Source organism: Alosa alosa, chromosome 18, assembly GCF_017589495.1.
Source record: "Alosa alosa isolate M-15738 ecotype Scorff River chromosome 18, AALO_Geno_1.1, whole genome shotgun sequence".
NCBI classification, from domain to species: Eukaryota; Metazoa; Chordata; class Actinopteri; order Clupeiformes; family Clupeidae; genus Alosa; species Alosa alosa.
In genome coordinates this window covers 26,503,814-26,575,902 of record NC_063206.1, presented here as the reverse complement: position 1 = coordinate 26,575,902, position 72,089 = coordinate 26,503,814, and the positions used below count along the sequence as shown (strand labels likewise).

Below are 72,089 nucleotides of genomic sequence, written 5' to 3'. Positions count from 1 at the left end.
CTAAAATACATCACATTTGATCTTTTTCAATGATAAATGACAGTTTTATGCTATGAAAAAGTTATGTTATGAAAATATGTGAATGGTTATATGTCTTGTCTTAACTCCTCAAAACATACTTTCTTTTGCATGAATACATTTGAAAGCATGCCGGAATGCACATTATCCAGACAAATACCATGCAGTCTCTGTCACACGTCGAAGTCCTTGTTATTATTTGAGAAGATGGAATGAATCAGAGAAGTTATCCCATGCCTTGGGATATGAATAGACACACATTATCAATTACACAGCAATGCCACCAGAGCCCAAACTTTGAGATTACGTCTTCACTGTGACAGCTGCTGAATGGTGGGGGCATGGTGGGGGCATGAGCAATTCCTTTGGGTGGTTGACTAATATTTAGTTATTCTATGAACAGACAGTGTAACAAATCTACTATGAGAAGACTTCATGGTCTTGAAACTCTGTGCTTTGTTAATTGTTAGTCAGCCTCATGTTAATTTGGGAGCTTGGAAAAGAATCAAACCTGGGCACATTTCTAAAATGGCAGGAACCTGTTTGGTAAAGGTCAGGGCATGGTGGTAAATGATTCAGTTAATCCATTCTATTCAGGTATTCATTGACAGTGTTCCAAGAAAGTTTCTTGATAAGTTCAGAATGCTGGAAGGTCTCATTGTCTATGAGTCTGTCTCTGTATTTTCCCCATTCTTTTATATCTGTCACATTTTCATACTGACCATGAAATGAAGAGTGGTGGGCTATTTGTCAAAATATTTTTTTCTTAGCTTTACAAATCAAGTGCTGGTAAGAGTCCCCCACTTTCCCTCTGATGTGTTATTTGATTCAATTTGTATCCCTTCACCGAATTGCAGCGATTCACAGCATGCAGAAAGATCACCCTCCTTAATGCATTTCTTTTTAGACTGGACACTTTCCTGTATCCTTCCATGAGCTTTCCCCTGTGCTATTCCTGACACTCACACAGCACCTACAAAGAGGTTAAGCATGAAGGGCACATTCTCTACATTCTCTTCTGCTGGGTTGTGAGTGACCATCAGCTGCCAAGGTAAATGCTAAAAGGAATCATTTCATTCATCTCAGAGAAAAATAATCAATACCTGTCAAAAAAGACACATGATTGCTCTACCCAGGGGTAAATACTGTTTCCGTAATCAATTTAGGGTGTTGATTTCCCATATGCCTTTCACAGAGTCCTTTGAAATAACTGGCACTTCTGCATTAATTATATAGTACTGTATATGTATTCATTTTTATATTTCTTTTACTAACAACTGAACTAATCAATTTGCATGTCTGAGTGAGGTGTGTGTGTGTGTGTGTGATTCGTGCCACAAGTGATTTATTCAGAGAAACTCTACATTCTACATTTGTTCCACTTCACACAGTATGGAACTTTCTTTTGATTTGTATTTTTTTCTGCTCAAAAGCTAGGAACAGCGCACCCAAAGTCATGTTTATCTGAACAAGAGGACTGTTTGTATGAGCTGAAGATTTCTTCTGTTTTTGTTTCAAATGTATTAGCAATGAATGTTTGAAATCCTTGCCTTTTGTTTGTAACATAAATACATCCATGCTGCATTCCAATGGGTTGAAAAAGAAGAAAAAATGTTTTTTTTGGGGGAGATGAAGAATGTTTTTTTTGTTTGTTTTTTTAATCCAGTGTCTGGTACAAGCCTGCCTGAGACTAATGTTACTAGATGTCCCGCAGAGCGGTACAAAATATGACCGCTGCCCATTTCAGCACATTTTTTCCAGAAAAATAAGTCACGCTTGTCAAATTGTGTTCATTTCCTACTTTGTTCCTTTTTTGTGTGTTTGTAATTGAGTGTATGCAGAGTATGTGGTTGTTTTTGTGTATATTTTTTTTGTGTGCGTGTGTTTGTGTATGTAGGTGTGTTTGTATGTGTGGGTGCATGTGTGTGTGTATGTGTGTTTATGTGTTTGTGTGTGTGTTTGTGCGTGTCATGTGTGTGCATGTATGTGTGTGTTTTTGTGTAGTGTGTGTGTGTGTTTTTGTGTGTGTGTGCGCATGTGTGTGTGTCTTTTTTGTATGTGTACATAAATAAAATGTCACTGCAATAGGACATTGAGATTTTATACAACCCCACCCCCATCTTGCCTGTTCATAATTCTGAGAAATTCTTGAATTGTGTGCATGTGTGCGTGTACGTGTTTATGTTTATGTGTGTGTGTGTGTGTGCGTGCACGTGCTTGTGGGTGTGCCTGTGTGTGTGCATGTGCATGCATGTGTACATATGTCTACTGTGTGTGTGTGTATGTGTCATACGTATGATTACTGTGAATGTATGTGTGTGTGTGTGTGAATATCTGTTTATGCACATGTGTGCATATGGAATGGGTTAACATGACCCCTGGAGGCAAACTGACTCAAAAAATTGGTCATCCTAGGCCCTACAGTTCTCAAGATATTCACAGAAAACTGTTGGTGTACGGTCACTAAATGTACACATAAATAAATTAATTTAATTGTATGGCCCCCCATGAACGAAAGTCCACGAAACTTGGCATGCATTCGGAGGGTGTCATAATGATCCTACGCTTTCAATTTCGTGCAGTTTTGACCATGTCAGCCAGAGATATTGTGATTACAACACCTAATTTTTTGCTTTTTAATTTTTAACTAGGTGGCGCTATACATGAAATAAGTGGTAATGGGATGGGTTGACATGGCCCCTTAAGACCAACATACAAAAAAAGTGGTCCTCCTAGGCCCTACGGGTCTCGAGATATTCACAGAAAACTGTGTCCGGCCACCTACAGGCCAGTTGGTGTACAGTAACATAAATTAATTTATTGTATGGCCGCCCATGAACGGAATTCCATGAAACTTGGCGTGCCTTCAGAGGGTGTCATAATGATCCTACACTTTTAATTTCATGCAGTTTTGACCATGTTAGGTCACAGATACCTGCGACTACAACACCACATTTTTACTTTTTTGTTTTTAACTAGGTGGCGCTATACATGAAATGAGAGGTTATGGAATGGGTTGACATGGCCCCTTAATATCAACATACAAAAAAAAGATGGTCTTCCTAAACCCTACGGTTCTTGAGATATTCACAGAAAACGGTGTCTGCCCTACCCTCCTTTCAGGGGGTTCAGTCCAGCGAGGGGGCTACAGATCAAAGCAAAAAACGATGGTTCCATGCTATCCATGTGGGGCTACATGTCCACCAAGTTTTGTGTACCCCGGTCTTTCAGTGTCCCGGGAATCCTTGACGGAAATTTGGCCATGCAAAAAAGAAAAAAAAGAAGAAAAAAAATCTGACTAAACCTATATGACCGCCTCTTCGCTGTGCGGCAGTCATAATAACTCTATGTGTGCTATATGTGTGCTATATGGTATATGTAGTTGACCTTTTGCATTTTGTAACCACTTGCTTTGTTTGGATAGTGACGGTGGATTCCACAGCATCGCTGCCAGTTTCACCTGTTTGTTGTATCACGTTTTGCTGGATTTCTGACACCCAGCTTCTTGAGATATTTCCTCTACTCCCATTCAGAATGTGAACTGTTGATCAATAAAGTTGCTGGGTGTTGGGCAGGTGGAGACCAAGTCAGCTGGTGCTGTCCCCTGACTGCACTCCTCTCTGTGATGAATAGCCTTCAGGCTGCCGAGAGGCGTGTATCATCTCAGCACAAATCAGAGGTGGCTGACATGTTGCCATGTCCTGTAATAGCCATGTTGGACTGGTGAGGTGTGCCTTCAGTTCTAAATAAATCTCCATCAATGTCAGCCATCATCATCCCCTCACATAATGATGTCCTCTACATCACAGTGGAGCAACTCATCTCGTAAATCCAGAGTTTTGGAATCAAGTTGGACCCTTATTGGACTCATCAGCAGCCCCACACACACACAATCATAGACCCCGCAAAGTCTTCTATCAGACTTGGGGCCTAACAGTGGGGCCTAACAGTGTGTGATCCGCGCGAGCGACTATCCTGTAGAATTCGGTGTTATCTCTCCACACTGAATTCGTTTAATATGCCCTTCTATTGCGTCATATTTCTCATTTAAAATAGCAGAGCAACACAGGCGACAGAAAGAAAATAAACACGGGGCGTCCGACAAAAGTTCTCTCAAAACGTTGCGTTGCATCGCGCTGCTCGCGTCGCTTGCACCCAGGACACTCCAATTGAAAACAATGGAATTAAACAGATTTTAATGTTCGCTCGCATCGCGTCCTGTAAGGTCATGTTCCTTATCAAAGTTCTAAGGATGTACACACTGTGCACACGTGGCCATTAAGGCCCCATTTACACGAAGGGAAGACGCAGATATTTCCCTGCGGTTTGGCCTCTCATTTACACGAAAACCCTGTTTTTATCACAGAAAACGATTATTTCTAAAAACTCCGGCAAAAGTGGAGATTTCTGATAACGCCGGTTATGTGTTGTTGTATCAACTGAGAGAAACAGTGTTTTAGGTTTTCAAACGTTACATTACACGCCAGAAAATGCTTAACATCATGTGAGCATTTTATGTTTACAGTTTGTTTGGCTACTGATCATCGATGCTATTAAGGTGGTACTCATTTTTACGTTTGTGCAAACGCTTTTGGCCTGTTTGCATTTGCAAATACAGTTCAAACGAGAAATAGTAAGGTGATTTGTTGCTGTTGCTATTTTTCGGGATTCTGATTGGCCAACATGGGATTGCGCTTCTCCTTACACTGCCACCGACAGGTTTGGCATGCTCTTGCCGGCATTTATACACAGGGAAACTTCTCTGAAAATTGACAGGTGTGCACAATCTTCTTTTTGAAAACAGACAGGGTGAAATGTCCGTTTATGAAAATAGCCGGCCATGTATAAATGTAGCCTGAGAGGACCTCAGTGGACGAGGTCTCTGCACACTTCTTAGTCTGTAGTAGTCATAGCACGACCGTTTAACAGTTGTTCACCAGTCACAGAAACACAGTCATAATGGAACCCAGTGTTTTATTTTTCTCAGTGGAAGAGACAGTATCAATGTATCTATTCATAGTCTCTGGTTGCTGTGGGGCCGTGTGTCAGCTGGCTAGTCTGCCGCTGACTGTTTACAGCAGCATAAGGGACATAATATGCAGTGAGAATTTCATAATTGCCAGAAGAAAAAAAAGTTTCAGGCTTCCTGACTCATTCTTCACAACTTCATAGCGTTAATTAGAATCAGAAGCGTTTACCTGTGGCCAGGCATCTTAACAATATCCCCACATGCTTTAAGTTCACGTGGTAGTCAGCCGTTGCTTAACACCTCTAAATCCCAAGCCCCTCTCTCCTTGTCTCTCTCAATGATTTTAATGTGCTGTCGTCTTAAGCACCCCTCAATGTTTCCCATTCCCCTCACATTCTTGTTTGCCTGTTCCATGACAGGGTTTGTTGCTGAATTTTAAATCAAGGTGTTTCTTTACCCAGAAGCGCTCCCTGTTTTCAGAGACAATGCTCTGGCACTGCAGGAGGCTTCTGGGCCCTTCTTCCTTTCCTTTGAACGCCGCACCAACCACTGGGCCCGAGACAGCCGCAGACCCCCGTCCCTGCCTATGTAAATATTCGATGAGCTGCTGCCCCCTCACTGAGGATGAGTGAGGTGTCCCGGCTTGTTTGAAAACTGCACACACACATATACACACACACACACACGCACACACACACACACACACACACACACACACACACACACACACACACACAAAGAAATGCACGCATGCACACATATACAAACACACATATAATCCTTCACTTGAATTTGAATCCTTCAATTGAATTTGCTTGCATACACACACACACACACACACAAAGTAAAAGCATCACTTATCATAAACTTAACGTGCAAACCCAAAACTCAGGGCTCAGAATGGAGATGGCGGAGTGCTTGAGTGAATTCCTCCTACTGCTTTTCATCTCTGCCAGCCACCTCAGTTCAGCTTCTTCTCCTGTGTTAGGTGTTCAAGGAAGATGTCTGACATGTTTGGCCACATCCTTCTACTGGACACACTACCACCTGCTGACCAGGGCTGATGAAGAAGGAGATCTGCTTCTAATCAACTGCTCACAGCCAGAGAGACATCAGCCAGAGGCAGGGTCCACAGCCAAATCATCAGCCAGGCTATGGCATCAAATGTATACTCTTTTTCAATGACCAACCTGACTACCTGACCCAGAGTGGACACCACAGGGTTGTAGGCTGGAGTGAAGAACACATCTATGGAATACAGAAGCTGCCATTTCACTGTCTGTCTAGAAGGCGATGAAGAGCCATCAGAGGAGGCTGGCGGTGTCGTGCTCTGTAGTCTGGCGTCCACTCTAGGGAGCTCGAGCAGCCTACATCTCTGCCGGTCTAATGAGCTGACATCCAACGGGACTCTGGCTCTGGACACCAAGTCCGCATTGGTGCCACTCTGCGTGGATCTGAGGGAGATATTGCAGGTCGATTTCAACAACTCGCTTGTCATACTTTTTGCGAAACGTCACATTGAATTTGATTGTCTGACGTGGACAGGACAGGAGTTATAACCACAGCTTTCTAAGGATGTTTTCTAAAAAAGGTCTGTGCTCTTATGAAGGTGACTCTTCCTTGCATTTCAAAAGGAGAGCTTCTTAGTCAAGTATGCTGGAACAGTAAAACTTCCCCCTGAATACACAGGTATCAGCCCCACCAGGAAGTGATGTACAGTATATGCTAAAGGACAGCCAGACTGGGGCAGGGGTGGGAATCATCATCACAGCAGCTCTCTGTGGCATATGTAGTGGGGGTGATGGACTACTAAAAGCATCTTACCACTATGTCTGCACCAAAATCAGATATGTGCGTTCCTATTTGTGTATAATAATGAGTGGAGCTTCATATCACTTTATATTTTACACATCTTTGTCTTCCTATATCAACAGAGAGGGTGGAATCTGCTGACTGTAAACATTTCCAAACCAAGGGGCATCTTGGTGTAGATGGTTATTATTTCCTTTTTTTACACCTATGGGTAGAAAAGCGGGCTCACACACACACACACACACACACTAGAGGTCCTAATTTCTCAGGTAGATTTTAGCCTTTTTTTTAAACGGCGGATAGGCTATTGTGTGTGTGTGTGTGTGTGTGTGTGTGTGTGTGTGTGTGTGTGTGTGTGTGTGTGTTTCCTTGAAATTGGGACTCAGGGGCAGGAATTAAAGAAGGCCACATTTAAACATTAAAGGAGGACACAAAGAGAGCAGAGTGGTTTGAGGAACGCTTCACACATTATATCAGTTGATAAGAACTGACATGACAAGTATTCTCAAAAATAGACTTCAGAAGCAATAAATAAATTACCTCATATCAAATAGTCTAAGGGAACAGTTAAAGATAAATGTTAATCTACAATCATGTTTGGATGACAACTTCTTGCAACTTCTGTTATGATAAAGATAATTTAATCATCAGTCTTTAAGATAGTGTCAATTAATCAGTCAATCAAAAAGGACTACAGTAGATTCAAATATAATGTAGAAGTGGGAGATGCTACAGTTTACCTGTAAAAAAAAGTATCTCATTATTTCTCTTGCAGGTAGGCTACAACATTAGGCACTGAATAGTCATTCAGAAATGAACCTTTGAATTTAACGGTTGGACGGACTTAATGTCGGTTCTTGAGTACTCTAAACTAATGTGTTAGAAACAACACAAACGGTGTTGTCCCCATCTGGACATAGAGATGTGTTAAAAAAACAGCACAAGTTGTGTTATTTTCAACACATTTGTTGTAAAAGTGTATACAGTATGACAAAAAAAATGTGTCAGAAACAACACAAATTGTGTTGTCCCTATCTGGACATACACAAAAGTTGTGTTATTTTCAACATTTTCAACATTAAGAGTGTATAGACCACTATTTTGTCCATATAGGATCTTCAAACAGTGATGGTGTGGTTATGGTTTACAGAAATGTATGTCACAACTCCATGTTCAAACTGCAATACTTTTATTTATGAGAAATATCAGATAACAGTGTTGTTGTTGTTGTTCACTGCCTAACTCTATTGGCCTACAGGTCAGAATTTATGGACAAATAACAATATAGCTTTATTTGATCAGCACATAGTCCCAGCTATTCACAGGAACAAAAACTGAAATATCCTTTGACTACTCTTTTTTACCCATAGGACTACATTGTGTCCACTGTGTCCGCAGCTATTAAAGACATCCACAACATCTGCAATGCACTGCTTTGAGTGTTTGTCCCAGTACAGTACAGTTCATACCTATTCAAGGTTTGTTTCGACACAGAAATGGAAGCGTTAGCATTAAGTTCTGTCAGGAAGACTCAATGCGTCACTCATTCATTCATTACTTCCGACCAATCACCAGTCTGTATCAGGCTTTATAATCACTTTACTTTGCACCTGCCTGTTGCTTTCAGGTGCCGATTTTCGATGTTCCCACCCTCCCTCCCTAACCACCACCAGTTTGGCCTTGTCCAGACGTCCAGGGGGTAGGCTCCGCCCCTGCCGTCTCATACCAGCAGGATCTGCAAGGGTCTGCACACTCGGTGACCTGGACCGAGGACGGGGCCTATGCCAAAGACAATCTTATTGTTGCTTATGCCTTTTGTATATCCTTTGATGGATGAATAAGTATGTTAACTTTCATTGTACCTCCCTGAGTCTTTCTGATTTCTGATCTCTCTCTCTCCCTCTTAGATGAGACCCACACAAGGCTCCAGGTCTATCAATAAGAGGGAGACAAGAGGTATTATGTAAAGACCATGCTTCAAGCAGGAGCACTGAGAATCACTGATGGATTACGGTTTTATATTAAGTCAAAAGAAACATACAGATACCTGCAACTTCTGTGCTGCACCGGTACATATGAGACATGCGAATATGGCGGATGCATTAGGGGATTTCATCTCTTTCAGTCCTTTGTGTTTTCACCGTTTCTTTGTCTGCTGAAGATTATTTTTTCGCAGAGCATGAAATTGTATTCATGAAAAAAAAATTCTGTTAAATCTTCCTTTCTGAATTCAAATACTGTCAATGTTTTTTTTCCCCCCAACAGTTTGATATGCATGACTCAATGGAAACAAGGCTCGCAGTAAACTGCTTGGAAACTTTTGAGTGTGGCTGTACAGAAGTGGAACAGAAGAAGGTGTATGCTGTGTCAAGGAGTTGGCCTGGTTTGCTCATATGGGAATCAATGAAAACAACTGGAGGCATTGTTGCTCCTTAGATTTCAGACAGTGGAAAATGTCTTCAAGAGTACAACACAATTTGGAGGAGAATGGCCTTGAGTCTGTATTTTTTTTCCAAAGGGTTGACCCCCTTTGTACATCTGGCATCTGCTAGCTTGATAAACTCAATTCTTTCATCAATTATATGCAGTATAAAACATGTTGACAACGCTGGAAAGGACTGACCTGTATCTTCTCACCCTATGAGAAGTAGTTTTCAGTGGAAAAATCCATCATTGCTGCTTCTTTCATTCAAGCTTTAATGGATGACGAAGCCAAGACTGAACTCTAAACGAATTCAGTCATAGGATGAAAAGCAAGATAGACCTTGCCATCACGTTCAAATCATTCTGACTGGGACATTTTTTTTTTCATATTCAAAGACAAACACTTAGACATACAGTATACAGTACACTTGCTTTGGATCTTAATTTTATGCTAATTTAGAGGGAAAGCAGTTCCTGTCACAAATTTGCACATCTGGGCACGGAGCTAAAACGTAATTTAACAAATCTGGACCGTTCTACAATCATTAGCATTTTCTGTGACTTAGCATGACTTTGAGTTAGTGCATCACATTTTTTGAGACTTACAAAGGAAGTGAATCCTAAAGCCAACCAAAAACTGTTTACCTTATGGCTCATGCAAAAGCTTCCCTGCAGAGAGAGAGAGAAAACAGTCTACTCACACACACTGTAAGACAAGGAAGTGTTCACATAAGTCATATCCACACATTCTGTTTCAGCAGTTAATTTGCTCAGTTATGAGCGAAATCTCAAGAATATCCCTGAGCGTAAACATCCAAATATTTCACACCTGCGGTCCCAGCATTCAGGTCAGAGAAGAGTATGCAAACAAACAGTGTGATGGAAAGGCAGCAGCATGTTGCTGACTACTGAAGTCTTATTTTGCAATAGTTAACATTTCCCAACTTGAACTTATACTTCTACACTATATGCTGCACACATTTAGATATACAGTACCTTGTGAACAGTGTTGGGAAGTAACGTAACACAATATGATGATTATATGATTATACAATACAATAAAATAACGGGGTTATGTATATAAAAATCTTTTTTTTTTTCGAATTAAAATGTAAATATAGTTTTTAATAACCAAACCACATGCATCCCTCACATGCCTTTTCTTTTTCTTTCTCTGGTTATATTGAAAGGATGCAATGAGATAAAACCTCTCAGGAAATGTACAATCTTTTTTCTTGAAGGCCATGCACATTTAGCCTTGTCATAGGTTCATTTTCAGGAGTGATAAGGTGTTGATAAGGTTAAGAAAATAAATCAGTGCATAGAGTGCTTGTAGGGTGGATGTTAGTTTTGGTAGTGATTTCGCCAATGAGTAGACAGATCACTGTTGTTCTTTGATCCAATGATGTAAGTAATGTTTCCTCACACCCAGGCCTACTGTATATATCAATCTATCCGTATACTGTACTGGGCTGCTGTTGTAATTGGCTGGGTTTTGCAACCTTATATAACCTGATATAACCGATTTATCCACAGCTTAATACAATATAAGATAATGCTGATGTAATCTGAAGTATTCAGAATATGTTACTCACCTTGAGCAATGTATTGGGAAATGTTACATAATACATTTTAGTGCATGCATTTTGTAATCAGCAGTGGAAAACATTTTAAAATAACCTTCCCAACACTGCTCATGAACTAGCCTTCATGTGGTATATTGTAAAAAAAATAACTCTTATGTTTACATTGTGCATCTGTCTGTTGTATTATTTTGCAGGTTGGTCTTAACACTTATGAATATATCACCAATATGATGGGGTTTTTTATTATCATTTTATCGTTTTTGTTTTGCTGTACGTAGCAAATACACCCTTAAAAAACATACAGATCATCTAAATGGTGCGGAACATGTGCTCAGGTCCAAGACAAAAATCATGTCATGTTTGAAGGGAGACAAAAGGCTTTTCACACATTCATCATTTCCATGCCTGGAGTTGTTCTTAACCCTAGCTCCGAGCTCACCCAGGGCAGCTTATCATGCTTTCACACATGTGGACTAATTAATCCAAGACCAACAGCCTGGTGTAACAATTTGCACCTTTTTCATGGGGCCTAGAGCAGAGAGAGGAAAAGGAAATAAACCCCTGCATGGGCCAAATTTGGATTTTGCTTATAAAATGGATGAACCAAAACTGGGTGAATGTAGCTTTGTATTGTGAACTATCAGAAACGTATATCATTCACTACACTGGCTATTCAATTAACAGAAAACAACATTTACTGCACTTAATCAATAACAAGATATGCTGGGGTGGGCCAAAATGTGTTGGATTTTGCCCATTTTATGCCACCTTAAAATCATGCAGCATGGCCCAATACAACTGGCATACCCCATCTTGCCAGCTGCATTTTTTTTTTTTTTACTTTTAAAATGGTATTTTCACCCGTATTCAGTATCCTGAAATGTCAGAGGTCTGCTTTTTGGAATGATTTTTCTATCAATCCTTGAGAAATTTTCTTTATATCCTTGAGAATCAGAACTGGAGCATTTTCTTACCTCACCTACAAACTGCCAGAAACATTAAAGAGCTATACGCACCTATATCAAAGGATATGACAACCTCACCTTGCATTGCCGGTTTATAAGTGAACTATTCACTACAGGTGCACTGAAGCTAGGATAACACACACACACTAGTCAACAACCCCCAAACACAACACAACGAGAACCAAACAGCACAGCAGCATCCAGTCTACAAGCCTTAAAAGAATGGTAGGCTTGTCTCCGGTGTTTCATGGAGGTGTTTCCTCCATGAATCTAAAAGATGTTTTCTAGAAATATCTAGACTGGATGAAGCTAGATCTGACTGACTAAAATACTTGTCATGTCAGCTGTAGCTTGCTTGTCAAAAACACTACTATGCCATTAAATATTATGGGTTCCAGCTTTTACCGTCAAAAAAATCTAACTTGTGAACCACTAATGCATTTTGCATAACCTGTTGACCAAGACTGAATCTCAGTGTTGATGCTTTGCGGATCATATAACATATTTAGATTTTTTTTGTAACAAAATATTTTGGATCCATTAATAAAATCATCCAGATTTCCCAGCGATAAATGCAATCCATATTTTAGCGTCCAAGTGGGGTTGTGCACTTGGTCTCTCTCTCTCTCTCTCTCTCTCTCTCTCAAATTATGCAGTGAGCATAATTTGTTTGTGAAGTTTGCTGAATGAAATTGATGACACTAGCTAACGTAGAGTGTTGATCACTGTTACAAAAAGCCTATACCTTTCCCTTGATGAAGTCACCTAACTTAACAATTTCCAGACCTCTAACAAAGTAGCATGCCAGCCAATCATTCATTCATCCAAAGAACCCAACCCTCAGCAGATGGTAGAGAAACGAGAATCCAGGGTACCCCACTTTACAATATGCTAATTCCAGGCAGATTCCCAGAGACTTAGAGAGTAAATATAGCGTGGCTGTATGTGAAATGCTACAGTATGCTGAAACAGTTATCCAATGAACGTCTTTTATTTAAATGGAAACAATGGGATCTTTTACACGTGTCAATTTGAATATCCCTTAAGAGAAAAAAAGGACTGGTAGAATCTATGAATTCTACTCTGAAAGCTTAGAATTCTCAACACAGAATGCAACTCATTAGAATTTTGTCCTATGGGTTTTGCATTTCTAAGAATATCTCTCCCCCTGCCTCTGTGTAATCCAAGGCCCAGAACCTTCCATGCGAGCACCATGGGACACCTAAATGATGGCAATTCTTATGAATGTTAATAGATTTCAGTGTTTTGTCAACTCTCATTAGACAAGCAGAGGAAGTGAGTGAGCATATCTGCTCCTCCTCCTTCCACACCTCCATCAGAGCCTCCCCTCTCTTTCTCTCTTCTCTCTCCCTCTATCTCGGAGCAATGGACTGGGTCCTCCCCCTCTCCCTCCATCCCCCAGGGGCCTGCGGATCGAACCCTTCTGTCCGTATCGACTTAATGACAGGCTCCTCTGTCCCTGTTTACAGCCCCAGCAGAAGCAGCAGATGAGAGCTAATAAAGACTGATAGTGAGGCACTTTCTTCCTCCTCTCTGTTCCCGCCCTCCGTCTCATTGCCTCTTTTGCATGGAGCCCACCTGGGCCACACGTGCAGCTCTCCTGGGGGAGGAGGGAGCCGAGATGGGGGTCTTTATTCTACCACTTTGCTGTACGAGCACGGGCAAAAATATGAATGGGCTAATCTGCCGCTTGTGCTTCTCAGAGGGAGAACAGCGAGGGTGTGCCACCAGGAAGCTCCATTCTTCCCCTTCGGGAGAGCCTACACAGCTGGGACAGAGCCGGAGATGCTCTCTCTCTCTGTGAAGTGGGAGAAGAGGGAGAGAGAGAAAGAGTGAGAGAGAGAGAGAGAGAGAGGGGAATGTTCTGTGGGTCTGTGGGTTGAGTTGATGCGTGTGACTCGTTCTGGCGAGGCAGAAGCGTGGGGGTGCGTGAGAAGCCATGTTTTTTTATATATATTTTATTTTGCCTGGGCCTTCCTTGCCCACCACCGCCATGGTGATGCGTCATTATTTTGGAAGACCGGGAACCTGCTTGGCACGTCACAGAGGCTGCCGTCCAGCATGTGCCCGGGCGCCCAGCATGGGATGACATATGCGTTGGGCGTATGTCACATTCCCTGGATTCAAGGGATGATGAATGCCATCCTGGCATTCCATGCCAGCCTTGCCAAATGATGAAAAGTTACAGCTGTCTGAGGACATTTAGGAGACGGTGGCTGATGTGCCTTTCATACCGTCGAATGGCACAAGCTTCCAGCGAGGGTGGCCACACTGGAGCACTATGACACCAATTAAAGAGAGTCTCCAATCCAGTCTCGGGGACAGTGCTGGTTGACCGCTCGAACTGACACGCTCCTAACCAGTCCAAATTCCTGGCCCCAGAACACTTGTCAAATCTCTGGTTGGACAAACCAGAGGTGACTGAGAGTGGCGAGTAATCTAAATGACCGTTATTAGGCTGACTCTCTTAATGGATAAAGACAGATGATGTTATGCACATCTCTGATCTTTCTATATTTTTATATTAGGATAGCATGGTGTTACATATTTTGAGAGCTGTAAAAATTGCCCAATGCTATGTACATAAAATGTATTTCATTAATAGAATTGATATTTTATGTTTTCTTGTGTTATTATTTAATTACTTCCTGCTTGATGATACAGTAAGTCATGATTACAGCTTGTCCTTCTTGCTATGACAGTGTTAAAGACATCATAACCTCATCAATCCTCTCAGTTTGCAAGGAGGAAAAACATGCAGCATCCAACAGGAATGAAAAGTTAACAGCAGAGGGTGCCAAAGCTTTTTCTCTCTGTACAGGGACGCCTCCCCCTCTCTTCTCTATTTTTAAATTCTTCCATTTTGATTACAAAAAAAGGTAATTTCCAAACACACCCACCCCACCCCATCCAGAAAAAAATCCACGGCAAACAAATTTGCTAGCTCAGATATCCTACATTCAAGCAGACGTGAGGACTGAATCTGTGTCACGCAGACCTGCTTCCAGCTCCCTTTTCAACCTGTGTTGCCTTTAAAGATGCACTGCATGGTCACTTTTCAGTCGCTGCTTTGGCTTTTTCTTTTCTCTCTCAGAGCCAAACATCTGGCAAGGCAAGCACAGGATGTATGTGTGTTTGAGATACTCCCTCAAAATCCAGCTTTGGCTCTGTCAGCCTCCCCTTAGTGTCAATCAGCCAAAAAACCTCTATGTGAACAAGAAGAAGAAGAGGAAGAAGAAGAAGAAAATTCAATTCTTTACCCAAGCTGCTGGATTCTCAAGTAATCACCTGTGCAAGCACAAAACTGGGCTCTAGTTTTGTTTGTGCTCTTTGCAAATTTTAATGAGTCTGTGGGAAGCTGATGTGACTGCCTTCCTTCCAGAGGGATTTCACCGTTTCCCAACCACTTGAATACATAAAGATGAAGTACTGTTATATGAATGCAGTGGGTAAAAAAAAAGAGCCCAGACAAAATGTTTTAACAGTAGCAAAATGGCCGAGGTAGAGGAAGGTTAAATTGTTTATCTTTAATATTGATATTCTGCATTTGAATAGAGGAGCCACTTTATGCAACTCGTGTGGCACCAAGTATCTCTCTACAAAGACAAAAATAAACCAGTGACATGGCTGTGCCTTATTTATCTCTCAGCTCTCAAATCTCAAAGAAAGTGATTCCACTGCACGTCCTATAATGACCATACAATCGTATTAAAACACACATTAACACCAGGACACTAATTCAAATTAGTTTTCTGTTCCCAACAGCGTTCCATGGAATGCATTTACACAAACAATCACTTTATTTTGAGTCATTATATTTGCTTTTTGCTCCCCTTCAAGGTTGAATTTTTCTCACTGTTTTCATTTTGAAACTAAAATAAATTCCTAAAAGATTATTTTTAATACTTATTCTTCTTTTGTAGAGGCAGGTGCGCATATCCAAAATATATTGTAACAGGTGCCAGACAAAACATGCCAGAGAGAGAAGGAGAGTTACCAGTTCTTATTTGCCTGATGAAGATCTCTTGAGATCGAAATGTTGCCTTTTAAGAATTAATAGGCTACTTATTCTTTCTCATATTTACCAGGGGTGATACTAAATGTGGAGACCACTATATGTCTAATATGAAGATGAATATTACTTGAACTAGAAAAGTTATTGTCCTACATTGGTAAAATTGCCTGATTTTGCCTGAAATAAGATCTTCACAGAAATGTAACCTGCAATGGCTACAGTGTATGGGGGGCAGTGATTTTGAGTCCAAGCATGTCAATTGCATGCCAATTAATTTTTTCATTAATACGGAAACAGAGTAAGCCAGGAATACAATCACATGGTGGATGGGTTAGGTTAGTCATCTGCTAACTGAGAGGTGAGGTGAACACTCACAGGAATATTTCCACTGTGCTCTGTTGCTGTCAAACGTACCTTATGCTTTGTGAGCTGATTGCAAGTTAATTGTGTCAGTTTGAATAAGCATCTTTGGGACCGATACACCATGGGGACACTCCAGCATGCAGGGGAGATTGGCTTTTTCTTGCATGTGATTTTATCTGTCCTTTTTAATCTAACATTTTACGAGCAAGGGGCAAATAGTTTGTCTATGTGTGTGTGTTTTTTGTGTGTGTGTGTGTGTGTGTGTGTGTGTGTGTGTTTCATGTTGAATAACATGAGCCAGCTAGCAGCACATTTCTACAGGCATTCTTGGAAACCGTAGGAGGGGGGAGGGCATCCTGGATGTGCCCATGTTGAGACAGCCTGGCTCAGGGAGTGACAGATGTCCAAGATGCCTGACTGGGATTAGCCAGACGATGATTTGGGCATCGTCTCTGGCTGACGAGGTCCGTTTTCTCAGATGATTGGCCGGTCTCTAGAGCATATGTGCTCCACAAAGCATTCAACTACAGTATGAAAGGATGGGAGGGTGGGGTCCAAACCAAATACATACATTTTGTCCTTGCAAGCTCCAACCTTACAAATTAACTCTACACATAGAATGTTAATGGCAAAGAAATGAATTGTACCTGATCAACTGTCAAAATCATAAGCTATCATGATTTGTTCACGTGTGACAATTTGTCCAAGGCATGCTAAGTAGGCCTACTCAGTGTATTTATGTATTCATAGATATGTTTGTCATTGAATGTGTAAAATAACTTTTAATTCACAAAAGCATTCCTTCTTTTTGGTCTCTTTTGCATTACTAAGACCTCTATTAACTGGATCAGTGATCTGTCCTCTGTGACTGACAAATAATGTATTTAATATTCGATTAATGTATTATTCTTTTCTCAGACAAAGTCAAATAATGTGATGATAACAGCCCCACAGAAGGCAGACTTGAAAGGGTTTACCCCCAGCGCAGTGCACAGTCAGAGTGTCCCTCGGTCCAGCATTGCCCACAGTTAAGACCAGTCAAATTGGATTAAGCTGAAGTGGCTCGAGGCTCTCCGCAGCTGGCGGCGAGTGATATGGGGTTTAAGGTGAAAAGCAAGGGTTAAATCAGCCAGCTCGAGAGCTCCCGGGATTGCCCAGAGTTATTATTTAATAATCATGTGCGAAAAACAAAATGTTTTATCCTCAGAGAGTGATCCATTATCTGTACTGTATTTCGATTTAGAGGTCACAAATCTGATCACGAGATCCAGCTGGGCCAAAGAAACTGGTCGACTAGTCTCTCCACATGAGGTGACATTGTACCATTCTTGTGTATGTTTTTCCCAAACTTGTCTACTTTCATCTAATTCTGAATAAATGTGATTCTAAAAATGAATTGTCCGTATTGAGCACCCAAAATAATGAGTTGTATTTTTTATTAAACAAAGTGATCTTGTATTCATATAACATTTAATGTACATTCCTATACTGCATTGGACTGCTGAACTCCTTGCCCCATTTGATCAATAAAAATGGAAACTAAACACTGGTATACAGTGCATTGTATTGACATTATAGGCCTTTCCTGGTGAAAGCATTATAATGAAGGGTCAGTGTGCTATTTATCATTTGATAAGTCAAGGTTACAACATGAATCCTGAAGAATACCATAATACTTTTAGACACAATTTGTCCTCCCTATTTCATGTGGCCTCGACTTCCCTTAATAAGTTGTATGTAATGTACAGTATCACAGGGAAAAAGCATTCTTTGACATTATAATTTGATCAAATTTGAATATGTTGTGGCCAAAAGATAAGACTATGTCTACCCACAGCCAAATTATCAATATGTCTTTGTTATGTAGTTATATCTGCTAATTTATTCCAATATGCAAATTATCTCATTAACTATACACAATACAAAATGTCCCGAGCAGAAATGGAATCCATGTGAAAAAGTACTGCAGCATCAACTGAGAAAAGTTTAGTTCTAGTTCTAGTTTTTGCTATGTTCTATTGTGAGGATGTCTGCTCTGACTTGAAGAATGCATCAGACTACTCAGTGCATTCATGTTTTTAATGCTTTTTTAATCACAATCTATCCATGAAGAATGCACTGTAGCCTAATTCCATACCAAATACATAAACAAAATAAAGAGAATGCACAACATTTTAGCTGTTTATCTTATGTTCTGTATCTTTTAACATGTTCTAAAAATCAAGGCCGTAGTCATGATACCAACATTGAGGGGGACCAAATCTGTGGTGGGATCTGAGGGAGCCCCAAACAGAATTTTGTCATCCATTGTCAAGGATGCCACCCACCCAAACCATGGTCTTTTCAGTCTACTCCCATCTGGCAGGCGATACAGGAGCCTGTGCTCCCGCACCAGCAGGCTCAGGCGCAGCTTCTTTCCAGAGGCTGAACCAAACTACACCTCCTAGCATTTGCACTTAGCTGTTACTAGTTTACCTGTTTACTTTTTCACTATTGCACTGTTTACCTGTTCACATTTACTCCTACATTGTTTCACCTATGCCCTTGCACTGCTAACACCCATACACTATATTTGTATTTTTATATTCATAACCTGCCCATAAACCTGTGTAATATATATTAGTTAAAGAGAATGTCTATGTATACTATGTATACTCTGCATATATACTCTACTTATTTCTGTAGACATGTCATCTGGAAAACCTGTATTTATCCAACTATACACTGTACATTATTCATCTCTATTGTCTACACAACTGCACAGAGTACTGCCGTACTCAACCTGCACTTGGTATTTAATGCTTCTTTGTACTTCTGGTTGGATGTCAACTGCATTTAATTGGCTCTGTACCTGTACTCTGCTAAATGACAATAAAGTTTAATCTAATCTAATCTCATTTCAATACATTTCCTGCCATGCAAAAATATTATTAAAAATCACAAACAAGTCATTAGTTAAGTCGGTCAAATAGAGTATTCCAAACTTTTGACGGACATAGGCATGGCATGGATGGTAATTTTTAAATTACCCTTTAAATGATGACCTCTAGTGAGTTCTGTGAAAAGAGAAGGGTGGAAAAGAAGCAGAAGAAGAACAGAGGCTTAGGCTTCAGGGCCCCCTGAGCTCTTGGGCTATGTAAGCCCATTCAGTAATCCATCCCTGGACCTGTGGTATGATTCCATTTGTCTCCAAAATGTATATTTTAAAAGAAATGACAAACTTTTGTTAACCTCTATATTACACAGAATTACACAATTTTAACGTAGTTTGAAAGGGACAGGATTTAGGAATAGGCTCCTAAGACAGCACTCTCTTCTGTCTGACTCACCTCACGTTACCCCATGCATCTCTGACAGAAATTACGTTTTGTGCCAACATGTAGAAACCCTAGGCCTACTACAGCCTTTAATTGGTGAATGGAGGTGCAAATTCCTTTCTTTGGTTATTAACTGTAGGCTATCACCGCCTGTGCATTGTAAAAGTTTTTTCCATTGCCACATTTGATTCCTACGTTTTGCCTGCATGGATGTGCGATTGAGTGCGCATCTAAATAACATGCAAGATACAACAACCATTTCTAAGAGGCCTATAAACAGGTTCATTTCTGACATTACTACTAGCATATGAATGCATTATTTATGTTGTAAGACATGTGAAAGGAATTAATGACACAGGCTCGCAAAAATTCATTATTTTAAAATAAAAGGGCACTCCGTTTCACTTTCGCTATCATTGCGAGAATAGGCTATGGAGAATAGGCTATGGAGAATAGGCTATGGAGAATAGGCTATGGAGAATAGGCTACGGAGAATAGGCTATGGAGAATAGGCTACGGAGAATAGGCTATGGAGAATAGGCTACGGAGAATAGGCTATGGAAAATGCTTCAAATTTCCCTTTGAGTCTGATCAAATGAGCACTGCACTCCAGGTGCAAGTAATGGGGTGTGTCTGTTTAGGAAATAGGATCTGTGAAGTCAAATGTAACCACATCTCTATAGCCTACTGGATATGGGCATTTGTACTTGTTGGAACGCGAAAGGCAATACATCTGCAATACATTCGGATGCACTCTGAAAAGGAGAAGGAAACGTTGCGATAAGGGGAGAGGATGGGTAACTTGGCCTTGTGTTGTAACCCATAAACCGTGATGACAGCAGTGTTTAAATTGCTCAGCAGAGAGGTTACAATCGGCGTTATATTAGCAGTCATTTTGAATTGATTGAGACACCTACAATGGTATGTTGCACTGAGCTGATGTCAATATTCATTTAACTCTGAAAACAGGGTACAACAGCCGGTTCAATTGAGCAGGCATGCTAGTATTTGTACACTTTTCAGTGAGCACAAACTGAGAAGCTTGTCTTGTAAGAAAAACCAAAAGGAGTTAAGTAGACTCAAGTTTGAGTCAAAGAATACAATATATGGGCAGCAGCTTGTAATTCATGGCCAACTTTCTAATACCTACTTTGAGTCCAAGGTGCCCCCTGGACCAATATACTAACTATTCTGTGGATGTCGAGTGTAAGTGTGCAAAATGTCCAATTAATGTCATTAAACACACTTCAGTAAACAGTCATTAAAAATAATTTGCCATTCAGGACAGAGACGAGTGTACATCTGCATTACAAGTCATTTTCTGAAAGACAAGTCGTTTTCAAGTGGCAATTAAAAATGGGGAAATGGAGTCTGAATTATAAGGGGCACAGAGGAAACCTCATTCCCCACAACAGCAGATCTGTGAGACAGGGAAGCCATCTCTATTTTAGATGAGCTCCAAAAGTTCCTACTCAGAATTTTAGATGAGATTTTAGCACCAAACATCACAACTTTAGATGAGCCCTAAAAGTTCCTATACCCAGAATTTTTGAAATTTAGCCCAAAACGTCAAGCCCTTAGCCCTATCCAGCACCCAAGTCTGTCGATGAAACTGTCGATTGATACTGTCACCCTAAGACTGAGCAGCACCAAATAGAAAGCTCCTCACTATCTCCAGTAATGAATAGATATATCTGGTAACTCTGAAAAGGAATAATCTAGGTGCCTTGACACTGCACTATAGACATGAAATACATATTGTAGGCATATACTAGCCAGAAACTTTCTCTAAAATTATAAATGTAAAAAGCCTGGCCCCGCGACACAATAATTCACTAACGTTTCCCTAAGACAAGAAAAATGTCAGGTCAATCAGTGACCAGAGGGGTAGACGAAACTGAAACTTATTGTGATAAACAGTACCTGCAAACATCAAAAAATGCAGTTGTAACATTAGAATCTCTGATCAATGTGATTGGTAAGGCTGGACCAATGATTTCAAAGTTACTGCCCGTTGCGATGCAAGTGTTGAAAAGGAGTACCAATCATGAGTCACCAGACTTTATTTACTTTGCAAATGAGCTTGGATTTTTCCAGGCTAACATGTAATATGGATTACTTGTAATGCTTCTTGATTGAATCTGAAGCATTAAAGAGACACCAGGCAAGCCTGATGCTTTTTCTCTACAAAACTCCCCCTCGCTCGGTCTGAAGCTCTTTTCCTTTTCTTTGCATCTTCCGTCAAGGGTTTTCGCCGGCTCTGCCATTATACACACGTTTATAACAATCGCTAGCGTTTGGTTAGCCTGCCTCTGTGCTGGGGATGCAGGATGGAAACTGATCCCGCTTCGGCCGGCGGGTACAAGCGGGATATTCTTCCTACAGGCAGTAGGGGCGGGCGAGAGAGTCTTCATTCGCCCTGTAATGAGTCATTTAACCATATACCGACTTACGAAGATGAGAAATTAACACGCCTGGGGCTGTATTTTGGGCACCAGCGCATGGCGTAAAACTCGTTATTCACCCATATGACTGATTAAAAAACCTAGGAACACCTTGTTGCGCCATGCGCTCCACGTTTGATAACAAAACCCCTCCCAATGTGAAGTGGACATCTTACTAAATTTGAATAGACTTTTGACAAGTGACGATGCACTTTAGAATGTCATGATAGGGCCCATGGTGTTTTAGACTATAGGTGAGCGGGGCCAGGCCACTGTAATTAGGCTGGGGAATATAATTTCCCATTTTAGCAGATATCTGGCACCCTTTCTGTTCATCTGGCACCCACATTAATTATTAAGTGAGCTTTACACTGATCATGAATGATCATGTTTGCATCAGTCTGTGTTCAGATTGGCCTGTTTTTTTAGCCTTAAAAGAGAAACTGTCAGGCAGACTGGACCTGTCATCTGGACTAAACCACAGAGAACTGTAACTGATGAGTCATGGTGGTAAGAGGTCCTCCATCAATCCAGAGTTCACTCTTGCTATATATATATACATATTTTACAAATAGCTATGAAGGTAACAAAGAAGCAAGTGTGGGGAGGATGGGGAGGTCACAGCTCTGTAGAATTCATCCAATCAGTGCTGTCACATGGCTGAACATGCTGCTACCCCCTTGAGACTCTTGATTTCAGATATCCTTAACATTCATGACAGACCACTTACACACACATATAATCTGTCATGTTGCATGACATTGCCTCATACTGTGGATTAAATGTTATGTCTAGTCCATTGTGAATCGTTCACATATAATTTACAAATATAATTATTGTAAAGTCAACACAGTGCTCAAAAGGAAAGATAAAAAGAAAAAAAAACATTACTGTATTTGTGCAAAGTCTGCAAACAGAACAAGTATTTTATCTAAGGAAATTAACTAGGCTCATTATCCACCTAAGCCACTATAGAGAATGTCTGTGCAGACAAACTAAAGTATTTGTACCTTTGTAAGTGTACAAAAAGGGTATTAAGACTGTTGTTTGTGCAGTCAGTACTCTTCTTCAGGTTGCCGCCATTTTGTGTGGAGAAAGTCTGCACAAACTCAGGCTTTCTTTCGCCAATGACAACCATACTTTTTTATTTTTCTGAAATAATTTCCCATGGGGCTAGACCGGAAATGGCAGGGCTTAGGCTCTCTATTCTGTGTTGATACATATTCCAAACAGACAGCTCGAAGACTATCAGGAGCAATTAGGTGAATAAGACGAAAATTAATTGAATAGCAGAAGACTCTTTTAATATTGTAGTAACAACAACAGCACCTACAGTATGTGTGTGTGTTCTTTCATGTGATCTCTTGCACATCGATATTCTGGACACAACCCTTCTCATGCTGTGACAGTATTTTTCTGTGGCAACAAAAAAACAAATAATACCATCTCAGAATTGCTCTTCCTTTGCACAGCAGGCCTAAATATACAAATATTTATGCATTTGAGATATGACTAAATGATTCCTTATAATGTTCACAGTGTGAGGAACACAACTTAGGGGAGGATGCAATGTGCAAGCGCAACATCAAAGACAGTGTTAAATTTACCCACAGCTCCTGTGCCGAGGTGCAAGTTGGTGCCAGCTCCCTACAGGGCGAGAGACTGTGCCAATGTTGTCGATATCCCATGGCCTAGCTCGAGTTCAAAGTGACGACTTGAAATAGATGTGGGCCCTGGACATCCTCATGAGTCTTACAACAAACAGGTCAGTAAAAGCAGAGGAAATAAAGTGAATGGGTCAGTGTGTATTGAACCAATTCTGCCCACAAAACCTGCAGTGTGTGCCAAGCTGTTACTCGGAACAGTTCCTGACAAAGTGGCGGTGGGAGGCTGTTTGTGGTGGGAGAGCTGTGTATGTCTATATTTTTCTCTCTGTACGGTGTGTGTGTGTGTGTGTGTGTGTGTGTGTGTGTGTGTGTGTGTGTGTGTGTGTGTGTCCATGTTGAATTTTTGAGTATGGATTTGTGTTTGTGTGGGACGGGGATTTTAGCGTGTTTATATTGCACAAAAGCACAAGTCTATTGCTATATCTGTTTAAACAGAACTGGTATGCATTTGAAAGGAATCATTCAAATCACAACTAAGAGTCACCATGTACCATGATATTTAGTAAAATAATATATAAACGATATATTTTATTCGGCTGTAAACCCACTTGCCTAGAAGTTCACAACAGTAAATTTGCTGCTCTGGTTGTGAATCATGTGGTGGCCTTCAAGAAATATTAAAATGGTCATAAGTGATACCAGCAAGGGGTCCTGCTGCATAGACATAATGTAAAGAGCTGACTTGCCAGAAGGTTGACAAGAAAATAAGCGGGTTCACTTTTCACTGTATTCTTGTCTAGGCTGGGGCTGCCCATTGGAGTACAGTAATGTTAGTTCTCACTCTAACATTGAGTTCAGCGCACACTGAGTGGATTTCTATCTAGTCCACCAGTGAACTGAATTACTAAATAATAACATTCACCAGCCACTCAGCATAGATTTGTAAACACCTTTAAATGAATGTTTTGAAAACAGTTTGCCAGTGTCATCTGGCCACTTTAGCCTACAGTAGTATCACCAGGCAAAAGTGCCAAAATGCAACCACAATCTGGATGGGGAACATCCTGCAGCACAGCATATGAACTCACTATATCAGGGTATCCAGCAGAGAGAGAAAGTATGTGAGATCGCCACGTCGTGCCAGCAAAACACAGCGGGTTTCTCTCAAGAGGGGCTTCTTTCATATCAGTCTGTCTGACCTCTGTGTTTCACTGCATCTGATGAGAAGCCCTGCACTTCTCAGGTAAAAAAAATGGAGTAGAGGAATCTGTTTGGTTAATCAGTCATAATGCAGAGTGTTGCCTCGGGGATAAAAAACAAAATGGGGAAGTGTAGTTGGGGAGCTTAAGAAACACTTTGGCAAAGTGAAAGCAAGAGAGCTGATGTTGCCATGGGAACGGCCTCCTGATGTACATTGGATGTGAGTGCCTGCGCAGGAATGAGAAGTGGAGTCGGACCGGGAGGAAGGAGGGAGGGAGAGAGGAAGGAGGGAGGGAGAGAGGAAGTAGGGAGGGAGGAAGGCTCTCCCGTGGGTCAGCAATGAGCACGCAGGTGGGGTGTGGTGACCACCACCGTGGCTGTTGGCTGGACACCTGGTGAGTGACATTATGTCTGTGGCAGGCAGGTCTGATATTTGTTGCCTGAACTAAGGTTTGAGTTTAAAATGTTAAAATTTTCATAACTTTCAGAGCATGTCAGAGTCACTAAAGTTCCTGGATCTAGGCCCAGTCCACATAGTAAAACAGAAATCCAATGCCTCCAATTTTCTTGCAGAGCCAGCAGGGTTAGTGCTATAATGTGAATCTCCAATATAGAGTCATACATGCATATGAGTCCCTCTGCTACAAAATCTCCCAGTTTTCCCAAATATTCTCCATGTTCTCATTCAACCTAATCTGTTTTAGTTAGTAATGGTTGCCATTGGTATGAAACTCAAGCCAAACATTTCAAAAATACATGCTGGGTACAGATGTCAAAACTGCATTTGTCATGTTTGACAGAATTAACCCTGATTTGTTTCATCCTTGGAGACACATCCACATCCACAAGGACATTTTGCTATTGCTGTTCACATCCACTTTGTGTGTTCACTGTTCAGACCATCAGATTTAGTGTTTGTTGGTTTAAGAATGGCCACTGAACATCACCATATAATTTGCCTATGCCTTTACCTAGCTTGTTAATGGGCCCTCATCTTGAGCGTATTATGACCGCATTTAAAGATGCATTTATTTTTTTCAAATGTAAACATTCGCCGGCATTAAAAAAACAGAATATGCGGTTATATTTCTCAACTTCTGTGAAGTACTCTCAAGCACTCAAGCAAGTCGCAGACAGATCAGAGGATTCACTTCCCTGTTAGGTAGGCTGGGCCAGCAGTTTTAGATTGCAAAAATTGTGTTTTATTTTCATAATCTTGGTTCAGTGAACACATACAACCATCAGTTTGTTAGTTAACAGAAATTTCCTGATTATGACAATGGCCTATAAACTATAAGGGTAACACTTTCTATGAAGGTTGTATTTATAATTCCCTATGAATGCATTCATAATGTTTTATAAGGTGTCTATAAAGCATTGTAATGCTCATTATTACCATCTATATGTATTCACAGGTCGTCATAAACAACTTCATGATGCATTATGACAGCTAATTATGAATGGTTATAATTTTAATCTGAATAATGCATTATAAATATGTCAAGATCTGCCTTCTCACTTGTCAGTTTTATGATGCATCATAACTACTTTGCTTTGCTAAATGCGTATAGTGATGCATAAAGAGTTTTGACTTCTACTGTAGTCCTATATATCTATAGCTATAAGTATATGTAATAAAGTTATAATAATTTATACATCTCCGTACAGCACACAATTACAAACAGCTATGCAATATCATAAGTGTTATTTGTCAGCTGTAAGTAAAGTGATAAGAATATGACCCTATTATCCTACAATGAAATGAGAGCCTGGACAGTAAAGACAAAAGGAATGCATTTAGTTCACTTTATTTTCATTTAAACCAAAGGTCTATTTGAAGGTCTTTCAAAGGTCATTTGATTCGAACGATCTTTCATAATGACCCAAGATAGATTTCAGTGGCATTGTGAGTTTTATTCCAATAATAACCACCACCACAAAATATAGGACCATGCCGTGCCACTTTTTTGGCCTGTCTCATTGTGTTTGTATAATGTGCTCAGAGCATTGATAATCAGTCTGATTATGTGTGTTGGTTTAAATGAAAATAAAGTGAACTAAATGCATTCCTGACCGGGGGTTCGATTCCTGAGTAATGCATTTTGGCAGAGTGAGTGTGCATGTGTACCAACGTCTCTGGAGAGAAGGCGCGCAATTTGAACAAGAAATCGGTTCTCAAACGGAAGTTTTGATTGCAACAATTAGCTAGTTCATTCACCAGGGTGTAAATAGCATACAGTACTATACCAGGGTATGAATAGCATCCACTTCTATCTGTACATTGATGCAAACAGCATACCTTATTCTGAGTGTCTATTACAGCTGAGCTATTCACACCCTGTTACGTAACAACAACAAAAACATGTTGCTTGTTTTTTTTTTTATTATTATTACATTGTGTGTTCAATATGCCAGAATAAATGCACAGGGGTGCAAATGGCATACACTGATATTTTCTACCAAACGGGGTATTAATAGAACACATTGCTGTGTGCACCGGGGTACGAATAGAATTCCCTTAATTGCACCAGGGTACGAATAGCATACACTACTAATTGTACCAGTGGTGCAAATAGCCTTACCCAATAAGATATGCCACACATGAGAGGGAAACTCTCATTATCACTCTGGCAAACAGCACACATTGCTTTTAAAATCACATTTCTGCCCCTCTCGCACAGCGGAGCAGTAATGGCAGAGCTACATCTAGTTTAACTCAGCATTTGATGTAGGATTGTTGCAGTGGAGCCTAAATTCCATTCACATCTAGCCCATGGCAGAGGAAATGTCCACCCATAGACATGATCAGCCACAGCACATTGACATATTTTAACTTATGTTTTAAGATGATGCTTTTTAAAAATATGTTTTTATTGTAATAGCACAAATAATTCAGTGTTTATGATAACAGATGATTGCATGGTGTCTTTATGAACCTGCAATAAAGTTTAAACTCAACAAACTAAACTAAACTGTCGGTAACACTTTATTTTAAGGTTCACATGTTAGCCACTAATACATACCTAATAATATATGAATAATTATAATCTTAATAATGACCTTGTAAGCCTTGATCTCTACTTACTAATTAGTAGTTAGTACCAAAAGAGAATATGTATAACCCACTAGTATACTGTCTGAATAAATCCCTAATAGTGGGAGAACAGTTGTAGAATAAGCAAGTATATGGCTCAACCTCATTGCTGTATTTCACTGCAGGTTGCTGTGTCAAACAGCACATAACAACTGGGAGATTGGCTCCCATTCTAAAGTGGAAACTGGTTCCTTAGCAGCAAGCACATTATCATCAGTAATACCTATGCAGTATGTACTTACTAGTCATGAATTGGTTCCATATTCTAAAGTCAGGCATTACTCTTCCTCTGATAAAAATTACATGGTGGGAACAGTCTAGAGACTATAACCCCTGATCAATACAAACATTCTTTACCCTACATAAATTGAATAAAGGCCTAATTTGTCATGAAAAGGAAATTTGTGAATACACGCCTAACAAATGATTCATGTTGCCTAACACATGCCTTACAAGTCACTATACAGGCATTATGTATTAGCGGCTAACATGTGAACCTTAAAATAAAGTGTTACCAAACTGTCCTACCCAGGCGGAATAATGCAGAAGCATCTGAGGACATTTCAGGGGTATTTCCCATTGAAAGGGAATTACAGAACTTGGTGTGAAATATATGGCATCATTCAGGAGACTGTCCTTGGAGCCACATGTGTTAGTGTTCATATAGAACTACTGCTGTGCTGCCTACAGGAAGGACGCGCCCATAGACACATTACCCAGAATAAAAGCATGTTGACCTTTCTGATCATCCCTAGCGAATAGGTCAGACTCTCATGTACTTGCTTGGCCACAGTGAAAATAATGTTTCCTCCGGAACACAAAATATTTTTGACAAAAACATGTAGGTGGTAGCCCCCAAAAGAGAACTTCGGGGTTGAGTTTTTTGCATTTTTGGTATCCTTGGACATCTTGTGAACATATCTGGATGATAACATTAAATGGTAACACTTTATTTGAAGGGGTCTACATAAGGGTGACATGTAACCATCATAAGCATGACACATAAATGAAACATTATTGATGTTTATGACATTATTTGGGTGTCATCATTATAACAACTTGACATTAGCCAAGATGATGTTATTTGAGGGTGTCTCTGTCATGACAACTTGACATTAGCCAAGAAAAAACGACAAAAAGACATTAGCCAAGAAAGAAATGCAAGGTGTTTGGCATGATATTGTCATGACAACTTGACATATAACTGTGTTTGGCCTGATCTGACACAATTATAATGGTGTTATGACAGACAGTCAATTGTTCAGGCCCATCACTTTACAAACCTAGAAGATCAAGTTGTGAAATGAACAATGTGGTGTCAATAAAAACATAGGTATGTTCATTATTTTAAGGTCACTCAAAATGGTAACGCCATTGACCAAGAAAACCCGGTCTAAAGTGAAGGCTCATGCAGGGGCGGAGTGGGGCACAAAAATCCGCCGGGAAAATTCTGACGGCACCGGCCCCCCCTCCCAACACCCCCAAACATGCAGACACATCAATAGCACAAACAAAATATATAGTGCTAATGCAATACAACAAGCCAATCAACCACAAACCAGGCACTTTCAATAAATGTGTAAGGAACTAGATATGCAACACTGCAGTATATAAACAGCTTTGTGGGTGGATGGAAATTTCAAGCATCATAACATATCTGGGTGTTATAGCACTCCAATAGTTGCCTGTAAAAATGTAAAAAAGGCACAGCCTACAGACAATGTCAACCTAATAACACAGGTAATTAAATAATTGAAAAAACCAGGCACTTTGAATAGGTTTGTACGAGAACGTAGGTCTATATAGGCTTACATATAGACAGTTCCAACGAGTTCCACAAACCATTTATCAGCCTGAGTGGGTGGCCCACTAGTCATTAGGCTAGGCCTAGGCTACATATCAACATAAGACTAGCTTGTGCTAGTTTCAATAACGTCAATGCTTTAGTTCCGCTAACCTATCTCTCTGCCTCCCATTCATATGTAAAACAGCAAGCAACCACGCAAATCGGTCGACTGTCAAAACTCCTGTAGTTTTCCTCGAACTTGATCGTTTGTAGGGTCATGCCATTAGACGAAGGGCCGCTCATTTATCCCCCTACATTTCTGTAAATAAATTTGACCTGCAATCGGTTCATTGGATAAACCAGAAACACATTCCCCATTCCTAGGAGGCTTTGCTCCATTCTAGCCTAGGCTTATGTTAATTTAAGTACAAACAAACAAATTCAATTTTCCTTTTTTTATTTGTGATGAAAGTTCTGTAAGCGGCCGGCCCATACAGCTTTCATCGCGGCCGTGAGTGGTACGCGGCCATCGACCTGATAGATGCATTAAGAATTTTCCGCGAAAATCAGATCTACACTGTAATGTGTGGGAAGTCCAACTAATATTTATACCACTCGCTCACTGTCTATATGTCATTCATGGTTACCCTGCACACTCATCTCTCCCATGCTGATTTTTGTGTAGCCTAGGCTAGCCTTAATTTTTTATCTTAATTCATTTTTGTCTTATTGGGTGCCGGCCGCCGTCCCGTACCGCGCAGACTCATCGGCCGGCCCACCGGGAAAACTCCCGATCGTCCACGATGGCCACTCCGCCCCTGGGCTTGAAGTAATAGGCTACAGTTATCATTAAGGGCACACTGTCACGAAATATAACAATTGGTGAAACTGCAATGAGTCCCAGGCAACAAAGTCGACTGGTCTCCATGGATGTGCTTAGGATTTTTTGTCATTCAAATATTAATGGGGTAAGGGTTGTTTTTTTCAGGCTATATTTTGGATTGTAACCCCTTGTCAATAATGAAAGTAAATAAGTGTAAAACGTTTGGTCTGTTTCGTCGTTACCTACGAGTTCAAGTACATATGTGTAGGCTAACTCTCCTTGGCACAGACACTAATGTGTCTGTGCCAAGGAGAGTTAGCCTACACATATCATCAAAATGGCAACACCTTGATCTTAAGGGGAATGGTAGATGTCACTCATTGGTTTAATGGATATTACACCCCAAAAAATACACCCATAATTAATTAAGAAACATAAGACCAACGGTAAACAGTTTTTACCATTCTCAAGATATCATATTTCGACACACCTTAAATGAACATGCACATCAGATCTGAATTCTGATACCATCCTAGCCACATCCAGGATGTTTGAATTGAGGTCAAAAACAGGATCCAGAATTACAATTTGAATTTGAATTAAAGGAAGCAGAATTGAAATTCAATGAAATTCAAAGAAGTCTCAAATACATTTTATTTTCCGGAATAATTTCATTTCCAAATGAAATGCCATTTTCAGTGTAAAACAAAATGTAGAGTTAACAAGTGTACTGTATTTGCAGAATAACTTGGTTGATTGACTGACTGAATTTTGTATATATACAAAATAGTGAAGACTGTCTAAGGTCACACCCACCCCTTGCGAAAGCACAAAATGGTTTATTCTGCCTGCAGGATGAAAGGTAGGCTATTAATTTTTTGTTGTTGTCAAATTGATAAACATGTTTTCTTAAGTTGCTTGTGTTTTGTCTATTTGCAAGTACTTTGTCGATTTGCATGAGTTGTCATAAATTGCAGGTTGTTTGCACCCGTTGGCCACTAAATGACGTTGCCAAGTGTCTGCTAAATGAATAAATGTAAATGTGGGGATTATATATACTGTACTCTGTACATATTTGTTTAACAGTGTCGAAAGATTTCAGTGGACTAGTCCAGCCTATTTCCACACAAATAGGAAGGCTTATGTCTACTTTCATTTGAATTTGTGCATGGGGTCACATCGTCTCTGCATTTAGTCACATAGCTGTGAGTTAGAGGATTAGTGGCAAGTTATACAGTCTCTTACACACACACACACACACACACACACACACACAAATAGGAAGGCTGTGGTTCTATGGCTGATTTATTTTGTGCATATAGTCTGTGCATGTAGTCACGTAGGTCTGACAGCTACAGTAGTAACATGTCCCTTCCTGTCAAGGGTTTTCAGCTTTGGGTGTATTTTAAATTTTCTACCCTTAGTAAATGTCATGCTGAGGTGAGTTTAATAGGTGTCACCTTTACATTATTCAAAGCTGCTAGACTATACAGTAGTTGCTCTACTACTCTATTGATGAGCTACTCTATTGATGTTGTCTATGTGAAGAGATCAAACTCCCATTAAACTTAAAAACGTATTAAAAAAATATTGAATACCAGTGTAGTTTTTTATAGGTTGTATTGTAATATATGCTATAATCAATTAATGTAATATATTTTAAGTCTCAATTGATCAATTGCCCCCGCATTTTGGGGGGCCCAGAATTATTTTCTGCCATAGGGCCCACAACAGCGCCCCGTTCACAGTATATGTCAAATATGATTGCATCAAACACACAACTTATAACAGTAAGCAATTACATTTCCAAAGTAACCTTCCCAACACTGAATGTAGGTGAGTTTCAACACATTCTTTCTGTTGTGTGACTGTGGAATTGCTTTGAATTGCAATGAATTTAATTACACTTTATGTCATTCCAATTCAAATTAAAATGCAACTTCCTGTGGAGGGGGTCAATTCAAATTCCAATTCATGAACTGAATGGAAGCCAATTCTAAAATTCTGAATTTTGCACAAGCCTGGCAATTTTATTTATATAGCGCATTTCATGCACTGTGGGAAAACAATGTGCTTCACATAAAAAGCATGAATGAATAGACAATAAAAACATAAGAATAAAGAATAATGATTAATTAAATAATAATAATAATAATAAATATAACCGCAAGCGGGGATTTAACGGGGTCCGAGCAAAATGAACATGAGGTAGCATAGCTTTTTAGTTTACATATGTTTCGATTGTTTGGGCCCAATTGTTAAAAAAAAACGTGATTGGATTTCGGTAATCGGATTTCAGTTACCGGATTTCGGCTATCGGATTTCAAATCTTGAAAATTGTTGTTCAAAGTTGTTCAAAGGGAAACAAGGATCCTGAAATTGGATTAGATCACATAATCTATTCTTGGTTTTGATCAGGATAAAACCTTTGTGTTGTTCAAAACTTTTGAGTTGGATTGGAATAAATTTGATCCATAAAATTAGGATTACCCTGTGCTGTAACGTTATAGTGTGCTAACCTCCACAACCCAACAGTATTCTAACAGTATTCTATTCTAGTATGCTAACCTCCACAACCCAACTAAAGGAACTGTAGGGGGCGATGTGGGTTGAGGTAGAGTGAGTGTGTGGCGAGCAGGCAGAGCCTCGGTCAGAAGGCTTAATGGTATGGAGTGATGACACAGAGATGGCAGGTTTCGGTGCAACACAAGTGAACTTTATTTGAGTTTCAATTCATCTGTTCTTTTGTTCTTTACTTGTATGTGTGCTGCATCAAAGAGGAAACAAACAGAAAATGGAGTAATCAGTGAAATGGGGTAAATCAGTACAGATCCCAACTCACAACAATACACTGAAATCATATGGCTATATAAGGTACAACTAAACAATACTTGACATCCCAAGTCAACCAACATCATCTAATCATCTCTCACATGATGGCAGAGCAACTGATAAACATCACAAAAGTCATAGTGAGGGTCATTAAAGTCATGACTTACGTTAACTCAAAGACGCACACAAAGCAGGACACACTGGAGTGCTGGGTTGAGATGAGCAAAAGAGTGAACTGAGGGCGAGCAAACAATTTATCCTGGTCTGAGCCCCTGCTCCGGAGCTACAGGGTTTTCCAGCAGGTAAACTGGGCGTGGTTAGGTGGCAGAGCCAAACAATCCTGCAATTTCTCCACAGCACTTTCACCTCAAGGACTTTGTGCAGATTTAAGTGTACATTTGAAAATAAGAAATGAGAAACAATATTATAATAATAATAATAATAATAATAATAATATATATATATATATATATATATATATATATAAACTTAGGGAGTCTTTTCACCAACAGTATTCTAACAATACTCTATTGTAGTATGCTAACCACCACAACCCAACAGTATTCTAACAGTACTCATCTCTACAACTCTGTGCTAATCTCAGGGTTTGATAATGGAAGGCAGTGTTTCCCAGAGAATTTATTTGTTTGTGGTGGTAGGTGAAGGGGGTTCTGTGTTGGAGTCAATAAGATAAACAGCCTATAATTATACAGTTATACTTGCCTTGCACTACAAGTCCATATTGACAAGTAGCTGTAATGTTATAGTGTGCTAACCTCCACAACACAACAGCATTCTATTCTAGTATGCTAACCTCCACAACCCAACAGCATTCGAACACTAATGCTTCAAGTGGGATTTGAACTCTCAACCTCAAGGATCACCAGCACTAGGCATTATCCCACTGAGCCACTGACAATCCTACATATTTGGCAGTCACATTCACATGGTGAAAATGTGTGTTGGCAAACACACAACATCAAGAAAATTCCTAGCATACATTTGACAATAGAATTAAGGGCTTCATAAAAAAGAGTACAGATCTGAAAATGTGCACTGTTAATGGTATCCACATAATGATGGTTGTATGGTTGTTCTCCAAGAGAAAAAAAATACTCATATAGGAATATAGGTGATATAGGAGAAATGGGCTGAGTGGTCGAACTTTATTGGTCTATATCTCTGAAATTGAACAACATATCCAAATTCTTTTGATAACTTTTGTGAGGCTTTGTCTAAACATTGTCTGTGAGAATTTTGGTGAAGATTTGATAATTTTTGAAGCCTGTGAAACTTTTTATGATGTTTGGCTTTTCTCTGAAATTGTGGCAAAAGTAAACATTTTTAGAGCATAAGACCAGGGTGAAAAAGATGCATCTGAATGTAGAGATTAATATGATGAAAGAATTTTGAGTCTAGGTCAATCTGGTAAGGAAAAATAAGCACAGACAAATTTTGGGTTAGAGTCAGGTAACCCTAGGACTTCAAATTTTGGGTTATGGGTAGTGGGGGTATATCTCTGAAATGGAACAAAATATCAAAATTCTGAAAAACTTTTTTGTTGGTCTAAACATTGTCTGTGAGAATTTTGGTGAAGATTTGATTATTTTGAAGAGTGTGAAACTTTTATAATGTTTGGCTTTTCCATGAAATTGTGTCAAAAAGTAAACATTTTAGACCATAAGACCAGGGCCAAAAAGATGCATCTGAGTTTAGAGATTAATATTATGAAAGAATTTTGAGTCTAGGTCAATCTGGTAAGGAAAAATAAGCATTGACAATAGAGTCAGTACCCCAAATTTTGGGTTATGGGTAGTGGGGGGTACTGGTAACAATACTTGAAAATGTGAAGTTAAAGATTAATATTATGAAAGAATTTTGAGTCTAGGTCAATCTGGTAAGGAGAAATTAGCATAATTAACTTTTTCCAATAGCGCCACCTTTGGGTGCAGTACCCCAAATTTTGGGTTATGGGCAGAGGGGGGTACTGGTAACCATAGTTTTGGAGTTACGGTTTAGGCTGCAGTATGACTTTTACAGAATGTTGGCCAAAAATGAACGGTACAGAAACAATAGGGGTCCTGCAGCTACGCTGCTCGGCCCCTAATAATAATTAATTAAAAAACGAAACAGATAAGATATAAGCGCAAGAAATAACATAAATAACAGACACATACAAAGCATAGTGCAGTAGTCAGTAAAAAAAGGCATCTGAAAAAAGATTTCAAACAGACAATAGTTTGGACCCAAGACTGAACCCTGGGGAACTCCACTTCAGGGGTGTTGGTGTTGATTTATGGTTGTCAACAGCAAAAAAAAGCTCCTATCCTGTAAATATGAATTGAGTCACTTGAGAACAGCACCTGATAAACCAGCCCAATGTTCTAGTCGATGGAGTAGTACATGTATGTTGTGGTCCACAGGGTCAAAGGCTGCACTGAGGTCCAGCAACAGTAAGACAGATGCCTTGCCTGCATCTGTGTTAAGGCGAATATCATTTGTAACTTTAACAAGGGCTGTTTCAGTGCTGTGGTTTGCCTGAAAGCCCGAGTGAAAGTCATCTTAGGAGTTGTCAGGAATGAGGTGAGTTGATTGAAAACAATTTTTTCAATGATTTTGCCTACAGTATGAATGGTTTGATATTGGCCTATAGTTGTATAATATGGATGCATCCAGGTTAGTCTTTTTCAGCAATGGTTTTACCACAGCTGTCTTCAGGGATTTAGGAAATGTAACAGTCTGTAGTGATGTATTTATAATGCGAAGCAAGTCTGTCCCTAGGAGGGGAAGGACAGATTTGAGGAAGCTGGTGGGCAGGGCATCCAATGCACAAGTGGCAGAGTTGAGGTTCTGTACGGTTTGCGTAAGACGGCATCAATCAAACTAAACATAGACAAATCTGAGTTTGTGGTTGGTAAATTATGTTACTTCCTAAGCCTGTCCTTGTATGTGGTAATGGACCAGAAGCTTTGATTTGCACCATTGTCTTTCTGCCCTCCTACAGTCTCTCTTCAGGAGTTTAACCATTTGACTTTGTTTCCAAGGTGGTTTCTGTTTTACGGTGACTCTATTGAGTTTTAGTGGTGCAACATTATCCTTAATATCTTTTTTCTTTCTCATTTGTGTATTAAAATTACCCAATAAAAAATCTGATGAGTCTGATTGTTGACTCATGGTTTTGAGGAACGCTTGTTCAAACACCAGTGTGAAGTTCTGCAAGGGTGCTGAATGATCACTGTGTAATGCCATTTTTAAAGATGCAACAAGGGATGTGTTCTGTACAGTTTGATTTGATTTGAATTTATTTCAAATGTGGCAGATAAAAACACATGTGCCCTCAATTGGCAGAACAATAAAATAAAGTAAAAGAATCTCTAAACACATTTGAAAGGAAGAGGGAAGAAGTGAGCACTTATTTAATCCCACCCCTATCATTAAATCATACAACTAAAAAGTACCTGTTTCCTTTTGTTAAATTAAACGTCAATTAATGCAATTTATACCTGAAAATAATATTATTAAAGTTGTCCACTTAAAAGTGCGCAACGTTGAAGTATATACAGTACATAAAATTGTATACCTATATCTTGAATTTCCACTTGGGGATAAGTAAAGTATCTATCTATCTATCTATCTATCTATGTATACACATATGCATACAAGCACATAGGTCCACATGCATTTATACTCATATGCACATTATAGACGTACACACAGCCACATCACCATTTATCATGGAAGTTGCATCATGCCACTGTAGCAACACCAACACCGCAGATGATCAGCCCCACAGTGTGTTAAACAAACAAACACTTGATATCATTTTCAAGTTTCCATGTGATGCAAGAGCTAACATTAAGATGTAAAGGCCAAAAGAGAAATTCCTGCTAATTGTTTTTATTAAATATTTACATCAGTCTTTAGTAGACAACACAAACAACAACCGTACATGTGGATTTCAGCAAGTTGCCGGCTGACATTTATTTTCCATTAGCACATTTAATTGCACCTGTTACTCCAATAACCCCGCCCCAAGAAAGATGGACAGGGACCAAACTGGTGGTGGTGGTGGGAGCTTCACCTCACTGTGTGTTCACTGTGTCCTGTTTGTGTTTCACTAATTCACCGATAGGGTTAAATGCAGAGACCAAATTTCCCTCACGGGATCAAAAAAGTATATATACTTATACTGATGCGCTCTTGCAAAGCAAAATGCTTTGCCCAATTTTTTGTAACGTGACGTAACGACACATGTCGTATCATATCATGTGTTTCCGATGGGGGATCATCGACTGCTTAGCTTGCGTTGTCAACTGCATTCACATAGCTTGCGTAGGCTATGAATCAGGCCATAAGGTTCTTGTTATAACCCATCCGTGGAGCCTGTGCCATTCTCCATGGGCTCAGAACGCCCACAGGAAGCCCTGGCTTGGCTCAGGCCCCAGGTCATCCTCCTCAGACACGGCAGGTTCCGCGCCGCCGCCGACCTGAAGTCGTTCCTCAGGAAGATGTAGAGAACGGGGTCCAACAGACTGTTGAGGCTCAGCAGGCCCCTGCCCAGCTGGAAGGGCATGAAGATGGCTTTCTCCCAGGCACAGACATAGGAATCCCCGTGGAATAGCAGGCCCAGGTACTTAACACACCCGGTGATGTGGTAGGGTCCGAGCACCACGAGGAATATGACCACCAGGAGGGTGAGGAGGCTCTTGATGCGCCTCTTCTCGTTCGAGGCCAGGGCGGTGACGGCCATCAGCGACCGCAGGGTCTTTACGTGGAGGATGAGGATGAATGCCAGAGGAATGACGAAAGAGATCAGCAGGGTTATGAGCCGGTAGGTGATAAAGCCTCCTCCCGAAGGGTATTTCTCAATGCAGAGGGTGTAGTTGGCACGCACTGGGAAGAGCTTGTTGAAGGCGATAAACAACGGGATGGTAATCATCACCCATATGCCCAGCGCAAACCAGCGGGCAAACTTGAGTCGGCTCAGGAAGTGAAATTTCAGTGGGCAGGCGATTGCCAAGTGGCGCTCGAGTGCTATGATGCACATGAAGAAGATTGCTGCGTACATGCTGACGTAGAAACAAAGACTGGTGAACTGGCAGACTCTGGGACCAAATCGCCAGTAGTGGTCATTTTTATAGTAGTCAATCCACAGGGGCAAAGTCAGCAGTTGGATAAGGTCAGCAAGTAACAAGTTAAGCACATACACAGGCAAAACATTTTCTGTTTTGATGAGCTTGTACAATCCAACCAGAGATAAAATGTTCAAGGGAGTGCCGAGACTGAAAAAATATTCCATACAGAACTGGAAGGAAGACTGCATCTTGATTGAAGTCTATCCCGCATGAGTTACCATAACGATGTCCAGTCAGGTTCTCAGAATCTAATGCCATGTTTGATAGACTGGAATAAAAAAAAAACATTCCATGTTAATTCTGAGCAAGTGAGAGCAGTAGCTGCAACTATAGTGATAAAGTTAGGGTGACCTGATTGTGTCCTCTTTTTGGTTTGTGAAAAAGAGGACAGAAGAGAAAACACTGCCTAAAAAGGCTATCTTGAACTAATTTGTGAACGACATAGAGAAACACAATGCAAATTCGCTATAAACACGTTTGAGGCTCTAGAAGAACAATATCCTGGACGACTTTTAAGGTTGAGCTGAGCTGTGTTAAAATATGTTGGAAACTTTGTCAAAATTCACTGAAAACACTTCACACTAATAATATTCAACATAGCGTGAGTTCACTTACTGTGCTGTGCTTTCCTTTAAGGCAGTTGGATGCTGACTTCTTCAAAAAGTTCTAAAATGTTTCCCCACAGTCCAGTGTGTTTAATGACTTGCATGAAATGCAGAAGTACTTTGAATTAGAGACGTTTTTTAGTCCTCATCAGCCATAAAGCCTATGACATCATTGAGGAACACTAAAATTAGGCAACATACTCATCCAATGGAAAGTACGTGCCTGTTACTTATGTTTTTGTATTAGGATAACATGCATATGGTGAATAGATAATTCTATTTCAACTTGATTTGTTTTCTCTTTTCCAGTTTGAGTATTTTGCATAGCTCAGCAGTGAGAGACCACTACAGCAATACATTTCTCAAGGTTGTCAGCTCAGAACTATAAGCAGTTTCTTGAAATAAGCTAACCACCTAAACCACCTAAACTTCATCACACAGCAGAATTGCAGCACTCTAAAAAGCATTTGAGGAAGCTCCACAGAGGGCCCCAGAGAAGAGAATGCAAGTGTATGTTCACTGCTGCTGATATACAGTGTTGGGCAAGTTACTTTAAAATCGTAATGTATTATGTATTACTTATTACTGTCATTTCAAAGTAATTTGTTACATTATAATATTACTGTCTCTGAATTGTAAGGCATTACACTACTATTGCATTACTTTTAAGTTACTTTCACCAAAATATCTAGAAATATGGATTTGGCATTCTAAATGCAGTTTATTACGCTCAATGCAGCTCATTGCTCTTCCAATGGAGGGAGATGTGGTATAGCATAATGACTGAGCTAGGCTTAAGGCTAACAGTAGAATGCAATAGGAGCAGTGCTCGTGATGCAATACAAGGAACAATCATAGTCAGAATTTTGTTAAAAAACGACAAAAGGTCAAAGTCTGGTAAATTGTGATATAAATACTGTAACTTTAAGGCCTAGGCCTCCTCATTAAAATCAACAGAGCCTAAATCAAAGCTTACATAAAGAAATGTCAAGATGGTGGCCTGCTGGCCATTTCGGTGCCCTAAGTGAGTGGCTTTGAGTGAGTGACATTTAAATGATAACTCAAACACCTAAAGTAAAATAAAAAGGCTTATAATTTAAGACCATTACTGTGTGTTTTTAAACATTAATTTCTGAAGAAATGCTGTTTTACTTATAAATGGTGCATTGTCACTTTAAGAACATTGATCTTTACGTTCTCATAATGCCCTTTTGCAAGCTCTTGTTTATTTGAGTTCTTTGATTATTTGATAGCACAATATTAACAATAATATGCACAATGTTAAGTTGTTATAAGCAGCCTTCATTGCTTTGGAAATGGAAGTGTGCAATGACATGTTGCTTCACATTTCTTTTTGCAATTAAAAGTGAATTATGAGCCTGGTAGCCACCTAGCTACCTGAATGGAATGCGTTTCAGTCGACTCGGCATATTATGTGCTTCATGAAATGCTTGGAAAACGAATTATTGAAGACCCACCAATTCCATTCTAGTACTACGTGGTGGAGATTGAGAAAACCCAAAAAAGTATCCAACTTGCATGTAACATGGTGTTAGTGCATTTTGACATTGTAAACGTTATTGAGTGGAACGCCATTTGCAGTAAAGCTACTTTTCATTGGCTATATTTGGGTGACTCCTTTGGTGCCCTACGCAAAGTGCATGATGCGCGTGGTGAGAGTGGTGGCACTGCCAGGCTACATAGGCCTACAACTTTTTTCTGCATTTCTATCCCTTTATTCTCTTTAATTCAAGTTCACAGCACAAAGCTGACATGCACTACTAAGAGCATAGTTTGTGTTTTAACAAGAATCAAAAAGATTAGCTTGGCTCCACTTTAGATGTTTCATTAAATTACTTGTGCTATTTCGCGAGGCATAGAGAGATCTTTCGGTTTCGCACACAAAGTGCACTTACTTAACTATTATGTTCTTCATATCCTTGTCTCTGACAAGCTGAAAATAATGAGGCATAGAGAGATCTTTCGGTTTCGCACACAAAGTGCACTTACTTAACTATTATGTTCTTCATATCCTTGTCTCTGACAAGCTGAAAATAATGAGCGTAGGCTTATGTCTATCCAGCAAATAGAATCCGACTTCGAGTCTGCTGCAGCCACAGCAGTGACGGACTGGGATTAAAAAACGGCCCTGGCATTTTCACCAACCAGTGGCCCACACGGGGACGCGCATGCACGCGCGTGCATGTGCTCGCAACACACAGATATAACTTAACATGCACGGACATAACACGTTTGTAGCCCCATTGGTGATGAACTCTAACTTTAATATGCATAAAGACTGAACCAAGAACATGGATATATCAATGCACAACTCCAAAAAAATGAATGCAATATGAAATATGAAAATGAAAAAAGAATAGCCTAGAATAAATGGATTTTCTATGTAACGTCACGAAAACATGCGTGCGCAAGAGGCAGAAAGCACCATAGAACAGCATAGAGCAGTGCTCTCCATGAAAAGAACAAAATAAGTTTTTGTGCTGAAAACTGCACAATTCGAAATCACGATGGTTAGAGAATGTTCAATATGTTCAATATCCCTAAAGGAATGCATGTCTTCGCCAAAAATGACAAAATATGATGTTAATGCAAATGAATAGCAAACTCTGAAATATAGCCTGAAATGAGATGTTATTATCATTGATCTTAATTAACATCATGCAGTTAACAAGGTGCGAAGGAGCTTGCTCTTCTCCGCAACCCTGTCTATCACGTCATCAGCATCCAAGTTCCGATGCTTTGACTGTATACTTGTTTAGAGGAGACTTTTTCAGACTGTCCCAGTGCGTGGGAGATGTGTCAATTCCGACTGTAGATTTTCAACCGTAGCACCTTCACTGAATTTAAGCAGACATTCTCTTATGTTTCGATGTGCATTTGGGGGCAGTTTATTAGCTTTTATAAGGGGAAAATTCCGAGGATCAAGGCATGATAGATCGGCAATTCCCTGTGCTGAAGGAAGTAGACGCATTCGGTTTTGAAATTCCCAGAAGTCATTGCTTCATGTAGCCTAACTTTTGTAAACCAATAATAAAATAAAAGATACAGGCAGCATATATTGTATTCCAATTTCAAACAATGCACTTTTAAATCATTTGATTGAATAAGGTTACAAAAGAATGTAGACTGATGTAAATATTGAGGGTCATCATGACTGTAGTGTAGAGACTCATGTCTGGTATAAATACTGATCAGTTTCCTACAATGAGGAAGGAAAAGGGAGTTAGAGGTAAATGGCTTATTCGAAGCCTAGTAACACTATTGATGCTTGATAGAGGGCCGAGAGTTAATAGGCTTGTTCGACTTCGGCTGAGTCTGACTTGGTCTGGCTTACTACGTAAACGTGATCTTCAGAGGCTATCCGGGAGGAGCTATAACAGAGGGCAGCTCATCCCGGACAGAAAGGCTACAATCTGCCTGACGTGACTCGCGGGAGATATCTCGGAATGTTGTTTCGCAATAAACACAGCAGAACTTTCATTCTTACTCATTAAAATCAGCATGATGACTGACGAAATAAATTCTTATGATGTAGTTTAAATAAACCACTGTTGTCATACAGTTAACAGGCCTGCATTGTAGCACATAAATTCAATATCAAGTGTTTCCCCTATATGTGTGTCTATCTATTTAGCCAACAGCAGAAAATAACAGAATATCCAAACGTTTTCAGTAGGCTAGCCTACCATTGTTGCAGAAATCACGTATAAGAAGGTATCCCTTCGATTTCTGTTTATTTTCGCATATTCCAACATAAGGAAGCAGCATGAGCCTCCCGTCATAATCGTCATGAGGACATTCCTCCCAAATGGCCCTATCACGTCTTTGAACTGACGTCATGAGGGCGTTTCAGCTCGTGCAGCTCGTGGAAGGCAACTGCAAGATCTGTCTGCAGGCTAAGACTCCCGCGATATTTTAAGGCCATGTGACATGGTGTCACGGTGGTAAGTCCCTCCCCGGCTGACAGAAGTCGGACAGAATTTCTAACCAGTAAGCATTGCGTCCATCCCAGTATGCATTGTGTTCAACCCAGCATGCATCACATCAAGTCAGATCTGCACAGATCTGCCGCAAGTCGAACTCGCCGATTGTAAAATCGTCTTTACGATAAATAGAGCATCACAGTCCCGCCTCTCCTCCGAGAAAGCTTAGTTTCCGGAAGTACATTTCCCATTCATTTCTCCCATTGCCGTTTGGAAAAATCTGTATCTAAAGAGTTTTAGAGCATGTCTTAGGCTAATCAGCTACGGCGTAACTCATAAGCATACAACATATCATTTCGAGTGAAAAAACAAAGAGAAAGTTACAAGGTACAAGACTGTGTACATATTTTCATTTCCGAGCGAAGGAACTACTCATCCCACAAACCACCGCGCCTCACTGAAAAATATATAAAGCAGCACAAAACCAGCGAAATAATTTCCAACCGGGCGACAGCACGCTTAACCCCTTTCCTCCAAACAATGATTTTTATGTAGTTAATAGCAGTTATTTCAGGAGTAATTGTGTAAATAATAGTGTTTTGGTATTGAATGTTATATTTACCATCGTGTATTTTATATCGTGTGTGTGAAAGCGGTTAACGTTAGCAACATTGTGCAGTGCTTCGTATCTGACTGCCATCCTGATGCATGGTCTGGACCACCATATTCAGTTTATTAACTTGCTGTGAATTATTATGACCGCCGCGCAGCGATTCTCGGGACACTGAAAGACCGGGGTACATGAAACTTGGTGGGCATGTAACCCCACATGGATAGCATGGAACCATCGTTTTTCGTTTTGATCTGTAGCCCCCCTGCTGGACTGGACCCCCCGAAAGGAGGGTAGGGCAGACACAGTTTTCTGTGAATATCTCGAAAACCGTAGGGTTTAGGAGGACCATTTTTTTTTGTATGTTGATCTCAAGGGGCCATGTCAACCCATTCCATAACCACTCATTTCATGTATAAGCCCACCTAGTTAAACACAAAAAAGTAAAATGAGGTGTTGTAATTGAAGGTATCTGTGACCTAACATAGTCAAAACTGCACGAAATTGGAATTGTAGGATCATTATGACACCCTCTGTATGCACGCCAAGTTTTGTGGAATTCCGTTTATGGGGGGCCACACAATAAATTAATTTATGTTACTATACACCAACTGGCCTGTAGGTGGCCGGAGACAGTTTTCTGTGAATATCTCGAGAACCGTAGGGCCTAGGAGGTCCACCTGTTTTATGTATGTTGGTCTTAAGGGGGCATGTCAACCCATCCCATTACCACTTATTTCATGTATAGCGCCACCTAGTTAAAAATTAAAAAGCAAAAAATTAGGTGTTTTCATCACAATATCTCTGGCTGACAAGGTCAAAACTGCACGAAATTAAAAGTGTAGGATCATTATAACACCCTCCGAATGCATGCCAAGTTTTGTGTACTTTCGTTCATGGGGGGCCTTACAATAAAATAATTTATGTGTACATTTAGTGACGTACACCAACAAGGATTCCCGGGACACTGAAAGACCGGGGTACACAAAACTTGGTGGGCATGTACCCCACATGGATAGCATGGAACCGTCATTCTTCGTTTTGATCTGTAGCCCCCTGCTGGACTGGACCCCCGAAAGGAGGGTAGGGCAGACACAGTTCTCTGTGAATATCTTGAGAACTGTAGGGCCTAGGATGACCAATTTTTTCCGTATGTTTGCCTCCAGGGGTCATGTTAACCCATTCCATGTGCACACATGTGCATAAACAGATACACACGCACACACACATACATTTACAGTAATCATCGTTATGACACATACTCACACAGTAGACATATGTACGCATGCATGCACATGCACAAACACACATACGCAGGCAAACACACAAGCACGCACATACACACACACACACACACCCACACACATAAACATAAATTTGTACACGCACACATGCACATAATTCAAAAATTTTCCCGTCATCTACTCCCTGAATTTTTGGTCATTGATGATACCGGGACACCCAACCACCGGGTACATGAAATTTGGTGGTATGTAGCCCCTAGACTTTTCTGGGAAAAATTTTATTTCGCACCGGGGACCACCACCAGCCCCGGGCTGGAGCCCCCCCGAACATAAAAAAAAAAAAAGTTTTTTCCTAAATAACTACCTGAACCATGGCACTGAGGATGAAGAATCTTTTTTATGGTGTGTTGGTCTCAAGGGCCCACATCAACCTGGCTCATAATCACTCATTTGTGATTTGCACCCCCCCCCCGGTAAAAAATGAAAATGCAATATTATTCTGCTTTAATTGCCCCTATCTTCAGTTAAGATGTTCAGAACTGCACCAAATTGTATGTGTATGATTGACCTGGCATTCTCTGGGGGTATGCCAAGTTTACTAGAATTTCATCCATGGGGGTCTAAAAAAATTAGGTTATGTGTACATTTAGTGACTGTACACTCATTGGCCTGTAAATGGTGGTGCACACATATACACATGCACACACACAGGCACCCACATACTATCGGTATTAGAACGGCCGATACATAATTACAAATTCAGTAGGATTAAAAGAAAGCCAAAATAAATATTCATCATCATCATCATGGCTGCATTTTCAGTATTGGCGATAAGTAGTCGTTTGTCCACTAGATGGCGCATCGTTGCAGTGAGGCGTAATTTTGTTGGAAGTTAAAAGTGGGTTGGAAAAAAACAATGGGCGCTTCCTACAAGGATTGTAATTTACCGGCCACATCTAATAAGGATAGGGCGATGTTCACATGAAGTGTAATTCCCATTTCTTCTTGAAGCCAAAATAAATCTGAGGATGTTTATCGGACATGCTTGGTTTTTTACTGCAATACGTTAATCTTGTAATATCAATAAAAAGTATTAGGGCCACATGAAGGAAACAAATATTTTTGCCATGACGAGATTAAACTCAACATGTCGACTTTAAAGTTAAGCCATGTCAACAAACTTCGACATTTAGAGAATAAAGTTGAAATGTAATATCAACTTTAATCTTGGCGATATCGACTTTAATGTCGCCATGTCGACATTAAACTCAACATTTCGAGAATAAAGTTGAAATATCATGTCGACTTTAATCTCGGCGATGTCGACATTAAACTCAACATTTTGAGAATAAAGTTAGTTTGGAGAGAGAACGACCCTCGGGGCGATTGAAAGGGAGGACGAATGAAACAATGCAACAAGTGCAACAATGATTCAGAGTGTTCGAGTGCAACAATGATTAGACATAGGCCTATATCATGTGGACAAAACATAGAACATATTAACCTCGTTGCTCAGCCAAATACTTTGCTGTTAGGTCCTTATCACGGAGTTACAGGCGATAAATCGATGGTCAAAAGTAGCCTAAAGGTCATAGCGGTTTATTTATTTATTGTAGGCCTATTATTAAAGTGTTGTTCTAAACATTTAGTTGTTGCATCTGAATGTTCAACTTCATGCTTATGCACTAGAGGCATACTAGGCTCTCCCAATCCTAGACTTTCCACGTTGCTTGTTTGTAATGGGCCTTAAAACAGCCCATTGCTGAATGTCTATGGAGGGACCGAATGAAACTGTCCTCCCGACCACCCCATGTAGGCTAGTAGCCTACTTGCACACATATGCACACAAAGTGCATAAATGAAGTGCATGCACACATATTCTCTCACGGGATCAAAATAGTATATATGCTTAAGCTATAGGCCTACCTGTGTTTCTAGCCTCCTATAGGCTACGTGTTGCAGGTGAGACATGGAAAAGCAGTTTTAGAAAAATGAGTTTTGCCAAGGATACAAGGATACAAGGAAGTTTATTGTCACATGCATATAGTTACTGGAAGTAAGAAATGCAGTGAAATTATGTCTGGTGTCAGCCTATTTGTGCATTAATGGGGTAAAAAGTGCAGTAGAAGAGGGGTTTAGTAGATTAAGTGGCAAGGGCTGCATAAAAAAGGTGGGGAGGATTGGGATTGGGTGGAGGGCACCAACAAGGAGCACCCAAAGCAACAGGGGCAGGAAAAACTCCCTTACCAAGGAAGAAACCTTGGGCAGATCCACGGCTCAAGGGGCTAACCCAACTGCCAGGGGTCTTGGTGTGTGTGTGTTGGGGGATGACAGGGGAGATGGGATAGTGTGCTGTGTGTGTGGGGGGAGAGGGCAGTGTGCAATATGTGTGTTGGAGAATGTTCCTCATGAGACAATGTGCTGTGTATGTAGGGGGGGGGGGGGCAGGGACTTACTATTGCAAGCAGAGTACTGTATGTAATGTATGTGAGTGATGACAGTGAAGATGTGTGTGTGGGGCGGGAGGGAGTGGAGCAGTGACTGTGTGTGTGTGTGTGTGTGTGTGTGTGTGTGTGTGGGGTAGGTGGGGGCAGTGTGCTGTAAGTATGTAGAGGATGTGTGTTGGAGAAGATCCTGAAGACAATGTGCTGTGTATGTGGGGGGGGGGGGGGCAGTGTGCAGCAAGTATGTAGAGGAGGCTTACTGTAGCAAGCAGTGTGCTGTATGTATGTGAAGTGATGACAGTGATGATGTAAGTGTGTGTGTTGTGGGGGGTCAGGGACTTACTATTGCAAGCAGAGTACTGTATGTAATGTATGTGAGTGATGACAGTGAAGATGTGTGTGTGGGCGGGAGGGGAGTGGAGCAGTGACTGTGTGTGTGTGTGTGTAGTGTGTGTGTGTGTGTGTGGGTAGGTGGGGGCAGTGTGCTGTAAGTATGTAGAGGATGTGTGTTGGAGAAGATCCTGAAGACAATGTGCTGTGTATGTGGGGGCAGTGTGCAGCAAGTATGTAGAGGAGGCTTACTGTAGCAAGCAGTGTGCTGTATGTATGTGAAGTGATGACAGTGATGATGTAAGTGTGTGTGTTGGGGATGGGGGTGGAGTGGGGGGTGGGGGGGCAGAAAGGCTAGGCAATCAAGGACATGGGTAGATGGAGGAGAAATCAAAAATAATAAATAAAAAGTGTGCAAAAGTTGGAGAAAGTCAGATATGTGTGTGTGTGTGTGTGTGTGTGTGTGTGTGTTTTTTTGGCGTGTGATGAAATAAGAAAATAAATAAAAGGTCTGTAGCATAGGGGAGAGGGATGTAAAAGTGCTAAAAGTCTTGTAGGTGTGTGTGGGTGTGTGTGTGTGTGGGGGTCATGAGTGCTGAGGAGTGAATGAGTGCAAAGTCAGTATAGTGTGAGTTCAGAGTTGGGAAATGTTTGAGAGTGCTGAGGAGTGAATGTGTGCAAAGTCAGTATAGTGTGAGTTCAGAGTTCGGATGGCCTGGGGATAAAAACTTCTCCTGAGTCTCTCAGTTCTGGCTTTGTGACTACATAGGCGTCTTCTTGATTGCAGCGGTAGGAATAATCCATTGTTAGGATGAGAAGAGTCCTTCAGAATCTTTTGGGCTCTTAGGAGTACTCTTCTGGAATAGATATCTTGTAGAGCAGGGAGTTGAGTTCTTATAGTACGTTCAGCTGAGCGCACTACTCTCTGCAGAGTACTACAATCTCTAACTGTGGAGTTCCCATACCAGGTGATGATGCTACCAGTTAGAACACTCTCAACCGCTGAAGTGTAGAAGGCCTTCATGATGGATGAATGTTATCCTATGGATGGCCATGTTATCCTATGGAGAGTGACGCCCGTGGGTCATCAAGGGCAGTTATTTGGATGTGCAGTAGCCTTAACCACGTAAAACAGAGTGAAATAACATTTTGTATAGAAACATTATATCATTGGATACATATATTTTTCTAGCTATTTAGCCTAAACGGCATAGTATTTCCATAACCGCGAGATAGCACTTCACGATGACGGCAATGATAGTTAACAGACAAGACGCAATCTATCTGAATATCTGCAATCTATCTGAAATAACACCTATTTTAAGCCCATTTTTCATGTAACATATTGTGTATTAGTGTAGGCTACATAGCTTAAACTGTGAGGCTATGTTTAAACAGTAGGGCCTATTGCGAGTTTAATGTCAGCATGTCGACTTTAAAGTCGACACGTCGAGATTAAAGTAGAAATTGATATTTCAACTTTATTCTCGAAATGTCGAGTTTAATGTCGACATGGCGACTTTAAAGTCGACACGTCGAGATTAAAGTCGACATTAAATTTCAACTTTATTCTCGAAATGTCGAGTTTAATGTCGACATGTCGACTTTAAAGTCAACATGTCGAGTTTAATCTCGCCATGGCAAAAATATTTTTTCTCTTCATGTGTGGCCCTAATACTCCGTCATACAATAAGGACCTAGGTAATGTTACCGTTAGCGTTAGTTGAGTGATGGAGGCATTTGATTGATTGCATTTGTAGAAAACTATAAATGCGGTTATACCAAGCAAATTGATAGCAGCACTGTTTGTATCTTTCGACTGTCATTTATTGCACGTGCTACAAAATCATTCTGTGCAATGGAAGATTTACCAACGTTACACCGGTCTGATACAGTTTTGCCTATACATGCGTGAGACTGAGACGCCTGTTTATTTTGTTTTAAAGTCGTGCATGGTGTGAGAGGGGAATCGATGTGCTTTGATTACAGCTTGGTAGTTGTAGTCTTGTGAAATTAAAAAAGCACGTGTGTGTGAAGTATCCAAACAATGACACCTTCATTTCATTATGGCTGCTTTAGCAACACACCTTAAGCTACTGTGTAGTGGGTCCCATCTAGAAGTGGCTACTTCATTCGCGCTTTCCTTGACTCATGGAGCTGCTTGAATGTTATTACAATTTTTAAGGCCACGATATGGCAGTTTAAGTCCGCTTGATACTGTAAGGCGTAAGCCATTGGTTTCCAAAGGAGATTTTATTTTTGTGTAGCCAGCATAGCCTATTGACAATTTATGTTGTAAATAGGCCTGCCTTATAATCCTACCTGTAGCTTAGGGAAGCTAACAGCTTTCTATTAGGATCTAGTTTGTTAGTTACCGTTTTGTCATAACTCCCTGATGCATTTTTGCATTTAGAATAGCCAGAGCGTGTATATCTCAATCGGAAAATTAAACAATATCGGTGCCTATGGACTAGGCTGGGTGAACCCAGCCTGATCTGCCCGCTATTTATTTTTGATTTCTTAAAAGATTGAGCTTGGTCTGATGAAAGCCAGACTAGCCATGGACCTCAGTTACACAATGCAAGGGAACATGAATCAGCCTATATTTTGCACGAACAATAACGGACAAAAGCTCTTCAACTTTGGCCCGTTAAAATGTGTATGAACAGTCTAGCGGCGCATTTCATCAAGGCCCATTTGGACATGTCAGTTATTTGCACCACTGGTTAGATGTAAAACAGCATTTCGTTTCAGACTAGGCTACTGTTACTTAATTTGTGCATTAACAATAACGTTTCAGACTACTGTTACTTAATTTGTGCATTGACAATAAAGTATTACATGAACTAAAGATGACTAAAATCTTATGTAGAAGAAGAAACATTCACAAAAAATCCATCCATCCAAAAATGACCTTTGTTTTTGATAGCTGTTGAAAACGGCATGGAACTGACAGAGATGTTTTTGTTTATAAATACACAAAAAATAGAGTAATAGAGTAATTTTGCTTTTCCCAAATACAATGTAGCCTACAGGTGTAAGTGACCTTTCATCAATCCAGTTGCAATGGATGAACTGTGATGAACTGCCCTACTTTTGTTGTTTAGAGATTTTAAAGGTTTTATAACAATGCTACATCTTCTTTGGCTATTCTACAATCTATTCACCTTTTCAGCACCAGTAGGCTACTTTCTGTGCCGCCGCACACACACACTCAGGCATGCCAAACAAGCATACACAAAAGTTTCAAGAGTGGGGGATGGAGTAAAATATGGAGACAAATTGAAGTGTGATTTATTTTCGCGGAACGGATGTACAGGACTGAGCGGCGGTCATATTTTGTACCGCTATGCGGTACATCTAGTTACACAAAATGTTCATTAAATGTACAAAGAAGTATTTCTAGGTTAATGATTGATGATATGGCTCGTACAGTATGAAGGCTACAGTAGCCTAGCTAATGTTAACTAGCATTACCAACCTCCCAGCAAAACTCACCACACAACTTTTGATAGGTTTGATAGGTCTTGTCCCTCATGCTGGCCCATACAAAACCCACAAGCTGACCCTCGACACACAACAGTCAATAATGTGACCCGATTTAAACTGGTTTTCATCCCTTTGGACACTTTGATTTCGTCCTTGAAACTGAAATATTCACGGGGGCATGGACGGTTTGCTAACCATTTTACTGCAGTGTCTACCCGGTGGTAGCATCCAGCTTTGCTATCAGCTAGCTAGCTAGTTCAAAAGTTTTAAGTTCTTAATGGGGATATATAGGGCTTTTTATGCCTCGACTAAGTTGATGTTTCATATAAACAACAATTCATGTTCATAGAAACAACAAGGTCACTAAAACATAATAGATTTCATACCTGTATTGCAGCATGTAGGCTAATGTTAGCAGCATTATAATGTCATTCTAATGTCTGAAAGGCTAATGATTAGCCTATCGGCCACCTGAAAAGTTAAGTGTTCAAACTAGCATTTGCAGTGTTCTATTTGATGGTGTATTGGCCCTGACTAAGTTCGTGTGATATATAAACCACAATCCTTGTTGATACAAGTACCAATGTTCATCTAGAAAGTGTTTATTCACATTAAGATTTTCGCCATAGGCAGTAAAAGACTCCGCCATCTTTGTCAATAATTTTCGCTGATAAAGTTTCAAACTATGACCTTAACGGCATTTCCACCAATCAGAGGCATCACTGTGGGATTGTGGGATTGTTCAGGATTGTGGATGATGAAGTACTTATCCAAGACATCGCGAATAAAATACATTTATCTCAAAACGAGGTTAGTGCCCCGTGAACTTTTGGCGTCTATATGAGCATACACAATCGCTTAGTACAGCCGTAGCTGGTTTTGAGTCTACCATGTGCAGTTAAGTTTTTTATGGCTAATACCCGAATTGTTAATGGAGAAATTGCATTGAATTCTTCCTTCCGGAAACTCCTGTGGGCGGGACTGTGATGCTCTATGGGACGCGCAAACCCGACAAGCATGCCGCTCTGTGATTGGCCGGCCCAAACGGCCCACGAGGGGCCACGGCCCTTCTGGCATCTGCCCAAATGCCAGACCGTCCAGTCCGTCACTGAGCCACAGTCATCTTCAACTAGTATCAGGAGATAACGTTCTACTATTATGCACAAATTTTTCTTCTCTGTTGTTCTCGCGGTGGTGTTTGCGAATATGTATCAAAACAAAACACCACTTAATTTCGGGTTAAAATGCATTGTAACGCGCGTTACTGAAGTTTGTACCGAGTAAAATATTACCCAATTTTTTTAGTAATGCCTTATATTACCGCGTTACTGCAAACAGCAATATATTGCAGTAATTACATTACTTTTGTAATGCATTACTCCCAACACTGCTGATATAATATTAGCTTAGATTCAACGTTATTCTCAGTGTGCAGAGTACAAGTACAGAGCAAATGACATGCAGTTAGCTGTATGCAGTATGCAGTTAATATCACAGCTGAGTAATCAAAACCAATTGGCATGACATTAGGGGGTTAACTGTTAAGTCACTCCCCCCTGTCTATAAACACCACACCAAAATTCCAACACGATGGAGCCTCAATACTTCACTCATAAAAGACCCAGACTTCACAACACTAATAAGGCACGAGTGGGCATTCTATCTAAAGATGAATGACTTTCCAGACATCTCACCCTCACTGTTATGGGAAGCTGGGAAGGCATTTATCAGGGGTAAAATCATTTCATATTCTTCATACAGGAAAAAACAGCAACAACAATTGGAAAATACAATAGAACAGAAAAATCAAACATCTAGCAAACAAACTATCAAGCAATCCCAGCGAACCAAAACAGACTGAATTAAAAGATACATAAAATACATTACAAAAAACTACATTTCTCATTCAACAATTGTAATACAATGACTTTCAGTACAGCAATAAAGCAAACAATAAATATCTGCCAAACCTACTTCAACATAAAAAAGAAAAACTCAATCATCTAGGGAGACTATCAATCAATCAGAGACACTACAGGAACGATAACTCAAAATCCAAAAAATATAAACAGCATTTTCCAGAACTTCTACAGTGACCTTTACTCGTCTCCTCACCAACCTACACACTCTGACAGCGAAGCTTTATTTTAAAATTTGGATCTCCCTAAATTAACCACAGAACAAGCAGCATTCCTAGACGCACCTCTCACCCTCAGCGAACTGACTTCAGCTTTAAATAAGATGCCCAATAACAAATCTCCTGGACCATAATGGACTACCAGCCGAATTCTACCGACATTTTTGGGACATAATCACTATTCCATAGAGTAATTATAGAGATTAAAGCCACTTCGACCATACCCACACATATGAATACTGTCGCCATGACACTACTGTTAAAACCTAAGATTCCACTCTACCCTCTAGCTATCGTCTTTCACTAATCAACACAGATCTGTAAATTATAACTAAAGAATTAGCTACCAGAATAGAGACAGTCACCCCCACACTCATTCACCCAGATCAGACAGGCTTTATCAACAGACTTGCCACAGACAATGTACAGACAATGTACAAAGACTCCTTTACAAAGACTCCCTTTAATCTTATTAATATAACGCAACAAACCCAACAGAAAACTATCATCATTTAACTTGACGCAGAAAAAGCTTTTGATAAAGTAAACTGGCTCTTTTTATTCAACAACTTTACATCAATTTAGGTTTGGAGAGTCGTTCATATTATATGATTGAGGGGCCCTATTAAGACAACATAGCCTATGTTATTTGACTGTATATATATATATATATATAAGTATATATACTCTTTTGATCCCGTGAGGGAAATTTGGTCTCTGCATCCCAATCCGTGAATCACACTCAGCACACAGTGAGGTGAAGTACACACTAATCCCGGCGCAGTGAGCTGCCTGAACCAACAGCGGCGCTCGGGGAGCAGTGAGGGATTAGGTGCCTTGCTCAAGGGCACTTCAGCCGTGCCTACTGGTCGGGATTCGAACTGGCAACCCTCCGGTTACAAGTCCGAAGGGCTAACCAGTAGGCCATGGCTGCCCTAACTGAGGGGCCCTATTCCGATATCAGGGCTGGAGAACATAGTAGTGACTTCACGCAGAGACTTAGGCTTCAGGGATCCCTAAACACTTGGCCCCCTGGGCCCGCCTGTAATCCATCCCTGCTCATTAGCTTGTTTAGAACTATTGAACCGTTTTGGAAATTCTGGTGTGTGATATTCCATAGATAACCTTATTCAAGTTTGAATAGCCTAAATTATTGGGATAAAAAAGCTGATTTACAAAGTGATTCCATGCCTCCTTGAAAAAGTTTATATATATATATATATATATATATATATATATATATATGAAAAAAATTAAGGGAACACTTTAATCATACACTGGATCGGTACTCTGACACTGTTTGGTTCTGAGCACAACTAAAACTTTTGAGGTGAGTGTTTTATTGAACTGTCAGACATTCTGTGAATGTAGTTTGAGAGTGGCGAAAAGGGTGGAAGGTTTCAAAAAATGTGTTTTAACTATTGTGGAAAACTGTAAGTGTTCCCTTAATTTTTTGGAGCAGTGCATATACCTCGTTTTGGAAGTCGGTTTGGGTTAAAGCATCTGCTTTATGAATAAAAGTAAATGTTAATGGTTTTGCGTCTCTGTGTGTGTGTGTGTGTGTGTGTGTGAGAGAGAGAGAGAGAGAGAGAGAGAGAGAGAGAGAGAGAGAGAGAGATTTTAAAACATACTTTATTCCAGTTTTACAAAACCAAAACCAGGTCAATCAATCACTCTTTGTCATCACAAAGTAGAGATATGAAATAGATAATAAAACCATTTTTATAAAAGATGGCTAAAATGCAATTAATTTTCAATCACAGTGCAAAGTGCTTGTTTGGTACACCACACCTCCTCAAAGGTTTCCATATTTTGCATTAACTTATAAAACCGGAAGTCAACCAAAACTCTGGCTTTAACCAGGGCAGGAAACAGAACAACAACATTAGTTCCTGGTAGGTTCTCCACCTTATTCCTTCTTGTGATATAAATAGCCATTTTGGCTTGCCCCAGGATAAAATTCAGAAGTTTGCATACATTTTGTCTTTTCTTGACATATTTAAAACCAAGGACAAACATCTCTGTGGAGAACTCTTCACTGAAAGCACAAAATAAACCTTGTAGCATGCAAAACAAAGGTGTTAACCTTAAACAAAGTGCAAAAGCATGAAAGACAGTTTCCCTTTGATAACAGAAAGGACATTCCTGACTAGCATTTGTGTTTATCACTGAAACAAAAGCATTGACAGCAACTGCTCCATGAAGAATTCGCCACTGTAAGTCACCCACTCTCTTAGCCAATGGTGTGTGTGAGAGAGAGAGAGAGAGAGAGAGAGAGATAGCACCCATGCACATGACTGGGGTGAAAATAGCCAACTGAATGGGCAGCAAGCACTACATTACACATTTTGCTCCCCAAAATAACCTGCTTTCAGGTACACCCTTGTGCATTTGTTTGTACATTGTGCACAGGCAGCATGCTGTTTAGTGTATTACAGAAGTACGTCATCTAGATGAATGGGTACCCAGCCACCTGTAATAATCCAAACAGTGGGACATGGCCAACAACGTTTCTGGGGAAGATTTGCACTCATCAAACCCAAATACCTGATTCAGAACACACATTCGTATTAGTGGAAGGTGCCAACCCTGAGTTCCATATCAATGTTTGCATGTTCACACATTTGGCACTTTAAAGACTGCCTGGGAAGAGGAGCTCATAGTATTTGAATGTGCTTCATTTTTCAATCAGAGTTGTAATTTAAATGCTTACAAGGTGTTGAAACACCGCTTGGCAGATATTTTCGGGCCCTGGCTCGACAGACGGATTTCCGTACTATGCGTTCTTTCGTGCGTCGTCTCAGCCCAGGGCATGGCTCCAAACTCCATGTAAAGTGTGTAGCTGTCCAAAATCCAATCTCCCGATCAATATCAAAGCTTTCAGATATGGGAGGAAAATGAAGTCTAAAAGCCCCTCACAGTGAGGTTACTCATAAAGCACTGTGGATGTCAGGGGAAGATGCATTTCCATTTTAAGGAGCATCCCCTTCCCCTTCAGTGGCAACTGTGATGCTCAGCACTAGGCGCCCCAACGACAGTGAATGTGAGTTATAAATAGATTACATCTAATCTCAGGACTTTATTATATCAGCTGTCTAATGTCTTAGAATATAATAAAGGATCGTGCCCTTGTTACAGCAAAGAAGTCCCCTTTGCCTTCAAACACTTTGGTAGCATACCCTTTAATTGAATCAGAGCTCATTAAAGCATAGTTGTGGAAGATGTTATACAATTGTTATGCGTGCACCTCCTGTTTTAAATTGACTCAGTGCAGGTGAACTTAGTTTGACACCGTGGTTCCTGTGATTAATATTTTGCTGGGCAAGGATGCTGGATGAATTCTCAGGGTTGGTCTTCTGGAGGCCCCATCTGCAGGGAGTGTGTCTGCAGCTTCTATGTGCTGTGAAAGAGCCATGCACTAGTGTTGATGCATGAGTACGCCATGTACCAGTGGGGTTTGGAAATCATGGTGCAGGACACAAAGAAATGCGCTTGCACAAGGAAATTCTGGAGGAATCATTTATTTTAAAGGCTCCCTGAAACAAAAAAAGAGAGTGAACCTGTAGGAAGTCTTTCTCTAATCAAATAGGTAGCAGTGCTGAACCTATGTTCTTGGGAGCATGAGATTGTAATGGTCTCATACTGTAGATGAACAAGAGGTAGAATTCTGTTGAAATATTACTTTTAAAGTAGCCTGGCTAACCTCATTGAGATGGGGTCTGGGAACTAGACATTCATTTTCTCGTATTTGAAACGTGGTTTACGAATGCCTAGAGCCGTTGATTGGGCGCTACGAATGTCTATCAAATGCGTCTGTACGTAGCTCATAATGGCCAGAAATGGGCATTATTTTAATTATATGTATTTTAAATACATATCTAATTACTTTTAGCTTTTTTTTTGTAATTAGTATTATGCAGGATTGGAAAAAATCAAATGTACTTTGTAACAAAATATGTTGAGGGGTTGTATTTCAAATACTTGTGAAAAATCTGTCATTTTTTTCTCAAATAAACAGTAAACACGTAAACACGTACAGCAGCCAAAAAAACTTACAACACGTAAACACATGCAGCAGCCAAAAAACTATGCAAGACTATTATTTATTGACTTCAGTTCATCTTTTAACTGTATGCAGAAACATATATTAGATAAAAGACTATGTGATATTAACACAAATAGTTTTCTTGTGCAGTGGATAAAAGAATTCCTTACAGATCGACCACAAAGAGTACAGTAGTGTTCAGTGGCATTACCTCTGAGACAGTGATCCTAAATACTGGCGCGCCTCAAGGCTGCGTTCTCTCACCTGTCTTGTTTTCCTTGTACACCAATGAAATGCATATTATGAACTCTACCTGTCACTTGTATAAGTATGCTGATGATATGGTTGTGGTTGGTCTAATGCAGGCATGGAATACAATCAACCAATCCGCATATTTTAAGTAAGGGATAATGTATTGTCTGCAGGTAATTATCAGAAACTAAGTCCTGACAGGGAGAACAGAACCCCGACGCGCATATGCTTATCATAGTCCGGGAGCCAAAGGCCAGCATCTTGGTGAACCTGGTTTTGTCGGTTAAAGTTTTTTTCTTTGCTGTTTCTTGTTGCGTAGGGGGTTACTCAATAAGAATAGGGAGGGTGCCCGGTGATATCCATTGGACAATTCCCAATATTCAGCTCTAATTGAAACTCTTCTAAACGTGCATCTCGCCTGTTATTGGCTGGAACACTGTTATGTTTTGTGGTGCAGGCTGCACCAGTTTGTTTTTGTTGCCGTTTGCGGAGCCTGGGCTGTTAAAGAGACCGCATTTTTTCACAATGTGTTCAGGGGACAGGCAGCTAGCGGATAATGAGGAGATGTTTGCTGTATGTGCATGTGTTTTTGCACCTGTAAATAATTCTGTATATTGGGACAACTTACAGGATGTTATTCTGTTTGTCCCCTGTGTTGCGAGTCATGTACAGTGTATGTAGGCAATAGGCATGCATTTCTAGCACAAAAAGGGAAATGCAATGAGTTAACAATTGTTTGCGGTCAGAGAAACATCTGTCTGTCCATCAGCTATTTATTCTTCATAACTCAGCTTTTACTAACCTCACTTTGTCCATCACCTATTTATTTGACAAAACTCAGGGTTTTACACGTGAGTTGTCCTCATGCTGAAAACGTGAGCATAGCCTACAAAATGGACTAACGCGTTAGGCTACTAAGTAACACGTTACTGACATCACTGGTCACAGGAGATTTTATTTGGGTCATCAACACACTTTATGTTGTCTAATAGGCCTAACTTATACCATTTAGCCAGGAAAGCTATCAGTTTTCTATTAGGATATAGTTTGTTTACCACAGTCAATTTTGTGCAATTTTGCATTTAGAATAGCTCTGAAACTGGGGGGCGAACATGTCGCACAGGGGACAGCCTGGACATCTCACTCGCAAAATGAAACATTTCTGTGGGGCGCCTGCCATGGACCTCGCAGTTGCAAAATGCAAGGGACATCAGCCTATTTGCACGAATCTTTTGACTATTGCGCAAAAGCCAAAAGTCACAATATCAATACACAACCTTGGTACGGCCTACAAACTAACGTTTAACTCCAGAGGAAACTTTCACAAATAAAGAAACCTCCACAAATAGGCTACAATATAATAACTTGAGTTACTTGCTATGTTTACATAGGAATTGACGGTGTTATGGATCCATTTGTCTGCAACGCAACGTAGCCTACAACATCACTCTATAGAAATACAGGAACAGCTTACTATGCTGAAGAGTGACGACTGCGTAGCATGCAAGAATACCCCCAAGAAAAGTTTGAGAACCTGTGGCCTAAAACAATATGGTTGCATGCAGGTTGCATGTTAGATCAGAGGTGGGTCCCCAGAAAAAAAGTTTGGGAAACACTGATCTAGGCGATGTAGGCCTAAGCACAGCTCAGTTTTAAGAAATGCTTAAAACCGAAAGACCATGTCGAATTTTGCTACAATTTATTTCAAAACCGGATTACTCTGGAACAGCTAACTATAAACGGGAATGCATTATACCTTTGTGTTCGGTAAGGTCTGCTGTTTATTCTGATATATGGTTTGTCATGTGTTGTGTGAAGAGTGTGTAGACCTACGATATTCCACCGAGACAAATGGATGTGGAGATGGGCGCAGAGAATAATTATTAAATCTCTTGAAGTTATTTTTCTCGTGAACTGTTTATCACAGCAAATAGTGGCACCATTTAAAAACTGAGAAAAGGCTCTTTCACATGACACATGTGTGATGAGTAGCCTACTTCTCGAGGACTTCAACAGAGGAGAATGGGTGAATTTGGACGCACTTCATATGCCTTGTAGTGAAGTAAAGCTGAAGCGCTGCGCCATGCTGCGCAAGAGACTGCGGCTCACTGGTAGTTATTATACATATCAGCGCTATTTACCCTTATAGGCTACTGCACATTACAAGAGATTATCCGCATCACTAAAGTGAGAAATGATTTAACTCTTTGTGTAGCGCATGTGAGCGACTTTTCCCCCATTTCAACCTGAATATTGGTGGGGACATTTCAGTTGTAATTTGACATTGGTGTGGACACGTCCTTCGGTCCCCACGCAAATCTACGCCCCTGCTTTATTATGACCGCCGCGCAGCGAAGATTTTTTTTTTCTTTTTCTTTTTTTTTTTTTTTTTTTCGCATGGCCAATTTTCCGTCAAGGATTCCCGGGACACTGAAAGACCGGGGTGCACGAATCTTGGTGGGAATGTAGCCCCACAAGGATAGCATGGAACAATTGTTTTTCGTTTTGATCTGTAGCCCCCCCCCCCTCCCCGTTGGACTGGACCCCCGAAAGGAGGGTAGGGCGGACACAGTTTTCTGTGAATATCTCGAGAACCGTAGTGTTTAGGAGGAGCACCTTTTTTTTGTATGTTGATCTTAAGGGGCCATGTCAACCCATTCTATAACCACTCATTTCATGTATAGCGCCACCTAGTTAAAAACGAAAAAGTAAAAATGAGGTGCTGTAATCGCAGGTATCTGTGACCTAAAATTTCGTGGAATTCCGTTCATGGGGGCCATATAATAAATTAATTTATGTTACTGTACACAGCCGGACACAGTTTTCTGTGAATAACAAGAAAATTAAGCAAAGTAAGATCCCTGATTGATTTGCCAAGACATCAGCTGCTCCAGCCTCAGATTTTGCGCAGATCTTAAATTGGGGTAAATATTCTGCAGAATATACATTCACTCTACTGCTCAGTGTTATTCAGGCTGTGTCACTTTGTAGTATTGACAGTTCAACGGCTACTTTCGTTTCAGTGTGTTTCCTTGGATCACAGTGAGGTGAAGCACACACTAATCCCGGTGCAGTGAGCTGCCTGCAACCACAGCGGCGCTCGGGGAGCAGTGAGGGGTTAGGTGCCTTGCTCAAGGGCACTTCAGCCGTGGCCCACTGGTCGGGGCTCGAACTGACAACCCTCCGGTTACAAGTCCAGAGTGCTAACCAGTGGGCCACGGCTGCCCAAGTAAACTGGTTGGTGTGTGTTGTTCCACCAGTAGTTTGCTTTGTTACAGTTGATTCCACTTTTGCAAAGCCTGCTTCTTGTCAGTTCAATCATTAGTTGTTTATTGATATGGGACGCTGATTCATTTATTTTACCAGATCTACTTCATAGGACCCCAAATATACAGAATTACTTGACCTCTGCCAGCCAATCAGAAAATAGTATGTCTCTTGGGGATATGTTTTCAATAAAATGACTAGTTTCTTTTAAAAGTTAGTATACCATGATTATTGTGAGTGTATTTTTGTATTTTCAAATGACTAATTACTTGTATTTTAAAGAAATACATTTTTCACATCAGTATTTTGTATTTTATTTAGTTATATTTTATGAGCCAGTATTTGTAGTTTGTAACAAAATAGTTTTTGATGTATTTGTGCCCACCTCTGATAACGGCTTCGGTGTGTCGTCATCGTCTTGATGCCCTTCCTCCGTTCTGTGATTGGTTCCTTTGTTGAAGTGAAAACGAAGTCCATAGAATCCAGGCTGCCTAGCAGTGTGAATAAAATTGTGAGCGAAAGGCAGGCATGGGAAAACCCAGGCTACTTTTAAAGAGGAATATAACTTCTTTGAGACATATTCTCTTAGCTCTCATGTTCAGTAAAGACAGTGTATTCTATAAAATGATTAATCTATTACTGCACAGAGCAGTAGTTACCTTGTCAAAAGGTCTTACATAACACATATTGAGGGATCCAGCAAATTACCAACAATTAGAAAAGCTGAAAAAGTCTAGAGTTTCTGAACTGAAGTTATGATACTCTTATTTGAAAAAACAAAAGGGTTGGCCTTGGTTAATTAAAAGCTATGCTATTTGACTAAACTCCAGGGAAAATTCAATTTGCTGCTGTTTGCTGATGTGCTCATAAAATTGCTTTTTGACCAATGATTAGAAGTTGAACTAAAAATAATTTCCCTTTCTAATGCAGTCACTGTTTTTTATGTGTATATACACATCAATTCATATAGAGCTGTAATTTAAGCCATTCTTGCTATAGAAGGGGACACATTTTATATTCCCATTCATTTCCTGGAGTAGAAGCTATGTGTACAAGCTGTATGTGTTAGATATCTGCAATGCATACAGTCCCATTCTTCATGTTTGATTAGGTTAAATGTACAGTACCATTATCTTTTCATTGACTCTAGTCTCCATTCTTGTCTAAATATAGCACATTTTAAAGGGTGCTGGAACAGAGTATGGTTCAGCCTCATTGAAAATATGTCAAATTAGCTTGATATGCTGATTAATGAATAAATACTGTAAGTGGATGAACAAGTGAAAGTGAGCAGACGCTAATAAAAATTACAAGAACAGGCTCAAGACTCAAAATTGCTGCATTGATGTTGACAGGTGTACCTTCTAAAGTTTTATCTATAGTCAGTTTCAAAAACACTTTAGTGGTGAACCAGTTGCACAATATATATATATATATAAAATCATCAATAGTAATTATACATTATAATTACTAATGATGATTTTCTAAACTCCTATTACAAGTGTCACATACTGCCTCTGTCAAGGAGATTTCAAGCACCAAAGAACATGTCTCCAGAAGGCTTTGAGCGATTTAAGCGTTAAGTTAATGGGTCATGTGTGGGGCTTTTTTCCCTGTGTTTTCAAACGTGTCACAGAGGTGAAAGGCATGGCACCTTTAACTCGGCCATCTGGCATGCTCCACAATACAGGCAAGCGTGGCCCATATGAAGAATTTCACTGGAGAACCACTGAGTAGCATCTGTTCTCAATGCAAACGCCCTGGGTCCTTCACACGACATGACAAATTACACTGGGCGCTTCACATTTAATTATTCACATGAACGCTTACCTTCTTGGAGCACCTCGGCTCGCAAAAGATTGAAATTAGACAGCAGTTTTGTGTGTGTGTGTGTGCCACATAAAAAAACAGCCTGGAAACAAGGTGTTTTACTTCTTTCATTTCAACTTGAAAGCTTGTGGGTCTGTCTTTTTGAAGATTAGAATCAGTGAAATCAGTGCATTTTATTGTAAATTTGCCAAATTGAATGAGCTGAATCATTGTGCCATTCTGGCATGGGCGTCATCAGATCAGGAAAGATATGTAAATAGGATCCCTTCCATTCTCACTGATATGGCAGAGATTATATCACTAAGCTTCAATTTTGAACCAAATCAATTCGAAACTACATGTAAATACAAGGCCATTTATTCAGCAGCTGCTCTGAGCGTGCTGCTGCCATCATCTTGTGTTTCTCTGTGCTGCGAGGGTCTCTCTTCTTCAGCTTTGGATCCAGCTGTATCCTTAGGTCATAGAGTTATGTACAAATACATAATTGCTTAATACATGTTGTATCTGTATGGCATGTGAATTAATCATATCAATAAGAATGAAACAATACTGAGGGGACAGCTTGTCTGTAAATATTTTATGGAAGAGATTAAAGGCTGAGCTATTCTGACACCACACAAGCTGGTTGATATTAAATGATGGCCGAGTAACAAACAAACAAAAAAACAAAAAACATTAAGTTTAGGTAATAAGAATGTTTTCCTTCCAAGTTATTCAACCTAGAACGGTTCTGTTGAGGGGCTGTACCACAGTGCTTCCCAAACAAATGAATTAAAGAGAAGTAGAAAATGATTTATTCATGTTCAGGAGAGCTGAGTGACATGCATAATTAGTTCTGGTGATAAAATATGACTAGAAACAAAAGGGAATTTGTTTAAACTTGCATTTGGGTACCTTTCATTTCTTGAAAACAACAGTTTCTAATAGCAACAATAGCCACTGACAAAAAAGGTAACTCCCAGTGCAAATGCTGCAATGAAAGCATGTTAGAGGAGCTCCAAATTGAAGACAGATAGTCAACAGGTATAAAAGAACTCAAAGAAACAACAGGCCAATTCAGTAACTGTCAGAGACTATACAGTTTTTTTTCTGATTGCTTACTGATTGATACTACTATTGGCTACTTTTGTAAAATTCTGATTGCTTAGACGCTACTTTTGCAACTATTGTCTACTTTTGTAAAACTCTGATTGCTTAGACGCTACTTTTGCAACTATTGCCTACTTTTGTAAAAAGCACACAAACCACAAAACCCCACACCAAAACCAGACAATTATTTTAAAAAATGCCTTGCAAAGGCACTCAATTCTTGCAAAAACTCTTCAAAACCTTTGAAATTGTGTTTTCAATTCACAATCATCATGTGAATAAGCACACAAAGAAAAACACCAACTACAGTGATAGTATAAATGGAAAAGCAAAACACTTTGCTTCTTTTCCAGGACATACTGTATGAGTTTGCATACGTAGCTTTGTCACATACTGTATATGTGGTACTATAAGCATGCATACACACAGGTGTTCAAATATAGGCACCGTGGAATGGCCCTGGTCCTCCTTCCCTCCTCTTATTTATACCCCTCGTACCCTCTCTCCAATGCGGTCTACACTGTCATCCAGACCACATGCCTACCTGTGTCTTAGGGCGCTTTCATACCTATTTTAGTCCGAATTAAAAAATTAACCGGTGTAGAGTTCCATTGGAGTTGGAGCCACGACCTTCTTCCAGGCGGTTTAGGTTTTGTTCTGAAACAGAGAGCAATTGCTGCTTTCACATAATACCCAATGGAACCGATCTTTGGGGGAAACACTCCACCTTCTGATTCAAGAGCCAGGAATGAAAGCACCCTTATTTATAGTGCTCAAACTCTGGTTGCTGAGTAAACTCAATACCGTAAAGTGTCTTAAAATGTATCAATGTGGGAAAATAATTGACAAAGTACTGTATATATTATATATTGTATAGACAACAATGTGTACAGTTCTGTGTTATTAAATTGTAAACTGAGTATAAAGCAGTAAATGTGGTTTCAGTTTGGCAAACTTGGTGAATGAATCGGCTTCAAATGTTAATTATAATTGTGCTTCAAGAATCACTGTTAGTGTTTAAGCATTTAGAAAAAACTGTGGGATTTATTTTGGATATTTATTATACTGTATAGGCTATGCCAACATTTAGATTTAACAATAAGTAAATAATGTTCCCCGTGGGGTAGGCTTAGACAGAGTGCATCTGTAATTCTGAATCATCTTTATACATATCCCATTAAGACATTCCAAATCTGTGTTTTTTTTTTCAGGGTTTGACAGTAGTTCACCCCAGACACTTTCAGCCCATAGGAGGGAAGCACAATCCCCAGAGAGGAATCCCAACAGACAAGAGCACAAGTCTAGAAGCCTCGAAGAGCACTAACCATTTCAGAATATGGTAAAACTGGTGTGTAGGTATTACCAAGTCAGTTTGGGTTAAAACAGAAGGAAGGATAAGCAAGATTAACATAATATGGATATGATGTCTGTTTGGTGCTCACATCCTTCTTTTGCACTCAAAAACTATTTCAATCAAAATGTTACTCATTTCATTCATCATTCATGCTTCTCATAGTGGTGTTTCCTCAATCATTTTTAGTTAAGCAACACTGTTGTTTTAATGTCACTTTGACTCCTAGTCATTGTTTTTCTTCATCTACACATCATGCCTTTCATAAAACCTGATAACAATCTTTGCTTTTGTTCCCGGTTTGAATATTTGTGGAGTAAAATTACCAATCCCTGCGTAAAAATAAATTGTCACACCCTGTGGCCAAATGTTATCAACATTTGACAGCTATTGTAAACCATAGCTATCTACACATTAAACAGACAGGCTCAGTCCATACACTATTGGACTGACTATTGCACTATTGTGACTATTGGATTCGTTTGAAAACTCATAATAAATGCAAATCAAGTTGATCTACCGCATCTCTAAAATGATCCTCCATGTGAATGATTTTATCCCACAGCTGATACATGCAGAAGTAAAAAAGGGGCATTTCCACAACTTCATTTGAAAACGATGACTATGAATACCATGGTTTGCCATTTCCTTTTTTCCTTCAGAGGTGCCAGGCACAGCTGTGCTAAAGCCAAGCTCTATTTTTCTTGTATGACTACCGCCCAACAAAACATCCTCCGTTTTTCAACCAGGACACTTTTCTTTTCTTCTTCCTGATTTGTTCACTTGTGTTTTCCCCACACAAACTCACATATGAATCAGTGCCTTTCAGTGAAGGGTTCCCAGGCAAATAAGGGACTGCTGTCTGACATGTTGACATCCACAAAGGTCATGGGTCTCTATCCCGTGGTGCAAATCCAACCCAACACATGCATCTGACGGACTGCAAGTCACTTTGGATGACATACTTCGCTAAAGAACTCAGTGCGGCGGTGCAACCCGTATACAGTACTGTATGTAATACTGTATGACGCCCTGGGAAGTGAACGGGTAGGGCGGTGTGCGTCACAGATGCATTGTGTGAGGCCCTCCTGCGTGAGGGTGACAGCTGGCTCCGAGCTCTGTGTCTCGCTGCCAGTATGGTCACCTCTGTGAGCTCCTGTTCAGCAATGCACCAGTGTGGTCACCTTTGTTAGGCTGTTCATTTTCTAAAATAACAGATTGCTTGTAATCCTGCCACAGGGGAGAGACTAGCTTTTCTGTAGGGAAGTTGGCAGATGCCTGGCTTGACTCAACCCTCCCTTTAAAGTTAAAGGGGAATTTATTGTTCTTTTTCCCCTGCCAATGCAGAATCATGACCATATGCAGCGTTAAGGTTACAGGGGTCTGCAAGACTTCCCTGAAAGAGGTTGGCTATTTTTCCTTACCAAGTGGTCGATTAGGCCGGCTTGGTCATTACGTTTTATCCCCCTGCATAGTTCCTTTGTTTTGTTTGTGTTGTTGATTTGACTGACTAGTTTAGTGGATATTGAGCAGACACAGTATTTAATTCAATTTGGTCTGTTTCTGATACAGTTCTGGAAGTGCTGTGTTCCAGCAGAACCTCTACTGAAACTTCTGGTTGGAACTCTTTCCTTGTTGAAAACTGGGAGCTGTTCCAAACGAGCGGTTACAAAAAAACGGAAAATCTATTTTGTGTCCACTCCATATTAACACACTCCACATAATTGAAATAACAGGAAACTGATCCAGTAAGTGTTCTATAGGCCAAGGTGAGAGATTTCATTTTTATTCTGGCCATTATAGGGAGCCAATGAAGAGTAACTAGGAGAGGAGTTACATGTGTCCTCTTTGGCTGGTTAAAGACCAGGTGTGCTGCAGCATTATGAATCAGTTGTAACAATCTTACTACACAAGCAGGCAGGCCAGCTAACAGTGGCTACATGCTCAGAGAACTTAAGTTGGTAATTGTGACATCCAAGTTACATGCCGATCTAGTTGGGGTCAGTGAAGATCTTGACCCCAACTAGTCCCCATCTTGTCTGACTCGACATTGAATTCTGCCTCAACTAATGAACTCTGCCTCCATTACTGAAACTGCCTCAACTGACCACTGAACTCTCTCTGTCCTTGCATAATCTGCTATGCAATGGTTTTCTTGCCATGATGCCATTATTTTAAAGCTTGGCTTTTAATGTGTTGTTTTTTAAACATAAAATCACAGTCTATACTATGTCAGATTACCAGGGAGGATACAACCTAGTTCATTGTTATAAAACTCATTTTCTGTTGACTGTTATTCATTTCACTTATTTTTACTCACAGAAGCCATTTCAGTATGAGTTTTGGTCTCGTCATCCAGACTTTATCTGACAGGAAACATACTTTCCTCTTTCAGGAAAAGACATTTTTTTCTATCCATAACTTATAATAACTTATAACAACTCAATCATGTACTGTAGCACAGGTAGAATGGCATAACATCAGTCAAATATAACAACTTAATCATGTACTGTAGCACAGGTAGAATGGCATAACATCAGTCAAATAAACATAAACATATAGACTAATAGCCTACATACAGTACAGCATGTAGGAGCACAAGGGTTTCTATTAGACTGGCATTACTATGCTGAAGGTGTGAGCAGAGACAAGGTCTGGGCAGAATGCCATGTCTGTCTACAAGGCAAATACTCAGACAGCTTCCCTAAGCAAAGTCTTTGGGCTCCTCCTTCTCTGTATTAGAGTATATGTCCTCCATTACAATAAAGCATGAGCCTTGTATATTAGGGGCACTTTATGCTTTGAAGGCGGCATAGCCTCCTCACAACAGAAGTCCACTGACACTATATCTGAAAATCTCTATTTGCTTCAGATGGAGTAAGATGACATGAATTCAGATGGAGTCCATGTACAGTATACTGTATGTAAACCCATATCTAAAACACAGAAACATTCAACCGCCTGACCATGCATTTGCAGAGTAGTGATAAGAACAGATGTCACAATCCATGTGTCATAACCACTAAGGGTTAAAATGATCTGTAAAAGGATTTTTAGCTACAAATTCATCTGATTCAAGGATCCGCATACTTTTATCCTTCAGAATGTTTAAAGTCTTGTCTCAAGTCAAGTCAAGTCTGGTTGTATATAACTGATAAGCACTAGAGCAGTGCCGCTGCTGGCCATTTGGGTGCCCTAAAGCAGAACTGCTTTGTGGTCAAGTGTCACGTGACGGTGTGTTGAGGCAAGGATTGCCTCGTCGGCTGTTTTTACTTTATAAATGAAACAAAACTTGATACGCCATGTGACTACTAGGCTATGTGACACCTCACGGTGCGTTGAGACAAGGATAATTGTCCCACCACTTGGCGGCCATATTGCACTTCAGGATATCAGGTATCTATTTCGGGTAGAACTGCGTGTGCCCAATGCTTCAAGAATCATGACACGCCAACCTCGCTCCAGCTGCTAGATCACAACACATGATTGGCACAATGTACTCACAACATACCACATGATTGGTACGATGTATTCACATGTCAACTTTTGGCAGCGGAAGGGGCGGAATATGTGTAGACGACTGTCATGTTTGTGTTACAAACTAACCCCATACATTTCTATAAGATTCGTTGAGTGCTGTCTCCTCATTAGAAAGTCTCTGGTTTTACTTAATAAATTAAACGGAACTTGAAGAAAGAAATACCGAGGACATTATCTTGGTGTCCTCTATTGTGCGGCCATGCATGTTTATAAATGGTCAGTAGCCTAGTGGGAACCGGATACCTCTGAAATCTCATCTAGCCTTATCTCATCTAGCCTCATCTAGCCTCCGAAATCTATCTAGCCTTCATGATTTCCTTTAAAAAGTTTCTTATATCAAAAAGGATCAATTATTCAATTAATTATTCAATTCAATTAATCAATTATTATTTATTAACAATGACAAAGCAGCTGGAACCTGCCTCTCTCCCCCCTCTCTCCTCTCGTGCGCGCTCAAGAAATGGAGTAGCACAATTACAGTAGATCTGCTGCATAGTCAGGGTGTAGTGGTAAAATAAGAGGTGGGTAAACTATGAATTCTGTGATCATGGTAAGGTGGACTGCGCCATGCGGTATCAGATTTTTAAAAAGGCATTCAGAACATGTTTGATGATGGTAGAGATTATTGTCCAATGCTTATAACAATTAACCTGACTCAGCCATTTTCTCTGCATGTCCATCTGGGAACTTTCCGATGGAGAACTTTTGGGAAGGGGCAGAAATACTGGTTAGCTGATTGGATAAACCATGTGTCTATCACCACCTATGTTGGTTATTCGACGGGCCAACTCAACCAATTAGATGAACGAAGTGTTCTTCTAATGCCTTCGTGTTACATAAAATTAAGTTATGGTAACGTCTGAAGAAAGTATATTCCTCCATTATGAACTGGAATCGGCCGTGGAGGATGTCTGTGTCGTTCATTCCTCCCAGCTGCATGGCTGAGACTTATAGCTTCACAGCTTCCCCAGGAATACTTTCTAATTTCATCTGTGAATGCCGACATGTTGTTCGTTGCGTCACACCTAAACCCGCCTCAAAACCAATGCTGATTGGCCGTTCGTTTGGTGAACTGCTCCAAATTTTCTCTATGGGAAAGATGCCAGACTGATCTGCGAGTGGAAACCTGAAGCTCGCGAGATCAGGATGGTCTCACGAGGCTATATAACAATACCAGTGGTATTAAATGGTTCCTAGAGTGTTGATGAATGTACATATTGTGAATGTGGATAAAACAGTGTGATTTTTAAATGTTAAAAGTTGCAATTGGTGAATTAACTCTTTTGGGAGGTGGATAAACTCTATTTCTGAAATTTCAGAGGTGGGTAAACTGTGTTTACTTGCGTTTAGGCTCCACTACATCCCTGTGCATGGAGTGGAGATTGAGAGGACCCATATATCACGCATGTAACATGCTGTTGCATTTTGACATTGTAAACGTTCAGAACAATGAAAAGCAGTTTGAAGTAAAGCTATGGTACTTATATTTGTTGGTTGAATGTTGGTGCCCTAAGCACAGTGCAGAGCTCTTTGGTGTTATACTGCAGTCATAAACAGAACAAAGAACCATATTTATTTTTCAACAAACATAAGCCTACCAGCAAGATCATCTGTTCTGTTGGTCTGTGGAAAATTGTCAACAAGTTAATGAATTGCAATGAATGATTTAAATCATCATATGTCTTAACTAGATGTACCGCCGAGCAGTACAAAATATGACCGCCGCCCAGTCCAGCACATTTTTTCCACAAAAATAAATCACGCCTATATGATTCTAACTGTCTCACTAAATTGCATTATCCACACTCAATTCTCACTGGTATCTGCTAGACAACAAGTACCAAAACATGATTAGTTCATAGATTTCACATGTAAAATTCCTTTTATACAACCCCACCCCCATCTTGCCTGTTCATAATTTTGAGAAATTCTTGAATTGTGTGCATGTGTGCATGTACATGTTTATGTTTATGTGTGTGGGTGTGTGTGTGTGTGTGTGTGTCTGTGTGTGTGTGTGCGTGCTTGTGTGCTTGCCTGCGTATGTGTGTTTGTGCATGTGCATGCATGCATACATATGTCTACTGTGTGAGTATGTGTCATATGTATGATTACTGTGAATGTATGTGTGTGCGTGTGTATCTGTTTATGCACATGTGTGCACATGGAATGGGTTAACATGACCCCTGGAGGCAAACATATACGGAAAAATTGGTCATCCTAGGCCCCACGGTTCTCAAGATATTCACAGAAAACTGTGTCTGCCCTACCCTCCTTCGGGGTCCAGTACAGCAGGGGACTACAGATCAAAAAAAAAAACGATGGTTCCATGCTATCCATGTGGGGTTACATGCCCACCAAGTTTCGTGGTACCCCGGCCTTTCAGTGTCCCGGAATCCTTGTTGGTGTACGGTCACTAAATGTACACATAAATTATTTTATTGTAAGGCCCCCATGAACGAAAGTTCACAAACTTGGCATGCATTTGAGGGTGTCATAATGATCCTACAATTTCAATTTCGTGCAGTTTTGACCATGTCAGCCAGAGATATTGTGATGAAAAACACCTAATTTTTGCTTTTTAATTTTTAACTAGGTGGCGCTTATACATGAAATAAGTGGTAATGGATGGGTTGACATGCCCCCTTAAGACCAACATACAAAAAAGGTGGACCTCCTAGGCCCTACGGTTCTCCAGATATTCACAGAAAACTGTCTCCGCCACCTACAGGCCAGTTGGTGTATAGTAACATAAATTAATTTATTGTGTGGCCCCCCATGAACGGAATTCCACCTAAACATGGCGTGCATTCAAAGGGTGTCATAATGATCCTACAATTCCAATTTCCTGCAGTTTTGACTATGTTAGGGTCACAGATACCTGCGATTACAACACCTCATTTTACTTTTTGTGTTTAACTAGGTGGCTATACATGAAATGAGTGGTTATGGAATGGGTTGACATGGCCTCTGAGATCAAAACATACAAAAAAAAATTGGTCATCCTAAACCCACACGGTTCTCAAGATATTCACAGAAAACTGTGTCTGCCCTACCCTCCTTCCGGGGTTCCAGTCCAGCGGGGCTACAGATCAAAATAAAAACGATGGTTCCATGCTATCCATGTGGGGTTACATGCCCACCAAGTTTTATGTTACCCGGCCTTTCAGTGTCCCGGAATCCTTGTTGGTGTAATGTCACTAAATGTACACATAAATTATTTTATTGTAAGGCCCCCATGAACGAAAGTTCACAAAACTTGGCATGCATTTGAGGGTGTCATAATGATCCTACAATTTCAATTTCGTGCAGTTTTGACCATGTCAGCCAGAGATATTGTGATGAAAACACCTAATTTTTTTGCTTTTTAATTTTTTAACTAGGTGGCTATACATGAAATAAGTGGTAATGGGATGGGTTGACATGCCCCTTAAGACCAACATACAAAAAGGTGGACCTCCTAGGCCCTACGGTTCTCCAGATATTCACAGAAAACTGTCTCCG

General features: G+C 40.2%; 1 protein-coding gene and 1 long non-coding RNA gene across 3 annotated transcripts in view; one reads left to right on the top strand and one right to left on the bottom strand.

Annotated features, from left to right (window-relative positions):
• Positions 1-10,790, top strand: part of LOC125311241 — a 43,704-nt gene extending 32,914 nt beyond the window's left edge. The window contains exons 3-5 of one of the 2 annotated variants that reach the window (XR_007196461.1): positions 926-1,069; positions 8,707-8,755; positions 9,065-10,790. This is a non-coding gene — a long non-coding RNA (uncharacterized LOC125311241). Of the gene's footprint in view, positions 1-925; positions 1,070-8,706; positions 8,869-9,064 lie in introns of both variants that reach the window. The other variant, XR_007196462.1, reaches the window with a different exon arrangement.
• A 26,639-nt stretch (positions 10,791-37,429) lies between these two features.
• Positions 37,430-38,669, bottom strand: zgc:171579 (uncharacterized protein LOC557116 homolog). Its single transcript, XM_048269180.1, is given in 2 exon segments — positions 37,430-38,566; positions 38,568-38,669. Coding segments are annotated over 2 exon segments (1,029 nt in total). The 3' UTR covers positions 37,430-37,639.
• Between the last annotated feature and the right edge of the window lie 33,420 nt (positions 38,670-72,089).